Source organism: Bos javanicus, chromosome 7 (assembly GCF_032452875.1).
Source record: "Bos javanicus breed banteng chromosome 7, ARS-OSU_banteng_1.0, whole genome shotgun sequence".
Taxonomy (NCBI): Eukaryota; Metazoa; Chordata; class Mammalia; order Artiodactyla; family Bovidae; genus Bos; species Bos javanicus.
The window spans coordinates 13,370,204-13,442,292 of NC_083874.1; the positions used below are offsets into that span (position 1 = coordinate 13,370,204).

At 40.0% G+C, this 72,089-nt stretch overlaps 4 protein-coding genes and 1 pseudogene across 4 annotated transcripts; 2 read left to right on the forward strand and 3 right to left on the reverse strand.

Annotated features, from left to right (window-relative positions):
- Positions 1 to 16,571: 16,571 nt before the first annotated feature.
- Positions 16,572 to 17,519, reverse strand: LOC133251970 (olfactory receptor 7E178-like). The gene has a single exon (XM_061424740.1). The coding sequence runs from the start codon at positions 17,499 to 17,501 to the stop codon at positions 16,572 to 16,574; it is 930 nt and encodes a 309-aa protein (XP_061280724.1). The 5' UTR covers positions 17,502 to 17,519.
- Positions 17,520 to 21,052: 3,533 nt separating this feature from the next.
- LOC133251971 (olfactory receptor 7E178-like) lies at positions 21,053 to 23,776 on the reverse strand. The gene is made up of 2 exons (XM_061424741.1): positions 22,770 to 23,776; positions 21,053 to 21,583 (listed from the first exon to the last, which is right to left on the reverse strand). The coding sequence occupies exons 1-2, from the start codon at positions 23,675 to 23,677 to the stop codon at positions 21,529 to 21,531; spliced, it is 963 nt and encodes a 320-aa protein (XP_061280725.1). The 5' UTR covers positions 23,678 to 23,776; the 3' UTR covers positions 21,053 to 21,528.
- A 22,855-nt stretch (positions 23,777 to 46,631) lies between these two features.
- On the forward strand, positions 46,632 to 47,701 carry LOC133251888 (olfactory receptor 7G2-like). Its single transcript, XM_061424635.1, has one exon. It carries the CDS (start codon positions 46,709 to 46,711, stop codon positions 47,699 to 47,701), a length of 993 nt encoding a protein of 330 aa, XP_061280619.1. The 5' UTR covers positions 46,632 to 46,708.
- Positions 47,702 to 48,938: 1,237 nt separating this feature from the next.
- Positions 48,939 to 58,358, forward strand: LOC133251889 (olfactory receptor 7G2-like; annotated as a pseudogene).
- A 5,488-nt stretch (positions 58,359 to 63,846) lies between these two features.
- On the reverse strand, positions 63,847 to 64,798 carry LOC133251972 (olfactory receptor 7E178-like). Its single transcript, XM_061424742.1, has one exon. The coding sequence runs from the start codon at positions 64,781 to 64,783 to the stop codon at positions 63,854 to 63,856; it is 930 nt and encodes a 309-aa protein (XP_061280726.1). The 5' UTR covers positions 64,784 to 64,798; the 3' UTR covers positions 63,847 to 63,853.
- Positions 64,799 to 72,089: the final 7,291 nt, after the last annotated feature.

The window sequence follows — 72,089 nt, forward strand, 5'->3', positions numbered from 1 at the left end:
CATTTTTTAAAAATTTTATTGAAGTATAGATGTTTTACTTAGTTGTGTTTAATTTCTGCTGTATAGCAAAGTGACTCAGTTGTATATATGTATATATTCTTTTCATATTCTTTTCCATTGTGGTTTATCACAGGATATTGAATGTATTTCCCTGTGCTATACAGCAGGACCTGTTGTGTATCCATCTCTATATAATAGTTTGCATCTGTTAATCACAAACTCCTAATCTTTCCCCTCACCTCTTCTCCCCCTTGGCAAACACAAGTCTATTCTCTATGTTGGTGAGTCTGCTTCTGTCTCCTAGATATGTTCATGTGTGTTGTAGTTCAGATTCCACATATAAGTAGTATCATATTTGTCTTTCTCTTTGAGACTTACTTGGCTTAGAATGATAATCTCTAGATCCATCCATGTTGCTGCAAGTGGAATTTCTGTCTTTCTTTTTAATGGCTCTGATATTCTATCATGTATGTCTACCACATCTTCATTGATTCATCTGTCAGTAGACCGTCTTAACCATTTTTAGGTGTGCAGTTCAGTGGCATTAAGTGCCTTCATATTGTTTTGCAACCATCACCATCAACCATCTCCAGGAATTTTTCATCTTCCCCCAACTGAAACTGTTTGTATTAAACACTAACTACCCATTCCTACTCTCAGATCTTCTCTATGCATGATTCTGCCCTCCAGTAGTATGAATTAGACTTCATTTGGTATATAATAAACATGGAATCATTTAATATTTGTCCCTTTCTGTCTGACTATTTAATATGATTGGGGAGAAGGTTGATGGACTAGGAAGAGGAATTATCAGAAACATTGGGGATCAACTTTGCTCTGGTAGGTACTCTCCATTCTATTCCTGAAGGAGCATTTGTCACACTTTTCCTAGAAAAGTTCCATTTGAAAAACCAATATTAATAGTGTACCACTTGAATTTCAAAATTTGAGCAGGATCTTATTCATCCTACATGTTAAAAAATCTGGCCACAATCATTAAGAAACAAAAATATACTAAATGTCTGGTTCTTTAGGTAGTGTTTAGATACTCTTATTAAATAATGGGGGAAATTATAGGCAAAGTGTAGAAATAATCAATAACAGGAAAGAGAGAGCTATGATTATTTTGCAGTGATAGAAACAAGACTGTCTGTGATCAATACATTGTCTTTATGTATCCTGGATAATACATAGGAACGTGAGCATGGTATACTCATATGCTATGCAAAATCCAAGAATTATGACTCAAGTGGAAAGTCCAAAATATTTCCCAATTCTGTTAAAGCTATTCCAAGAGGATGAAATGTTGTTGCTGAACCATGAAAGACTGGGATTCTTGCCATTTGAGGGAGAAGAATTCAATCCGGGGCCAGAGACGAGGCTTGATCGCTCAGAGCTTTTGTGTAATAGAGTTTTATTAAAGTATAAAATCAGGCTACATTGTTGTTTTATAATCCCTAGTACAGAGTTTAAACTGAGTTGTAATTGACTAAGACTAAGGAATGTAGAGGGGAAAAAAAGTTTGTCCTTTCCTCCTCCTTGAGAATTCCAGAACCCTCTCTCCTTGGGGACCCCCAGACTTCTTATCAACCTGCCTAGAAATTGACTCTCTCAAGGACAAATTGTGTAAAGAGAAAGTCAAGAGCTAGATAGATACATATACATGACATTATCACCGCATCTGGTTTCCTGTATCACATATTTGATTTTTCTGCCTTTTCCAGTCTTATGAACCAAAAAAGACCAAAAAAAAAAAAAAAAGACACTAGCACTGAGATTAGACTATTCTGCTGATAATCCTCCAGAGGGCACACTTAATGCCCTTGTTTCTCAGGCTATAGATAAAAGGGTTCAGCATAGGGGTGACCACAGTGTACGTCACTGAGGCGTAACGGTCATAGGAAATCACCATCTGGAGGAGACTCTGCAAACATGCAAAAAGAGAGAAAAAGTTCCCCTGAGCTAGACACCCTGCCTAGGGGATGGATTTGCTGTGTGTCTGGAGATTCGCTAACATCCTGGGGACAGTGGTGGTATTGAAACTGGTGTCAGCCAAGGGCAAATTGGAAAGGAAGGAATACATGAGGATGTGAACGTAGGGGTCAGAGATGACAGCCAGAATGATGAGCAGGTTCCCAAACATGGTGACCAGGATATACCTGGATATACCAGGATATACTCTTTGGACAGGAAGGGCTGCAGGTCTGGACCATCTGAAAGGCCCAGAAGGAGGAATTCTGAGAGACCTGTTAGGTTCTGAGGTTCCATGTTGATGGGGTATCTTTAGAAAAAAGTAGAGGGCGTTGAATAAACAATTGTGGAGGCACCCAGATAAGTGTCCAAACTTTGTATTTAATAATTCACAAGTAGTTTTCACTCTTGAATACCACACACTCCAGCACCTTCAGCAATATTTCTCAATTTTGAGGACATCTTTTTTGATGCCCAGAGTATTCACCAGTTTCTTTTTCTTCTTCTTCTTTTTTTCAATCCAGAGCTTCTGTTTATCAAAAGACTCTGTAGGAAATGAAAGGAAAATCACAGAGGGACAGAACCCCTTGGTAACACATTGATTACTAGTTTTCTACTGCTGCCTCAACTCATTACCAACAACCTAGGGACTTCAAACACAAGGGAAATGTGTTATCACATAGTTCTACAGGCTAGAAGTCTGGCATAGGTATGACTGGGCTAGAAGCAGGTTGTCAGCAGTGCTGATTCCTTCTCAAGTTTCCAAGGAGGAATTTGTTTCCAGCTTCTGGATGCTCCTTCTTCAAAGCAGCAAGGGCACACCCCTCCAACCCTACTTCCATGGTCCATCTCCCTCTGGTTGTGGCCAGGAAAGCCTCTCTGCTCTGAAGGACTCATGTGATTCAATGGACCCACCTGGATACCACAGGGTCATTTCTCCATCTCAAGATTTTTAGTTTAAGCACATCTGCCAAGTTCCTGTCCCCACGTACTGTGACATACACATCAGTCCTGGGGATTAGTGCAGGAAATCTTTAGCAAGGGAAACATTCTGCCTACCACAACCTAACTAAAAAAAACCATGGTCTCATACCCAGGATTTTTTTCCCCAAACTTTAAACCTTTTATTTTGTATTGGGGTATACCCGATTAACAATGCTGTGGTAGTTTTCAGGTGAACAGCAAAGGTACTCAGCCATACATATACATGTATCCATTCTCCCCTCCCATCCAGGCTGCCACATAACATTGAGTATAGTTCCATGAGCTATATAATAGGTCCTTGTTGATTATCCATTTTGAATATGGCTGTGTGTACATGACCTTCAGAAATTCCCTAACTATCCCTTCCCTACACCTCCCACCCCGACCCCAGGCAACCATAGTTTGTTTTCTAAGTCTGTCTCTTTGTATTTTGTAAGTAAGTTCATTTGTATCATTTCTCTTTAGATCCCACATATAAGGGATGTCATATGATGTTTCTCCTTCTCTGACTTATTTCACTCAGTATGACACTCTCTAGGTCCATCCCTGTTGCTGCAAACATACCAGAATATTTAAAGAACTTCTGAAAGTGAAAGTGAAGTTGCTCAGTCGTGTCCAACTCTGTAACCCCATGGACTGTAGCCTACAAGGCTCCTCTGTCCATGGGATTTTCCAGGCAATAGTACTGGAGTGGATTGCCATTTCCTTCTCCAGCGGATCTTCCGGACCCAGGGATGGAACCCAGGTCTCCCGCGTTGTAGACAGACGCTTTACCGTCTGAGCCACCAGGGAAGTCCACAGTTGTTATTTAGTTGCTAAGTTCTGTTCAACTCTTCTGCAATTCCATGGACTGTAGCCTGCCAGGCTCCTCTGTCCATGGGATTTCCCAGGCAAGAATACTGGAGTGGTTTGCCAATTTCTTCTTCTAGGGGTCTTACTGATCCAGGGATCAAACCCACATCTCCTGCATTGGCAGGCAGATTCTTTTACCACTGGGCCGCCAGGGAAGTCATCGTTAGTTCCTTTAGCACTGTTTTTAAAGGCATGGGGCCAAACAATGTTAGTGAGGTAAGGAAATTTTCAGATAACAAATCTATGAACCCAATAATATATCTGCTTCCTAGTTTTAATGGGAAAATAAAAATGAAAAAAATATTCTGATTAAAAAAAATTATACTTAGAGGACACTAAAAAGCACTCAAATATATTGTATCTTATCTAAACGCAGTACAAGAAAGTTCATTGACTTGCAATGTAGTCCTAAAGAGATAAAACTTTACTCACTGGATTCTAAATTAAAATCAAATGTTCACAGTCAGATAGTATTCGTGTTTGCTAGTTAACTTTAAGGGGTTTTCATCACTTTTTTGTTTTATAAAATACATCTTTCATAGAGATAGAAACTCACTCAAATGTGTGGGTGGTTTGGTCAGTCTCTTCAGATGTAACTGATGAACACTTGGTCTTGGTGAACTTCACATTTTTTTTAAAAAATATAAATTTATTTATTTTAATTGGAGGCTAATTACTTTACAATATTGTATTGGTTTTGCCATACATTGACATGAATCCACCATGGGTGTACATGTGTTCCCCATCCTGAACCCGCCTCCCACCTCCCTCTCCATCCCATCCCCTCTGGGTCATCCCAGTGCACCAGCCTCAAGCATCGATTCATTTTGCATATGATAATACATATGTTTAAATGCCACTCTCTCAAATCATCCCACCCTCTCCCTCTCCCACAGAGTCCAAAAGACTGTTCTATACGTCTGTGTCTCTTTTGCTGTCTCGCATACAGGGTTATCGTTACCATTTTTCTAAATTCCATATATATGCATTAATATACTCTATACTCTTGCCTGGAAAATCCTATGGATGGAGGGGCCTGGTGGGCTGCAGTCCATGGGGTCGCTAGGAGTCAGACACAACTGAGCGACTTCACTTTCACTTTTCACTTTCATGCATTGGAGAAGGAAATGGCAACCCACTCCAGTGTTCTTGCCTGGAGAATCCCAGGGACAGGGGAGCCTGGTGGGCTGCCGTCTATGGGGTCGCACAGAGTTGGACACGACTGAAATGACTTAGCAGCAGCGGCATACTGTATTGGTGTTTTTCTTTCTGGCTTACTTCACTCTGTATAATAGGCTCCAGTTTCATCCACCTCATTAGAACTGATTCAAATGTATTCTTTTTAATGGCTGAGTAATACTACATTGTGTGTATGTACCACAGCTTTCTTATCCATTCACCTGCTGATGTACATCTAGGTTGCTTCCATGTCCTGGTTATTATAAACAGTGCTGCGATGAACATTGGGGTTCACTTGTCTCTTTCATTTCTGGTTTCCTTGGTGTGTATGCCCAGTAGTGGGATTGCTGGGTTGTATGGCAGTTCTATTTCCAGTTTTATAAGGAATCTCCACTCTGTTCTCCATAGTGGTTGTACTAGTTTGCATTCCCACCAACAGTGTAAGAGGGTTCCCTCTTCTCCACACCCTCTCCAGCATTTATTGCTTGTAGACTTTTGGATCGCAGCCATTCTGACTGGTGTGAAATGGTACCTCATTGTGGTTTTGATTTGCATTTCTCTGATAATGAGTGATGTTGAGCATCTTTTCATGTGTTTGTTAGCCATCTGTATATCTTCCTTGGAGAAATGTCTGTTTAGTTCTCTGGCCCATTTTTTTTTTTTTTTCTTTTGAAATAACTTTTTTTTTTTTTGCACCTTTATTACTGATTCTCTGGTTTATTTCATTTTTTAAGCCACTTATCATTTATTTATTATTATTATTATTTACTTTACAATATTGTATTGTGCCGGGAGCCGGTGAGGCATTCCACTCGTGACAAAGGTCATGAGGAAGGAGGCTCGGCATACGCAAAGGCGGGATCGAGCCTCAGGAGTCCCCCTGGATATTCTCAAGCATCTTCCCCCCAAAAACCAGAGTCTGCCTACTTTATTGCTTTGTGCTCTCACCTCTGACTTTACTGGGGACTGTCCCCCACCACCATCTCGCTCTCTCTGTCAAAGAGTTAACTTACAGCTCCAATTAATAAAGTTCCTGGGCAATTAGGAGTGTTTAAATCCAAACCCCTCAGATGGCTCTCTAACTCGCCTGACAAGTTTACCCAGACTCCTACAGCTATGCATACGATTGTTTACAGTCTCTCAGCCTCGAGAGGCACGGGAAGCTTAAGATATTCAAATAGCTTAGAGCCTCTCAGAGAGTTAGAAACTGTCAGAATAAACTAGTAAAGGATTTCATTGATGAGCCAATGCTTGTTGCCAAGTTTTCACATCCCCTGAATTGTATCCTTGAATGTGTATTAATTAATATAGTTGGTATGTAGAAAAAATAAGTAGTGGCCTTGGTGTTAGTAACTTTAGACCCTTAAGGTAATAAATTATTTCCTTTGTTGTAAACCCATTACACATCCACCCTATAGGAATGCAATTTTATCTTCGGAAGATGGTGCCAAACCTTAAAATAATTACTCTTAGAGAAAATAAGTCTTTGTTGATAAGTCCTTGTCAAGAGTCATAAAATGTTAATAGGCCTTCTGGCCAGAAGATGATGTAAATCACCTAAACCATTTGTATACGATAAATTTGCAGGAAAGAAACCCTGGTTTTTGATAAGGATCAAAGACTGCTGGCTTTGCATCCCCTATTATCCTCTATGTGTAACTTAGGGTATATAAACCCCTGTTAAAAATAAAGCTATGGGCCTTGCTCACCAGCGCTTGGTCTCCCCATGTCATTCTTCCCTTTAACTTTCGGCTGAAGTCTCCATCTGGAGCACGAATATCCTCTGCGACCATTTATTTGCCTGGGCTTCTAAGACCCACTTGAGAAGGTGTCTAAGGTGGGGCACCTTCCGCTATTCGAGAGGGCGCCTGCGGCCTCCGTGGTCAGAACTAACCTGGTGTCGTGGGTTATATTGATTTTCCACATAAACCAAGCTACTCAGCCTCTTTTCTCCACTGAATTTTCCTACTGAGCTATCCTCATTCTATTACTCTTTATATCTCTAATTACCATTTGAATAGGTCGCCGACGCCGTCTCCCCTTCGAATACCCTGGATCAGCGGGGGCTGGACCTCGGCAGTATTGGTTTTGCCATACATCAACATGAATCCGCCACGGGTGTACATGTGCTCCCCATCCTGAACTCCCCTCCCACCTCCCTCCGCATACTATCCCTCTGGGTCATCTCAGTGCACCAGCCCCAAGCATCCTGTATCCTGCATCGAACCTGGACTGGCGATTTGTTTCTTATGTCATATTATACATGTTTCAATGCCATTCTCCCAAATCATCCTACCCTCTCCCTCTCCCACAGAGTCCAAAAGACTGTTCTATACATCTGTGTCTCTTTTGCTTTCTTGCATACAGGGTTATCATTACTGTCTTTCTAAATTCCATATATATGCGTTACTATACACTATTGGTGTTTTTCTTTCTGGCTTACTTCACTCTGTATAATAGGCTCCAGTTTCATCCACCTCATTAGAACTGATTCAAATGTATTCTTTTTAATGGCTGAGTAATACTCCATTGTGTATATGTACCACAGCTTTCTTATCCATTCATCTGCTGATGGGCATCTAGGTTGCTTCCATGTCCTGGCTATTATAAACAGTACTGCGATGAACATTGGGGTACACGTGTCTCTTTCAATTCTGGTTTCCTCAGTGTGTATGCCCAGTAGTGGGATTGCTGGGTTGTATGGCAGTTCTGGGTCATAATTGGGTCGTTTATTTTTCTGGAATTGAATTGCAGGAGTTGCTTGTATATTTTTGAGATTAATTCTTTGTCAGTTGCTTCATTTGCTATTATTTTCTCCCATTCTGAAGGCTGTCTTTTCACCTTGCTTATAGTTTCCTTTGTTGTGCAGAAGCTTTTTAATTTTAATTAGGTCCCATTTGTTTATTTTTGCTTTTATTTCCAATATTCTGGGAGATGGGTCATGCATATGTTCTCCTCTAGGAGTTCTATAGTTTCTGGTCTTACATTTAGAACTTCACATTTTGATGAATATGTTTTTGCTGAAAGAACAAAGCCATTTGGCATTACTGATCTTGAAGACAGTATTAATATACAATACACCAATGATTAACAATTAAATTTTAATATATATTTGAACTTGTTTTTCGTATTTGCAAATTTTTAAAAATCGGAGTATAGTTGCTTTACAATGTTGTGTTAGTTTCTGCGGTACAACAAAGTGAATCATGTATGTGTATACACATACCCCCTCCCTTGTAGACCTCACTCCCGCTTCCCCCTCCCACCCACCTAGGTCACCACAGAGCACCCAGCTGAGCTATCTGTACTATACAGTAGCTTCCCATTAGCTATCTGTTTCATACAGTACACAAATGTCAATTTTAGTCTCCCAATTTATCCCACCCTTCTCCTGCTCCATGACCACCAGTCCATTCTCCATGTCTTGTGTTTCTATTCCTGCCCTGAAAATAGGTTCATCTGTACTATTTTTATAGATTATTTTTCTAGACATTTGTTTTTATCTTTCTGACTCACTTCACTCTGTATGACTGTCTCTAGGTCCATCCATGTCTCTACAAACAACCCAATGTCATTCCTTTTATGGCTGAGTAATATTCCATTGCATATATGTACCACATGTTTATCCATTCATCTGTTTGTGGATGTTTAGGTTACTTGTATGTCCTGGTTATTGCGAATAGTGCTGCAATGAACCTTGGATGCATGTGTCTTTTTGATTTATGGTTTTCTCAGTGTATGCCCAGGACTGTGATTGCTAGATCATATGGTAGCTCTATTTTTAATTTGTTAAGGAACTCCCATACTGTTCTCCATAGTGACTGTATCAATCTACATTCCTACCACTCTCTAACACCATACACAAAAATAAACTCAAAATAGATTAAAGACCTAAATATAAGACTGGGCAATTTAAAATTCTTAGAGGAAAACATCGGAAGAACACTCCTTGACAAGGAGCACAGCAAGATCTTTTTTGACCTACCTCCTCCTGCTGCTGCTGCTAAGTCGTTTCAATTGTGTCTGACTCTTTGCGACCCCATAGACGGCAGCCCACCAGGCTCCCCCATCCCTGGGATTCTCCAGGCAAGAACACTGGAGAGGGTTGCCATTTCCTTCTCCAATGCATGAAAGTGAAAAGTGAAAGTGAAGTCGCTCAGTCGTGTCCAACTTTTGGTGACCCCGTGGACTGCAGCCCACCAGGCTCCTTCGTCCATGGGATTTTCCAGGCAAGAGTACTGGAGTCGGGTGCCATTGGCTTCTCCGGACCTACCTCCTAGGATAATGAAAATAAAAGCAAACATACAAATGGGACCTAATTAAAATTAAAAGATTTTGCCAGCAAGTCAGTCAGTCAGTCAGTTCAGTCGCTCAGTCATGTCTGACTCTTTGTGACCCCATGAATCACAGCACGCTAGGCCTCCCTATCCATCACCAACTCCCGGAGTTCACTCAGACTCATGTCCATCGAGTCGGTGATGCCATCCAGCCATCTCATCTTCTGTCGTCCCCTTCTCCTCCTGCCCCCAATCCCTCCCAGCATCAGAGTCTTTTCCAATGAGTCAACTTTTCGCATGAAGTGGCCAAAGTACTGGAGTTTCAGCTTTAGCATCAGTCCTTCCAAAAAATCCCAGGGCTGATCTCCTTCAGAATGGACTGGTTGGATCTCCTTGCAGTCCAAGGGACTCTCAAGAGTCTTCTCCAGCACCACTGTTCAAAAGCATCAATTCTTCGGCACTCAACTTTCTTCACAGTCCAACTCTCACATCCATACATGACAACAGGAAACACCATAGCCTTGACTAGACAGACCTTTGTTGGCAAAGTATTATCTCTGCTTTTCAATATGCTATCTAGGTTGGTCATAACTTTTCTTCCAAGGAGTAAGCGTCTTTTAATTTCATGGCTGCAGTCACCATCTGTGTGATTTTGGAGCCCCCCAAAATGAAGTCTGACACTGTTTCCACTGTTTCCCCGTCTATTTCCCATGAAGTGATGGGACTGGATGCCATGATCTTCGTTTTCTGAATGTTGAGCTTTAAGCCAACTTTTTCACTCTCCTCTTTCACTTTCATCAAGAGGCTTTTTAGTTCCTCTTCACTTTCTGCCATAAGGGTGGTGTCATCTGCATATCTGAGGTTATTGATATTTCTCCCAGCAATCTTGATTCCACCTTGTGCTTCCTCCAGCCCAGCATTTCTCATGATGTACTCTGCATAGAAGTTAAATCAGCAGGGTGACAATATACATACAGCCTTGATGTACTCCTTTTCCTATTTGGATCCAGTCTGTTGTTCCATGTTCAGTTCTAACTGTTGCTTCCTGACCCGAGTACAAATTTCTCAAGAGGCAGATCAGGTGGTCTGGTATTCCCATCTCTTTAGACAACCATAAGTGAGATGAAAAGACAAACCTCAGGATGGGAGAAAATATTTGCAAATGAAGCAATGGACAAGGTATTAATCTCCAAAATATACAGCTTATGAAACTCAATATCAGAAAAAATAAACAACTCAATCAAAAAATGGGTGGAAGACCTATGCAGAAATTTCTCTAAAGTGTGTTAGTTGTTCAGTCGTGTCCAACTCTTTGTGACCCCATGGACTGTAGCCTGCCAGGCTCCTCTGTCCTTGAAAATCTCCAGGCAAGAATACTGGAGTGGGTTGCCATTCCCTTCTCCAGGGGATCTTCCTGACCCTGGGATCAAACCTGTGTCTACTGCATTGCAGGCAGATTCTTTACCATGAGCCATCAGGGAAGGCCTCCTTCAAAGACATAGAGAATGTTTTCTTTATCAATGTCATACACTGTCAGAGAAAGGTTGGAGGGTGAGTTTATGTTTTGCTGTGTTTGTTTGTAGTGGCTAGGTAAAACTTCTTAAATATGCCTCTAATCCTAAGTATTTGTGAAGGGTTGATTTCTCATCAGATCCTACCTTTTATGAACAGTCAAAAAAATCAAGACCTAATCAGGTCCTAAACACTATTTTAGCCTCCTTATGCCAGCTTAAGAGCTTTTCATGCCAATTCTTCCTTATAGTGAGTTTCTGTTTCTCCTAAATTCAGCTCCCTGAATGTCAGTTGGATTGGCAGGACAGAATACTGTCAAGGTGCCTTGAAATGGAGTTTCACTGTCTGCATTCGAATCTGACTTTATCCCCTTCTATACCACAGGGCCTGACCAAAATTACATTAAAACTAAAATTTCCACCCTCAGGTGTAAAGTGATAATAATTAATTCAGGCGTAAAGTGATAATAATGAATGTTGCTCTCTTTTTGTGGGGGATAGTATTCAGATAAAGGGCTTCCCTTTGGTTCAAAGAGTAAAGAATCTGCCTGCAATGTGGGACACTAGGGTTTGATTCCTGGGTTGGGAAGATTCCCTGGAGACGGGAATGGCTTCTCCAGTATTCTTGCCTGGGGAATTCCACTGACAGAGGAGCCTTGGTGGACTACAGTCCATAGGGTTGAAAAGAGTCGGACATGACATAGAGACTAAAACTTTCACATTCACACTTTCAATGCAAATAAAATAACAAACTACATTAAAAAATCACTTCAGCCTCTGGTGTGTGAATTCCTACATAAATCTTCATAATACTGTGGTTACTGTCATCATTTCATCACCGTCACCTTCAAGAACATCTGGATAACTTAGGGGGACACTTTAGAGGGACCTGTTTCCTAATCAGGTAGAAATGATGCTCAAGAAAGATAGAACCAGTGTGGAAGGAAAGCAAAAACTTAAGTGTTCTGGGATCCCCACCACTAACAATAACATAAACCTAGGCTTTGAGCTGAATCTGTACTTTTTAGTGGCCTCCTGCCAACTATTCCAACTGTCCCACTGTTTTGATGGTGAGCAAACAAGGCTCCTCCAATTCCTCCTGCCCTCAGTGTCTCCCACTGCACTTGGCACTCTCTGGGCTGGGCTGTGTCTCTGCTGGACCAGGACTGAGGGATGTAGATTGGCTGCTCCTCCCCTACCTGTCGGAGAAGGCAATGGCACCCCACTCCAGTACTCTTGCCTGGAAAATCCCATGGACGGAGGAGCCTGGTGGGCTGCAGTCCATGGGGTCACGAAGAGTTGGACATGACTGAGCGACTTCACTTTCACTTTTCACTTTCATGCATTGGAGAAGGAAATGGCAACCCACTCCAGTGTTCTTGCCTGGAGAATCCCAGGGATGGGGGAGCCTAGTGGGCTGCCGTGTCTGGGGTCGCACAGAGTCGGACACGACTGAAACGACTTAGCAGCAGCAGCAGCAGCCCCTACCTGCTGTTGGATGAGGGCTGAGGCTTTGTCCTCAGGACAGGCAGCAAGACAGACTCAGGTGTGGGCCTCTGGTGCAGACAACAACTCTGGGGGGATGAGACACACGGGTATTGATCCCATTGGACTGGAGCTGGCTAACTGAAGTCTGGGAAGCACAGACTGCTCATTTATAGTGATGTAGCCTGGAGACCTTCATGCATGTAGCAAATTAGCCAAACTGGTCCACAGTCTCTCAGTCCCTGAGGGTTTGCTAATTTAATGGAGGAGGGAAAGGAGAAAAGTGAATGTATTAGGAAGGATCCAGTAGAGCCTGGAGGAGGCTGACTTCTGCTCCTCACTTCTGCCTTCCAGTTTATTTTCTCATCATAAAATTCAGAAATATTTTTTTTCAATTAGGGGAAGCAATACATGATTTTATTTCTGTAAATCCACTGAATTAGTCATGAAATTTAGAGAGATTTAGGTCTTCCCTCCCAAGATTCTGATAGTATTTCTATTTTCATGGTTAAGATTTCTGTCTCTGGCATTGTCATATTTTTTTTCTATAGTCCTTGTCTGGAGTTTTGGATTTTCTTCCTTGGAGAGTTATGGTTTTTATTTTATTTTTTAACTTTACAATATTGTATTGGTTTTGCCATGTATCAAAGTGAATCTGCCACATGTATACATGTGTTCCACATCCTGAACCCTCCTCCCTCCTCCCTCCCCATACCAAAATTTTGAATGACAATCCAATTTCTAGTTCTAATATGCTTGGAATTTTAAATCCTAAATTCTATTAATTTAAGGGCTTCCCTGGTAGCTCAGACAGTAAAGAATCTGCCTGCAATGCAACAGGCCTGGGTTTGATCCCCAGTTCGGGAAGATCCCCTGGAGAAGGAAATGGAAACCCACTCCAGTATTCTTGCCTGGAAAATTCCAAGGACAGAATTAATTTAAAATTCTAACTCTTATGTTTTCTCTTCATTTGATGTATGTTGTTACATTACACAACTGTTTATTTTAACATATTTGTCTAGTAATTTGCTAGCTTGCTTAAACACTTCAAGGGGCATCAGAGAATCTACATACAAAATGGGGGCCAGTGTTGTAGTCTTATCAAGGTTTGACTAGAAGAATATTTGATTCCAAGCTCATTTCCATGTCTGTTCATAGTACTGAGTGCTTTGGAGACTAGAGGATTCTCTTAGTTTCTTACCTCTTATGACTCGGCAACTGACTTCCATCAGAGCAAGGTGGTCAGTAGACTGGAGAGGACTGGCAAGATGAAAGTTGAGCTATTTTACACATTAATGGTGGAAGTGACAGGCCAATAGTTTTCCAAATTCAGTTGACTGGAAACAAGTCACTGTGCTCAGTCCAAGAAGACACGTATGTACAAGGGCATGAACAGAGGTGGTGGGGATCTTTGAAAGCATCTTTGAAGCTACCCACTTAACCAGCCTCATTCTCCCTCTGTACAGTTGACTCTAAAAAGAATAAAACTATGGAGATATTTCTCTGTGTTCCAGCCTTGGCTCCAAAACATCACCTTTTCAAGAAAAATTCCCCAGAGAAGAACTAAAACATGAAAAACTTGCCCTGTTGTGGGTACTTCTGCAGATCCCACCTTGCTGTTCCTAGCCATTCATCCAGAAATATCTCTTGTTTCTCTTAGACCCATAGAGTCCTTCCATCACTGTTAGAATAAGCCACATCCTTTCCAGTGCTGGAGTTCTACAAACATCTCAGTGTTCATCCCTTAGTCGTGTCTGACTCTTTATGACCTTTGGACTATAGCCCACCAGGCTCCTCTGTCCATGGGATTCTCCAGGCAAGAATACTGGAGTGGATTGTCGTGTTCTCCTCCCGGGGATGTTCCCAACCCAGGACTCGAACCCGGGTCTCTGGCATCTCCTGCATTGCTTATTTCTACATAATAAAGAGGTCACATCTCTCTCTAAATATATTTTTCTTTAAAACCTTTGTGTTTGAACACTTAGTGTTCATCAAGACAGTGTCCTTTTAGTTTTAAAGCAGGATATGTGAGATGCGGTCTGTTGTGACCTTCTACATCTTATCCTTGCAGTATTCCTGGCTCATAGTCTATGTATGAGAAACTCAGAGATTAAGTCTTCATTAAATAATAGACAGAAAACTAGATATGCAGTTTTCTCAATTAAGCTGCACATATTTATCTAGTTTTCTGCCTATCAGATAATAAGAATATTCAGTTACATTGGACAAGGGACTTCCCAAGGGGTGCAGTGGTAAAGAACCTGCCTGCCCTGCAGGAGATACAAGAGATGTGGGTTCTATCCCTGGGTTGTGAAGGTCCTCTGGGATAGGAAATGGCAACCAGCTCTAATATTCTTGCCTGGAAAACTCCATGGACAGAGGAGCCTTGTAGGCTACAGTCCATGGGGTTGCTAAGTGTTGGATACAATTGAGTACTGAGCACATTCAGCACAAATTGGGCATGGAACCCTGGGAACCACTGCACTTGTGGTGGTATCTGATATGAGGGCAGTCTCGTGAGGATGGTTCTCTCGATTTTGTGGTGTGGCCAGTTCTCTTCAGTATGAAAGGGCAGTGGAAAAAATAAAGCCAAGTTGAAGCCCCTCAGAGGTCTATAAAAACCACCAGGGTGCTCTAAAGATGATCCCTTAGAGTTGGCTGCAGTTGAGGGGAAAGGAATCAAATGCTTACATACTCACATCAAACAGTCTTCGGATGTGGGCTGCCTTGGGCTCTCTGTAGCTGAGGGAGATCCCTCTAGAAGTTGATTCTTTTTTAAAAAGTTTCTTTATTTTAATTGGACCATAATTACTTTATAATATTGTGAAGGTTTTGCCATATATCTACATGAATCTTGAAGGCTGAGTAACATCCAACATTTGGGGAAAGCGTCTCTCATTTCTGACTGATTGTGTGTGTGTGTGTGTGTGTGGTAAAACAACATAAGATAAATTTTACCCTGTTAACTATTTTTAAGTGTACAGTTAAGTGGCATTAAGTATATTCATACTGTTTTGAAACCATCACCACCATTCATCTCCAGAACTATTTTGTCTTCCCCAACTGAAACTCTGTGCCCATTAAACACTAACTCTTCTTTCCTCCTCCCAAAGCCTCTGGCAACCATCATTCTCTCCTCTGTCTATAGGAATTTGACTACTTTAGGTACTTCATATCAGTGGAATCACTCAACTTCTGTTCTTTATGTCTGATTATGTAACATGATTGGGCTTCCTTGGTGGCTCAGAGGGTAAAGCATCTGCCTGAAATGAGGGAGACCTAAGTTCAATCCCTGGGTTGGGCAGATCCACTGGAGAAGGAAATGGCAACCCACTCCAGTACTCTTGCCTAGAAAATTCGACAGATGGAGGAGCCTGGTAGGCTACAGTCCATGGGATTGTGAAGATCAGTCACACACAACTGAGCAACTTTACTTATGTAATATAATTGGGGAGAAGTTAGATGGAATGGGAAGGAGAATTATCAGCAAAATTGGGAATTGACTTTACTTTGGTGAGTACTCTATATCTACCCCTCAGGAAGCACACATCCCTGTTTTCCTAGTAAAGTCCCAGTTAACAACTTCTTATTCAAACTTAGTATTCATAGCATCCTATTTTAATATCAAAATACTTTGGTTTGGAAATGAAATGAAATACCCATCCTATTTGTCAAAATTCATTAAGGAGCAAAAATATATTAGATGTCTTGGTCATTAAAGTAGGGTTTAAATACACATAACAGATTGGGAATAATAATAGGAAAACATAGAATCAGTTGTTGTTTAGTCATTAAGATGTTTTGGGACCTCAGGGACTGTAGCCTGCCAGGCTTCTCTGTCCATGACATTTCTGAGGCAAGAATACTGGGGTGCATTGTCATTTCCTTCTCCATGGGATCGTCCCAACCCAGGGACTGAACTTTCATCTCCTGTACTGCAGGAGGATTCTTTACTGTTAGGCCAGCAGGAAAGCCCAAAGGTTCAGTATATGACAAGAAATAGATCTGTGTTTATTTGGAGGTGATAGAAATAAGACTGCCTGTGACCAAAGGCTTTGGGTAATACATAAGGAAATTGAGAAGTGTACAGTTAGGTGGTGTGCAAAATCTTGGAAGGGTTATGACCCCCAAATAATGTCCCAATTTCAGTAGAGCTAATTTAAGAGGAAAAAAAGAAATGTAACCAGAAACCCAGATTGCTACGTATATGGTATGGAAGTGCAGATTCACAGTTACTTGTTGTACATATTTGATTTTACTGTCTTTTACAGTCTTAACAAACAACAACAGAAAAATTACACAAGTATTGAAATTAGGCTTTTTTGATGATAATTCTCCAGAGGGTACTCTTGATGTCCTTGTTCCTTAGGCTGTAGATGAAGGGGTTCAGCATAGGGGTGACCACAGTGTACATCACCGAGACCACTGCACTCTTCCTGTGGGAAGATGAGACAGTGGAGCTGAGATACACCCCAAGGCCAGTTCCATAAAATAAGCAAACAACTGACAGATGAGAACCACAGGTGGAGAAGGCTTTGTACTTCCCATCTGAAGATGAGACTCTTAGAATGGAGGATGTAATTTGAGTATAAGAGTAAATGATCCCTGAGAGTGGAACTCCACCCAAGATGGCTCCAATGAAATAGATTAATATGTTATTGATGAAGGTATCAGAACAGGAAAGGTTGAGGAGTTGAGAAAGTTCACAAAAGAAATGAGGAACTTCCACATCTTCACAGAAAGTAAGCTGTGACACCATCAAGCAGTGCAGCAGGGAGGTCAAAAGGCTGATGGAAAATGACACCAGGACCAACAAGCCATAGAAGCGGGGGTTCATGATGACCAGGTAGTGGAGAGGGTGACAAATGGCCACTAACCGGTCATAGGCCATCACTGTCAGAAGGAGACTCTCCAAAAAAGCAAAAAGAGAAAAAAAGGTCAGTTGAGTTAGGCAGCCTGCATAGGTGATGGATTTGCTGTGTGTCTGGAGGTTCACTAGCATCTTGGGAATGATGGTGGTGCTGAAACTGACATCAGTCAAGGACAAATTGGAGAGGAAGAAGTACATGGGGGTGTGGAGGTGGGAATTGGAGCTGACAGCCAGGATGATGAGCAGGTTCCCAAGCACAGTGACCAGGTACATGGACAGGAAGAGTCCGAAGAGGAGGGGCTGCATATCTGGATCATCTGAGAGGCCCAGGAGGAGGAATTCTGAGACATCTGTTAGATTCTGTGGTTTCATGTTGATGGGGCACCTTTAAAAAAAAGAGACTGTTGAATACACAAAACAAGGGTAGAGGCACCTAGATAAGTGTCCAAACTGAATTTAATCAATTCACAAATAAAGTATTAGAAGAAAAATATAGGAAGAACATTCCTTGATCTAAATCACAATAAGATCTTTTTTGACCCACCACCTAGGGTAATGAAAATAAAATGTAACATGACAACAACAAAAATGGGACCCAATTAAAATTAAAAGCTTTTGCACAGGAAAGATAACCATAAATGAGATGAAAAGACAAAGCTCAAAATAGGAAAAAATATTTGCAAATGAAGCTATGGACAAATAATTAATCCCCAAAATATAGAAACAGCCTGTGAAACTCAATATCAGAAAAAATAAATCAATAAAAGTGGGTGGAAGGCCTACATAACATGTTTCCAGAGACACACAGAATTTTTTTTTCAATCGGTATCAAATACTTTCAGAAAAAGATTGGCGGTTGAGTTTACATTTTGCTGTATTTGTTTGTCGTGGCCAGGTAAAACTTCTTTAATATACTTCTGTTCCTGAATATATATGAAGGCTTGATTTTTCATCAAATCCCACCTCTTACGAACAGTCAAAAAATGTAAGACCTAATCAGGTCTCAACACCAAGTTGGCCCCCTTATGCCAGCTTAAGAGAGCTTTTCACGCCAATTCTTCCTTATAGAGAGTTTGTGTTTCTCCTAAATTCAGCCCCCTAAATGTTGGCTGGATTGGCAGGAGAGAATACTGTCAAGGTGACTTGTAAACGGAGTGTCACTTTTGCCCTATAAAAGGAGTGTCACAAGTGACAATACTGTCAAGGTGCCTTGAAAAATGGAGTGTCACTGTCTGCATTCGAATCTGACTTTATTCTCCTCTCTACCAGAGCCTGAACAAAATTACATTAACGTTAAAATTCTTATCCTCAGGTTGAAAATGATAATAATGCATGTTGCTTTCTTTTGGGGGATGGGAATGCAGATAAAGGGCTTCCCTGTTGCCTCAAAGAATAAAGAATCTGTCTGCGATAGAGGACACCTGGGTTCAGTCCCTGGGTTTGGAAGATCCTCTGGAAAACAGAATGGCTACCCACTTCAGTATTCTTGCAGTTTCCCTGGTGGCTCAGATGGTAAAGAATCTGCCGGTAATGCAGGCGACCCAGGTTTGATCCCTGGATTGGGAAGATTCCCTGGAGAAGGGAATGGCAACCCACTCCAGTATTCTTGCTTGGAGAATTTCATTGACAGAGGAGCCTGGCAGACTACAGTCCATGGGGTTGTAAAGAGTTGGACATGAATTAGTGACTAAAACATTCACACTTTCAATGCAAATAAAGTAACAAACTATACTTAAAAATTACTCCAGCCTCTGGCGTATGAATTCCTACATAAGTCTTTGTAATACTGTGGTTGTCATCATTTCATCACCATCACCTTCAAGATCATCTGGAGAACTTAGGCGACATTTAGAAGGACCGGTTTCCTGGTAGTAGAAAAGATGCCCAAGGAAGATAGAACCAGTGTGGAAGGAAAACAAAAACTTGAATAAGCGTTCTACAATTCCCACCACTAACAATAACATAAACTTCGTAGGCTTTGAGCTGATCTTTGCGTTTTGGTGGCCTCCCACTGACTATCATAACTCCCACTGCCTTGATGATGAGCATACAAGTCTCCCATATCCCTCCTGCATTCAGTGTCTCCCACTGCACTTGGCACTCTCTGGGTTGGGCTGTCCCTCCGCTCGACCAGGACTGAGCACTGCAGATTAGCTGCCTGTCCCCTACCTGCTTTTGGATGAAGGCTGAAGCTTTGTCCTAAGAACAGGCAGTAAGACAAACTCAGGTGTGGGCCTCCTGGTGCAGACAACAACTCTGGGAGGATGAGACATATGGGTATTGATCCCATTGGACTGGAGCTGGCTAACTGAAGGGCTGGGAAGCACAGGCTGATTATTTACAGTGATGCAGCCTGGAGAACTTCATGCACGGGGCAGATAATTAGCCAAACTGGTCATGGTCTCTCAATCCCTGAGGGTTTGCTAATTTAATGGAGGAGGAGAAGGAAAAAAGTGAATGTATTAGGAAGGATCCAGTAGAGCCTGGAAGAGGCTGACTTGTACTCCTCACCTCTGCCTTCCAGTTTATTTTCTCATCATCAAATTCAGATACATTTTGTTTCAATTAGGGGAAGAAATACATGATTTTATGTCTATAAATTCACTGAATTAATCATGAAACCTAGAGAGATTTTGGTCTCTTCCAAGAATGTGATAGTATTTCTTTGTTCATGGTTAAGGTTTATGTCTCTGGCATTGTCATATTTTTCTTTCTATAGTCCTGGTCTCGAGTTCTGGGCTTTCTGTCTTGGAGATTTATGTTTTTTGTTATTATATTTTTTGAATTTGGAGCCAAGATGCCCAGAGTGAGAGTCACTCTGGGAACCACTGCACTTGTGTTGGTGTCTGAAATGAGACAATCTTGTGAGAACTGTTCCCTAGACTCTGTGGTTTGGCAAACTCTCTGTAGCATGAAAGGGCAGTGGAAAAGTCAAGCCAAGCTGAAGACCCTCAAAGTACTATGAAAACTACCAGGGTGTTATAAAGATGATCCCTTAGAGTTGGCTGCAGTTGAGGGAAAGGAGCCCAATGCTTATAACCTCACATTATGCAGTCATCAGATGTGGGCTCCCTGAAGCTGAGGCAGCTACCTCTAGGAGTTGATTCCTGAGGGTTAACACCCAAATTTGGAGCAATTCATCTCTTATTCCTGACAGGAGATTTTTTTGTTGTTGTGGTAAGAAAAAAAACATAACATTTAGCTCCCCATTTTTAATTGTACAATTCAGCAGCATTAAGTACATTCACATTGTTAGCAACCATCACCACTATCCGTCTCCAGAATTATTTCATCTTCCCCTAATGGACACTTTGTGCCCATTAAACACTAACTCCCCTTTTCCTGATCCCAAAACCATCATTCTCTTTAAATTTGACTACTTTAGCTGTGGAATCATTCAGTGTTTTGTCCCTTTATGTCTCATTAAGTAATATGATTGGGGAGAAGTTAGATGGAATGGGAAGGAGATTTATCAGAAAATTTTGGAATCAATTTTTCTCTGGTAGGTAGTCTCTTCTCTACTCCTTGGGAAGCATATACCCCAGTTTTCCTAGGAAAGTCCCAATTGATAACTGCTTATGTAAACTCAGTATTCATAGTGCCCTATTTTAATTTCAAATTTCTCTGATTTGGAAATTAAATACCCATTCTATTTTCACAAAAAGATTATTTTTTTTTCTAATTTTATTTTCACAAAAAGATTATTAACGAGCAATAATATATTGGATGCGTTGATCATTATGGTAGAATATAGATACATATGACAAATAGGGAATAATAAAAGGAAAAGTATAGAATCAATATATAACAAGAAATAGAGCAGTGTTTCCTTCCTTGGAAGGAAAGCTATGACAAACACAGATAGCCTATTAAAAAGAAGAGACATCACTTTGCTGACAAAGGTCAATATCATCAAAACTATGGTTTTTCTTTTTTTTTTAATTTTATTTTATTTTTAAACTTTACAATATTGTATTAGTTTTGCCAAATATCAAAATGAATCCGCCACAGGTATACCCGCATTCCCCATCCTGAACCCTCCACCCTCCTCCCTCCCCTACCCTCCCTCTGGGTCGTCGCAGTGCACCAGCCCCAAGCATCCAGTACCGTGCATCGAACCTGGACTGGCGACTCGTTTCATACATGATATTATACATGTTTCAATGCTATTCTCCCAAATCTCCCCACCCTCTCCCTCTCCCACAGAGTCCACAAGACTGATCTATACATCAGTGTCTCTTTTGCTGTCTCATACACAGGGTTATTGTTACCATCTTTCTAAATTCCATATATATATGTTAGTATACTGTATTGGTGTTTTTCTTTCTGGCTTACTTCACTCTGTATAATAGGTTCCAGTTTCATCCACCTCATTAGAACTGATTCAAATGTATTCTTTTTAATGGCTGAGTAATACTCCATTGTGTATATGTACCATAGCTTTCTTATCCATTCATCTGCTGATGGGCATCTAGGTTGCTTCCATGTCCTGGCTATTATAAACAGTGCTGCGATGAACATTGGGGTACACGTGTCTCTTTCCCTGGGCCAAAGAACTAAATAGACATTTCTCCAAAGAAGACATACAGATGGCTAACAAACACATGAAAAGATGTTCAACATCACTCATTATCAGAGAAATGCAAATCAAAACCACTATGAGGTACCATTTCACACCAGTCAGAATGGCTGCTAGCAAAAAGTCTACAAGCAATAAATGCTGGAGAGGGTGTGGAGAAAAGGGAACTCTCTTACACTCTTGGTGGGAATGCAAACTAGTACAGCCACTATGGAGAACAGTGTGGAGATTCCTTAAAAAACTGGAAATAGAACTGCCTTAAAACTATGGTTTTTCTAGTAGTCATGTACAGATTTGAGAGTTGGACCATGAAGGTTGAGCACCAGAGAATTGATGCTTTTGAATTGTGGCGCTGGAGAAGACTCTTGAGAATCCCTTGGACTGTAAGGAGATTAAACCAGTCAATTCTAAAGGAAATCAACCCTGAATATTCATTGGAAAAACTGATGCTGAAGCTGCAGCTTCAATACTTTGGCTACCTGATCCAAAGGGCTGACTCATTGGAAAATACCCTGATGATGGGAAAGATTGAGGGCAGGAAAAGTGGGTGGCAGAGGATGACATGGTTAGATAGCATCACCAAATCAATGAACATGAATTTGAGCAAACTCCAGGAGATAGTGGAGTACAGAGGAGCCTGATATGCTATAGTCCATGGAGTCGCAAGAGTCGGACACGTCGGAGATACTGAACAACAACAACAAAGAGCTGCATTTATTTTGTAACTATAGAAACAAGACTGCCAGGGACCAAGGGCTCTGTGTATACATAAGGAAATTGAAAAGGTGTAGTGATGTGGTATGCAAAATCTTGGAATGGTTATGACTCACACTGGGTGACTAAATAATATTCCAATTTCATTAGAGCTATTTTAATAGGAAAAATATATAAACAGAGAGGTACATATATGGTGTGAGACTGAATATTCAGAATCACTTGGTGCACAGATTTGTTGTTACTGCCTTTACCAGTCTTAGGAACATATATATATATATACACACACACACACATATAGGTACATATGACACAGGTATTGAAATTAGGTTCTTCTGATAATAATCTTCCAGAGGGCACTCTTTATGTCCTTGTTCCTTAGGCTGTAGATGAAGGGGTTCAGGATAGGGGTGACCTCAGTGTACATTACTGAGGCCACTGCACCCTTCCTATGGGAAGATGAGACAGCTGAGCTGAGGTACACCCCAAGGCCAGTTCCATAAAACAAACAAACAACTGCCAGGTGAGAACCACAGGTGGAGAAGGCTTTGTACTTCCCACCTGAAGATGAGACTCTTAGAATGGAGGAAATAATTCGAGTATAGGAGTAAAGGATCCCCGAGAGTGGAACTCCACCCAAGATGGCACCAATGAAATAGATTAATATGTTATTGATGAAGGTGTCAGAACAGGAAAGGTTGAATAGTTGAGGAGGATCACAGAAGAAATGAAGAACTTTCACTTCTTCACAGAAAGTAAGCTGTGACACCATCCAGTAGTGCAGCAGGGAGGTCAAAAGGCTGATGGAAAATGACACCAGGACCAACAAGCCACAGAAGCGGGGGTTCATGATGACCAGGTAGTGGAGAGGGTGACAAATGGCCACCAACCGGTCATAGGCCATCACTGTCAGAAGGAGACTCTCCAAAAAAGCAAAAAGAGAAAAAAAGGTCAGTTGAGTTAGGCAGCCTGCATAGGTGATGGATTTGCTGTGTGTCTGGAGGTTCACTAGCATCTTGGGGATGGTGGTGGTGCTGAAACTGACATCAGTCAAGGACAAATTGGAGAGGAAGAAGTACATGGGGGTGTGGAGGTGGGAATCAGAGCTGACAGCCAGGATGATGAGCAGGTTCCCAAGCACAGTGACCAGGTACATGGACAGGAAGAGTCCGAAGAGGAGGGGCTGCATATCTGGATCATCTGAGAGGCCCAAGAGAAGGAATTCAGAGACACCTGTTAAATTATTTTTTTCCATGTAGATGGGGCACCTTATGAAAAGAAGAGTGTTGAATAAACAAAACAAATGTAGAGGCACCCAGAGAAGTGTCCATACTTTGGATTTAAGCAATTAACAAATAAAATATTCACACTTGATGACCACATGGCCTAGCAACTTTAGCAAGATTTCTCAGTTGTGAGCCCATCTTTAATGAGGCCCCAAATATCATTTGCTTCTTTTTTAATCAGAGGTTAATTACTCATTTGCTTCTTTACTTACCTATTTTAGAGGCATGCGGCCAAAGAATGCAAGAGAAGTAAGGACTTTTTGACATAATAAATCCATGAACGTGATGTAATATGTGTCCCCTTAATTTTGAAGGAAAAATCTATAGTAAAAGTTTTTTCTCTCTTAGAAAAGTCATTCTAATTAAAGGACACTAAAAAACACTCAAATATACTGTATCTTATATGAATGCTGTACAAGAAACTCTCTTAATTTTTCTTTTTTTTGAAACTCTCTTAATTTGTAATGTAGTCCTAAACAGCTAAAACCACTCTCTGGGGTATAAATTTTAAAAAATTCTTAATCAGATAGCATTTCTGTTTTTTAAATTAACTTCTAGAGATTTTTCATATTTATTTGGTTTTATGACATCTATCTTCCGTGGAAATATGTGTTCACTCAAATGTGTGTTGTGGTCACACATATAACTCAAATATAAATATTTGCTCTTAGTGGACTTCATATTTCTATAAATGCATTTTTAATATCCTTTTTTCCTTAATTTATTTATTTTTAATTGAAGGATAATTATAATATTGTGTTGGTTTCTGCCATACATCAACATGGATGAGCCATAGGTATACATATGTCCCTTCCCTCTTGAGCCTCCCTTCCACCTCCCACCCCTCTAGGTTGTCACAGAGCCCCAGTTTGAGTTCCCTGAGTCATACAGAAAATTCCTCACACAGCAAATTCTTACTGGCTATACATTTTTTTTCTTTTTTAAAAATTTATTTATTTTTTAAAATTTAAAAATGTATTTATTTTTAATTGAATGATAATTGCTTTATAAAATTTTAAAGCATAAAATCATACACTATCACTGATCTTGAGGATAGCATTCATATATTATGGACCAATGATTAATTAATAAACTCTAATTAAGACCCTGAATTTGCTTTTCTTATTACAGAATATTTTTCTATCGGTACTATAATAGTCTCAGAGAAAGTTCTGAAATTGAGATTACTGTTTGCTGTTTTTTTGTTTGTTTGTTTGTAGTGGCTAGGTAACACTTCTTAACTATGATATATCTTTAATCCTAAAGGTTTGTGAAGGGTTGATTTCTCAGCAGATCCAACCTCTTATGAACCATCAAAAAATTTAAGACCAAACAAATTCTCAACATTAAGTGGGCTTCTCATGCCAGTTTAAGAGATTTTCAAGCCAATTCTTCTTTTTTTTCTCATTTAATTAATTTATTTTTTTATTGAAGGATAATTGCTTTACAGAATTTTGCTGTTTTCGGTCAAACCTCAACATGATCAGCCATAGGTATAAATTCTTTCTTACAGAGAGTTTGTGTTTCTTTTAAATTCAGCTCCCTGAATGCAGTTTGGGTTGGCAGGAGAGAAATCTGTTTAGGTGTCTTGTAAATGGGAGTTTTGGGCTTCATTGGTGGCTCAGCAGTTAAGGAATCCGCCTGCAATGGGATTCAATCCCTGGGTTGGGAAGATCCCCTGGAGGAGAAAATGGCAACCCACTTCAGTATTCTTAGCAGGAAAAACCCCATGGACAGAGGAGCCTGATGGGCTACAGTTCTTGGGGTCTCAAAGAGTTCAACATGACTTAGCGACTGAATAATAACAAACAAAATGGTATTTCGCTGTATGTATTCAAATCGGACTTTACCTCCTCTCTACCACAGGGCAAGATTGAAATTACATTAAAATATCTATCCTAAGATGTGCTCCTATCCTCAAGTGTAAGATGATAATAAAGCGTGTTGCTCTCTTTTGGGGGGTAATAATCGCTAAGAGTCGAACAGAACTGAGCGACTTCCCTTTCACTTTTCACTTTCATGCATTGGAGAAGGAAATGACAACCCACTCCGGTGTTCTTGCCTGGAGAATCCCAGGGACGGGGGAGCCTGGTGGGTTTCCATCTATGGGGTGGCACAGAGTCGGACACGACGGAAGCGACTTAGCAGCAGCAGCAGCAGCAGCAGCAGCAATGCAGGTAAAACAAAACAAGTCACAGAAAAACATTAGTTCAGAGCCTGGCACATGAATTCCTACATAAGGCTTTGTGATATTTTGTGGTTATTGTCACGATTTTCATCACTATCACCTTCACGATCATTTGAAGCACTTGAAGGACACTTTGCTGGGCTGTGCTAAGTTGCTTCAGTCGTGTCCAGCTCTTTGTGACCTCGCAAACTGCAGCCCGCCAGGCTCCTCTGTCCATGGAATTCTGCTTGTAAGAATACTGGAGTGGATTGTCATGCCCTCCTCCGGGGATCTTCCTGACCCAGGGATCAAACTTGCGTCTCCTGAGGCTCCTGATTTGCAGGCAGATTCTTTACCACTGAGCCACAGGGGAAGCCCAGAGGGTACTTCAGAGAAAACAATTACCTGCTCGAGTTAAAAAAGATGCCTACGGAAGACAGAATAATTATGGGAGGAAAATAGACATTTAAATAAAAGTTCTAGCTTCCCCACCAGAAACAACATCAACTTCCTAGTCTTCTGAGCTTATCTATCCATTTTAGTGTCCTTCTACTGGCTATCCTATCTGTCCTCTGCTTTGATGATGAGAAAACAAGGCTCCCCCAATCCCTCCTGCATTCAGTGTCTCCCACTGCACTTGGCACTCATTAGGCTGTGCTGTGTCTCTGCTGGGGCAGGACTAAGGGATGCAGATGTCTTACATCTCCCCTACCTGGTGTTGGATAAGGGCTGAGAGTTTGTCCTCAGAACATGCAGGAAGACAGTCTCAGGTATGTGCTTCCTGGTGCAGACAACATCTCCAGGAGAATGAGACACACAGATATAGAACCCACTGGACTGGAGCTGGCTAACTGAAGGGCTAGGAAGCACAGGTTGATTATTTACAGTGATGCAGCCTGGAGACCTCCATGCAGCTAGAAGATAATTAGCCAAATTGGCCCATGGCCTCTCAGTCTCTGAGGATTTGCTAACTTCATGGAAGAAAAAAAGGAGAAAAGTGAATGTATAAGGAAGGACCTAGACCCTTCTGACTCCCAAGAAGAGGTTGACCTCTACTTTTTACCTTTGAGTTCCAAGTTGTTTGTTTCACTATAAAATTCACACACTTATTTCTTCAATGAGAGAAAGCAATATGTGATTTTATATCTGTAAATCTTTGATTAGTCATATAATTTAGAGAGATTTATGCCTTCCATGGGCTTCCCAAGCAGTGCTAGTGGTAAAGAACCAGCCTGCCAATGCAAGAGACGCAAGAGATGCGGGTTCAATCCTGGGTCGGGAAGATCCCCTGGAGGAGGGCAGAGCAACACACTCCAGTATTTTTGCCTGGAGAATGCCATGGACAGAGGAGCCTGGCAGGCTACAGTCCATGGGGTCGCAAACAGTCAGACACTATTCAAGCAACTTCACCCACACATATGCATGCCTTCCATACCAAAATTCTGATAGTATTTCTGTTTCCCTAGTTAAAATTTATATCTCTGAGAGCTTACTACTGTTTTTTTTTTTTTTTTTTAACAGTCCTGTTATGGGGTTTTGGAATTTATGCCTTGGAAATTTATGGTTCTTGCTATTTTGAGTGACAGTTCCAATTCTAGTTCTAATTCTGTTGAAATTTAAAATATTTCAATTCAATTAGTTTAAAATTTAGCTCTACTTTTTCTGCTCAGTTGGTGTATGTTGTTATATTGCACACTGTTTATTGTGATGCATTCTGTTATTTTGCTTAAATACTTCTAGGCGTCTCAGAGAGTCTACATTCAAAATGTTGGCCTGGGCTATATAGTCTTGTCAGATCTTGACTGGAAGCGTATCTGAACGCCAGCTCACTTACATGGCTATTGGTAAGATTGAATCCTTTGTGGGCCAGAGGACTCCCTTAGGTTCTTATCAAATGGGCTTCTGACAACAGGACAACTGACTTCTATCAGTGCAAGGTGGTGAGATGTCAAGAGAGGGCTGAAAAGATGAAATCTGAATCCTGGTGATGGAGGGTGAGGAGGGATGGACTGGGAATTTGAATCAGCAGATGCAAACTAGTGTATATATTAAATAGAATGAATAAACAAGGCCTTACTGTGTAGCACAGGGAACTATATTCAATATCCCTTAAAAAACAATAATGGAAAAGAAAAAAAACAAAGCTCAGCCTTTCTGGATGTTTGTGTTGGCAGATTGAGTTTTTCTCATTTTAAGAAATTAGAAACTAACAAATTATTGCTTTTTTTCCTTCAGTTTCCCCCCCGAAACCCTATGCATGTTGCTCCTTCTCCAATTGCTGTGTTTTGAAAAGAAAAAAAAAAAGTGCTACTTTTTCACATCATGAGAAAAATATTCTTATCTTCAAGTAATTGGGGGGAAAGATAGTCTCATTAACAAAGTCATGTGGTTTATCTCACATATATTATGACCATAGTCATAAGAGCTTGGAGTTGCAGGTAACATATTCTAATCTTGACCTCAGGTCCTGAGTGTGAATCCTCTTAGATGCTTTCAGCCCAATAACTCAACATCTTTGTGGCCAGAAATGAGATCTTGAAAATCAGAAAAACTATTTGGGACTTTATTCAATTGGAAGTTTTCAAAAGGTAAGTGATGGAATCTGATCGACTCTTCAAGTCACATAATCCTTTTCTACTCTGAGGTCATATTACATGGTGGCATGAGGTCAACTCTAAAATCTGGAAGCCTGAGTTCAAATCCCTTCACCACTTCAAAAGCACCATGAATCCATGTATGTATAATATAAACTTATCTTATACTTAAGTGAAATTATGGTAAAGTGGGGCATGAGAAAAGCACCCAACTTATAGGTGTATGGAAAGAATGAAATTAGCTAACATAAGTAGATGCTGAGATAGCTGCCTAACAATAGCCATAACTCTGTTATTAGTGGTGGTGGTAGACTATAATAATGATTATTTCAGTATTTTGAAAGTGAAAGTGAATTGCAAGTCACTCAGTCATGTCTGATTCTTTGTGGCCCCATGGATAGTCCATGGAATTCTCCAGGCCAGAATACTGGAGTGGGTAGCCTTTCTGTCTCCAGGGGATCTTCCCAACCCAGGGATCGAACCCGGGTCTCCTGCACTGCAGGCGAATTCTTTACCAGCTGAGCCACAAGGGAAACCCAAGAATGCTGAGTGGGTAGCCTATCCCTTCACCAGTGTATCTTCCCGACCCAGGAATTGAACCAGAGTCTCCTGCATTGCAGATGGATTCTTTACCAGCTGAGCTACCAGGGAAGCCCATTTCAGTATTATGATTTTTAGTAATTTTACTGTTAATCAGAAAATTTAGAACACAGATTTTGTGATAAGAACTCAAATGGTAGGGCATAGAAATGAAAATAAAGTTAGAACAGGTTTTTAAGGATCCATTGACAATGAAGAGGCTTAATTCACTCATGGATTTGAACTGCCAGCAGAGCTATGATGATCTGGGTCACCATCTGCCCAGGAAGTATACTGGGTTATGTACAAACCAATGGATGAGTTAATTATCCATGCTCCATAGTGGTCAATGCTTTCAAAGAGTGGTCCTTGTGTGTGACCATCAAAGTAGCAACATCAACATTTAGGAACATTTTTATTTTATTATTATTATTTTTTAAAATTTTATTTAACTGTACAATATTGTATTGGTTTTGCCATATATCAAAATGAATCTGCCACAGGTATACATGTGTTCCCCATCCTGAACCCTCCTCCCTCCCTCATACATGTTTCAATGCCATTCTCCCAAATCATCCCACCCTCTCCCTCTCCCACAGAGTCCAAAAGACTGTAGGAACATTTTGAGACAGGCGCATTTTTATTTTTATTTTTTTTTCATTTTTTAAAATTTGTTTTTCTTTTTTTTTTTTAATTTAATTTTATTTATTTATTTATTTATTTATTTTTTGGTGCTATGTAACCTATACTCTTTTTTTTTTTGCTTTTTCCTAATTTTATTTTATTTTTAAACTTTACATAATTGTATTAGTTTTGCCAAATATCAAAATGAATCCGCCACAGGTATACATGTGTTCCCCATCCCGAACCCTCCTCCCTCCTCCCTCCCCATACCATCTCTCTGGGCCGTCCCAGTGCACCAGCCCCAAGCATCCAGCATCGTGCATCGAACCTGGACTGGCAACTCGTTTCCTACATGATATTTTACATGTTTCATTGCCATTCTCCCAAATCTTCCCACCCTCTCCCTCTCCCACAGAGTCCATAAGACTGTTCTATACATCAGTGTCTCTTTTGCTGTCTCGTACACTGGGTTATTGTTACCATCTCTCTAAATACCATATACACAATGGAGTATTACTCAGCCATTAAAAAGAATACATTTGAATCAGTTCGAATGAGGTGGATGAAACTGGAGCCTATTATACAGAGTGAAGTAAGCCAGAAGGAAAAACATAAATTTTATTTTATTTTTAAACTTTACATAATTGTATTAGTTTTGCCAAACATCAAAATGAATCCATCACAGGTATACATGTGCTCCCCCTCCTGAACCTTCCTCCCTCCTCCCTCCCCATACCATCCCTCCAGGTCGTCCCAGTGCACCAGACCCAAGCATCCAGTATCGTGCATTGAACCTGGACTGGCATCTCGTTTCATACATGATATTTTACATGTTTCAATGCCATTCTCCCAAATCTTCCCATCCTCTCCCTCTCCCACAGAGTCCATAAGACTGTTCCATACATCAGCATCATTTTTGCTGTCTCGTACACGGGGTTATTGTTATCATCTTTCTAAATTCCATATATATGCGTTAGTATACTGTATTGGTGTTTTTCCTTCTGGCTTACTTCACTCTGTATAATAGGCTCCAGTTTCATCCACCTCATTAGAACTGATTCAAATGTATTCTTTTTAATGGCTGAGTAATACTCCATTGTGTATATGTACCAGGCTTTCTTATCCATTCATCTGCTGATGGACATCTAGGTTGCTTCCATGTCCTGGCTATTATAAACAGTGCTGCGATGAACATTGGGGTACACATGTCTCTTTCCCTTCTGGTTTCCTCAGTGTGTATGCCCAGCAGTGGTATTGCTGGATCATAAGGCAGTTCTATTTCCAGTTTTTTAAGGAATCTCCACACTGTTCTCCATAGTGGCTGTACTAGTTTGCATTCCCACCAACAGTGTAAGAGGGTTCCCTTTCCTCCACACCCTCTCCAACATTTATTATTTGTAGACTTTTGGATCGCAGCCATTCTGACTGGTGTGAAATGGTACCTCATAGTGGTCTTGATTTGCATTTCTCTGATAATGAGTGATGTTGAGCATCTTTTCATGTGTTTGTTAGCCATTTGTATGTCTTCTTTGGAGAAATGTCTATTTAGTTCTTTGGCCCATTTTTTGATTGGGTCATTTATTTTTCTGGAGTTGAGCTGGAGGAGTTGCTTGTATTTTTGAGATTAGTTGTTTGTCAGTTGCTTCATTTGCTATTATTTTCTCCCATTCTGAAGGCTGTCTTTTCACCTTGCTTATAGTTTCCTTTGATGTGCAGAAGCTTTTAAGTTTAATTAGGTCCCATTTGTTTATTTTTGCTTTTATTTCCGATATTCTGGGAGGTGGGTCATAGAAGATCCTGCTGTTATGTATGTCAGAGAGTGTTTTGCCTATGTTCTCCTCTAGGAGTTTTATAGTTTCTGGTCTTACGTTGAGATCTTTAATCCATTTTGAGTTTATTTTTGTGTATGGTGTTAGAAAGTGGTCTAGTTTCATTCTTTTACAAGTGGTTGACCAGTTTTCCCAGCACCACTTGTTAAAGAGATTGTCTTTAATCCATTGTATATTCTTGCCTCCTTTGTCAAAGATAAGGTGTCCATATGTGCGTGGATTTATCTCTGGGCTTTCTATTTTGTTCCATTGATCTATATTTCTGTCTTTGTGCCAGTACCATACTGTCCTGATGACTGTGGCTTTGTAGTAGAGCCTGAAGTCAGGTAGGTTGATTCCTCCAGTTCCATTCTTTTTTCTCAAGATCGCTTTGGCTATTCGAGGTTTTTTGTATTTCCATACAAATTGTGAAATTATTTGCTCTAGCTCTGTGAAGAATACTGTTGGTAGCTTGATAGGGATTGCATTGAATCTATAGATTGCTTTGTGTAGTATACTCATTTTCACTATATTGATTCTTCCAATCCATGAACATGGTATATTTCTCCATCTATTAGTGTTCTCTTTGATTTCTTTCACCAGTGTTTTATAGTTTTCTATATATAGGTCTTTAGTTTCTTTAGGTAGATATATTCCTAAGTATTTTATTCTTTCCGTGGCAATGGTGAATGGAATTGTTTCCTTAATTTCTCTTTCTGTTTTCTCATTATTAGTGTATAGGAATGCAAGGGATTTCTGTGTGTTGATTTTATATCCTGCAACTTTACTATAGTCATTGATTAGTTCTAGTAATTTTCTGGTGGAGTCTTTAGGGTTTTCTATGTAGAGGATCATGTCATCTGCAAATAGTGAGAGTTTTACTTCTTCTTTCCGATTTGGATTACTTTTATTTCTTTTTCTGCTCTGATTGCTGTGGCCAAAACTTCCAAAACTATGTTGAATAGTAATGGTGAAAGTGGGCACCCTTGTCTTGTTCCTGACTTTAGAGGAAATGCTTTCAATTTTTCACCATTGAGGATAATGTTTGCTGTGGGTTTGTCATATATAGCTTTTATTATGTTGAGGTATGTTCCTTCTATTCCTGCTTTCTGGAGAGTTTTTATCATAAATGGATGTTGAATTTTGTCAAAGGCTTTCTCTGCATCTATTGAGATAATCATATGGTTTTTATTTTTCAATTTGTTAATGTGGTGTATTACATTGATTGATTTGCGGATATTGAAGAATCCTTGCATCCCTGGGATAAAGCCCACTTGGTCATGGTGTATGATCTTTTTAATGTGTTGTTGGATTCTGGTTGCTAGAATTTTGTTAAGGATTTTTGCATCTATGTTCATCAGTGATATTGGCCTGTAGTTTTCTTTTTTTGTGGGATCTTTTTCAGGTTTTGGTATTAGGGTGATGGTGGCCTCATAGAATGAGTTTGGAAGTTTACCTTCCTCTGCAATTTTCTGGAAGAGTTTGAGCAGGATAGGTGTTAGCTCTTCTCTAAATTTTTGGTAGAATTCAGCTGTGAAGCCGTCTGGACCTGGGCTTTTGTTTGCTGGAAGATTTTTGATTACAGTTTCAATTTCCGTGCTTGTGATGGGTCTGTTAAGATTTTCTATTTCTTCCTGGTCGAGTTTTGGAAAGTTGTATTTTTCTAAGAATTTAGAAAAATTCTTCCACGTTGTCCATTTTATTGGCATATAATTTTTGGTAGTAGTCTCTTATGATCCTTTGTATTTCTGTGTTGTCTGTTGTGATCTCTCCATTTTCATTTCTAATTTTATTGATTTGATTTTTCTCCCTTTGTTTCTTGATGAGTCTGGCTAATGGTTTGTCAATTTTATTTATCCTTTCAAAGAACCAGCTTTTGGTTTTGTTGATTTTTGCTATGGTCTCTTTTGTTTCTTTTGCATTTATTTCTGCTCTAATTTTTAAGATTTCTTTCCTTCTACTAACCCTGGGGTTCTTCATTTCTTCCTTTTCTAGTTGCTTTAGGTGTAGAGTTAGGTTATTTATTTGACTTTTTTCTTGTTTCGTGAGGTGTGCCTGTATTGCTATGAACTTTCCCCTTAGGACTGCTTTTACCGTGTCCCACAGGTTTTGGGTTGTTGTGTTTTCATTTTCATTCGTTTCTATGCAAATTTTGATTTCTTTTTTGATTTCTTCTGTGATTTGTTGGTTATTCAGCAGCGTGTTGTTCAGCCTCCATATGTTGGAATTTTTAATCGTTTTTCTCCTGTAATTGAGATCTAATCTTACTGCATTGTGGTCAGAAAAGATGCTTGGAATGATTTCTATTTTTTTGAATTTACCAAGGCTAGCTTTATGGCCCAGGATGTGATCTATCCTGGAGAAGGTTCCATGTGCGCTTGAGAAAAAGGTGAAATTCATTGTTTTGGGATGGAATGTCCTATAGATATCAGTTAGGTCTAACTGGTCTATTGTATCATTTAAAGTTTGTGTTTCCTTGTTAATTTTCTGTTTAGTTGATCTATCCATAGGTGTGAGTTGGGTATTAAAGTCTCCCAATAATTAACAAATTATTGTTAATTTCTCCTTTCATACTTATTAGCATTTGTCTTACATACTGCGGTGCTCCCGTGTTGGGTGCCTATATATTTATAATTGTTATATCTTCTTCTTGGATTGATCCTTTGATCATTATGTAGTGACCTTCTTTGTCTCTCTTCACAGCCTTTGTTTTAAAGTCTATTTTATCTGATATGAGTATTGCTACTCCTGCTTTCTTTTGGTCCCTATTTGCATGGAAAATCTTTTTCCAGCCCTTCACTTTCAGTCTGTATGTGTCCCCTGTTTTGAGGTGGGTCTCCTGTAGACAACATATGTAGGGGTCTTGTTTTTGTATCCATTCAGCCAGTCTTTGTCTTTTGGTTGGGGCATTCAACCCATTTACGTTTAAGGTAATTACTGATAAGTATGATCCCATTGCCATTTACTTTATTGTTTTGGGTTCGAACTTATACACCATTTTTGTGTTTCCTGTCTAGAGAATATCCTTTAGTATTTGTTGGAGAGCTGGTTTGGTGGTGCAGAATTCTCTCAGCTTTTGCTTGTCTGAAAAGCTTTTGATTTCTCCTTCATATTTGAATGAAATCCTTGCTGGGTACAATAATCTGGGCTGTAGGTTATTTTCTTTCATCATTTTAAGTATGTCTTGCCATTCCCTCCTGGCTTGAAGAGTTTCTATTGAAAGATCAGCTGTTATCCTGATGGGAATTCCCTTGTGTGTTATTTGTTGTTTTTCCCTTGCTGCTTTTAATATTTGTTCTTTGTGTTTGATCTTTGTTAATTTGATTAATATGTGTCTTCGGGTGTTTCGCCTTGGGTTTATCCTGTTTGGGACTCCCTGGGTTTCTTGGACTTGGGTGATTATTTCCTTCCCCATTTTAGGGAAGTTTTCAACCATTATCTCCTCAAGTATTTTCTCATGGTCTTTCTTTTTGTCTTCTTCTTCTGGGACCCCTATGATTCGAATGTTGTAGCGTTTAATATTGTCCTGGAGGTCTCTGAGATTGTCCTCATTTCTTTTAATTCTTTTTTCTTTTATCCTCTCTGATTCATTTATTTCTACCATTCTATCTTCTAACTCACTAATCCTATCTTCTGCCTCTGTTATTCTACTATTTGTTGCCTCCAGAGTGTTTTTAATTTCATTTATTGCATTATTCATTTTATATTGACTCTCTTTTATTTCTTCTAGGTCCTCGTTAAACCTTTATTGCATCTTCTCAATCTTAGCCTCCAAGCTATTTATCTGTGATTCCATTTTGATTTCAAGATTTTGGATCAATTTCACTATCATTATTTGGAATTCTTTATCAGGTAGATTCCCTATCTCTTCCTCTTTTGCTTGGTTTGGTGGGCTTTTATCCTGTTCCTTTACCTGCTGGGTATTCCTCTGTCTCTTCATCTTGTTTAAATTGCTGAGTTTGGGGTGTCCTTTCTATATTCTGGCAATTTGTGGAGTTCTCTTTATTGTGGCTTTTCCTCGCTGTGTGTGGGTTTGTACAGGTGGCTTGTCAAGGTTTCCTGGTTAGGGAAGCTTGTGTTGGTGTTCTGGTGGGTGTCCAGTAATGAGTTATGAGATGTCTATGGTTTTGGGGTGACTTTGGGCAGCTTGTATCTTGAAGCTCAGGGCTGTGCTCCTTTGTTGCTGGAGAATTTGCTTGGTATGTCTTGCCCTGGAACTTGTTAGCCCTTGTGTGGTGCTTGGTTTCAGTGTCAGTTTGGAGGCATTTGATGAGCTCCTGTCAATTAATGTTCCTTGGAGTCAGGAGTTCCCTGGAGTCAGGGTTTGGACTTAAGCCTCCTGCTTCCAGTTATCGGTCTTATTTATACAGTAGTTTCAAAACTTCTCCTTCTATACAGCACCATTGATAAAACATCTACGTTAAAGATGAAAAGTTTCTCTATTGTGAGGGTCACTCAGAGAGGTTCACAGCGTTACATGGAGAAGAGAAGAGGTAGGAGGGAGTTAGAGGTGACCCAATTGAGATGAGGTGAATCAATAGTGGAGAGAGTGGGGTAGCCAGTAGTCACTTCCTTATGTTCACTCCACAACTGGACCACTCAGAGATGTTCACGGAGTTATACAGAGAAGAGAAGAAGGAGGAAGGAGACAGAGGTGGCCAGAGGGATAAAAGGGGGGAATGAGAAGGAAGGAGACAGATCCAGCCAGTAATCAGTTCCCTACGTGTTCTCCACCATCTGGAACACTCATAAACTCACAGAGTTGGGTAGAGTAGAGAGGGGTTAGGGAGGAGACACAGGCGACCTGGTGGAGAAAAAGGAGAGTCCAAAGGGAGAGAGAGCAGTCAAGCCAGTAATCTCACTCCCTAGTGAAAAATGGGTCCTGAACATTGGGTTCTTAAAGGTAGAAAATTGGTAACAAATACATAAAAGCAAAAATTAAAAATCTAGAGTAGAGTTTGGAATTTCAAAAATACGATGTTAAAGAAAAGAAGAAGCAAAAGAAAGAGAGAAAAAACGAACAAAGAAAAACAAACAAGGTCGCAAAAATTATAAAGAAAATACAGGTACAAAATTGATAACTAATACCAAAAAGCAAAAATTAAAAATCTAGAGTAGAGTTTGGAATTTCAAAAATACAATGTTAAAAAAAAGGAAGAAGAAACATAAAGAGAGAAAACAAACAAACAAAAACAATGTCGCAAAAATTATAAAGAAGATACAGGTACAAATTTGATATCAAATACCAAAAAGCAAAAATTAAAAATCTAGAGTAGAGTTTGGAATTTCAGATATACAATGTTATATAAAAGAAGAAGAGAATGAAACAGAAAAAAAAAAGTCACAGAAATTATAAAAAAAAACTGTAGGTACAAAATTGATAACATATACCAAAAAGCTAAAATTAAAAAACTAGAGTAGAGTTTGGAATTTCAAAAATACAATGTTAAAGAAAAGAAGAAGAAGAAGAAAAAAAAAACAAGATCAAAAAATTATAAAATATATATATATATGAAGTTTGCTGAAGAAGAAAAAAATAGGGTCTTTTTTTTTTTTTTTGCAAAGTAATAGGTTATAAAAGTGAAAATTAAAGGAACAATAGAGGACTTAAAATTTTTTTTAATTAAAAAAAAAAGAAAGAATGATCGTAAAAATAGTAAAAATATATCTAGGACTTTCTCTGGTTTTGTTGTATGGTGGGTTCAGTTCATTTTTGGCTAGTTCCTTGGTCCGACTTATATTTCTGAAGATCTATAGGCCCCTTCCTATGTAGTCCGTAGTAACCACGGGGTTTTAATCTATTGCCTGTAGCTTCCAAGGCGTTTCCCTCTGTTATAACTTCTTCTGTTTGCTGGTCTCTTCAGTGTCTGGCTTCCGCCCTGACACAAAGGGGACGGTGGGGGAAACTTTTTTTTTTTTTTTTTTTTAGGCTCACTTGTTCAGTCGCGCTGTGGGGAGGGAGGGAGGGATGCTGCAAACAAATAACACTGGCGTGCGCTCGCAGTGCCTCAGCCACACTGGGTCTGCCCCCGCTCACAGCGCGTGTAGCCTCCCTGCCCACACTGCTCGGGCTCTAGGTTGTTCCGCCGAGAACAATCCGAGGCCGGCCCTGGGCTGCATGCACCTCCCAGGTCCAAGCCGCTCAGGTTCAGGCACTCGGGTAGTCCTCAGAGGCGCAGACTCTGTTGGGCCTGCATTTTGTGCTCTTCCCAGGTCCGTGCAGCTCAGGTGATGAGGTGCTTGGCGAACGCCAATGCTGTGACTTATCGCCTCCCCGCCACTCAGTTATCTGGGTGTAAAACCGGCGCACCGTCTCAGGCAGGTGTTGACCGTCCAGACCCCCAAGAAGTTTTAGTTAGCAAAGAAGCCTGCTTACAGTTTTATAGATAATGTCTCTCTGGGGCTGCGATTGTCCCCTTCCGGCTCTGGCTGCCTGTTACCGGAGGGGGAAGGTCTGCAGCCGGCTATCTCTGTTCAGTCCTTTGTTCCTTGCGCGGGCCTAGCGGTGTCTTAGGTTGGGGCTGGCTTTTCGCGTGGTAGATATCCCACAGTCTGGTTTGCTAGCCCAAATTACTTCGCTCAGATAGTGCTCAGGGTATTCAGGCCAGATTCTTACTCTGAGCGATGCAGCCCGCGCCGCGCCTCCCTGCCCAGCCCCCGCTTGCTAATGACGTGTGCAGGCGTCTGCGCTGCTTCTCCGCTGGGGGAGTTACCGTAGGGCTCGCAATCTGCGAGTTTATTGTTTATTTTTTCTCCCCGTTATGTTGCCCTCTGTGCTTCCAAAGCTCGGCACAGATTCGGCAGTGAGAAGGTTTCCTGGTGTTTGGAAACTTCTCTCTTTTAAGACTCCCTTCCCAGGATGGAACTCTGTCCCTCCCTCTTTTGTCTCTTTTTTGTTTTGTCTTTTATATTTTTTCCTACCTCCTTTCGAAGAGTTGGGTTGCTTTTCTGGGTGCCTGATGTCCTCTGCCGGCATTCAGAAGTTGTTTTGTGGAATTTACTCGACGTTTAAATGCTCTTTTGATGAACTTGTGGGGGAGAAAGTGTTCCCCCCGTCCTACTCCTCCGCCACCTTGGCTCCTCCCCCCGACAGGCGCATTTTTAAAAAATTGTTTGTTTATCTTTGGCTGCGCTGGGTCTTTGCTGATGAGTGTCGGCTTTTCTCTGATTGCAGTGAACAGGGGCTACCCTCTAGTTGTGGTGCTCAGGCTTCTCACTGCAGTGGCTTCTGTTGCTGCAGAGCACAGGCTCTATGGCACACAGGCTTCAGTAGCTGCAGCACTTGGGTTCACTGTTGTGGCTTCCAAGCTGTATACCACAGGCTCAGTAGTTGTAGTGCATGGGCTTAGTTGTTCCACAGCATGTGGAATCTTCCTGGATCAGGGATCAAACCTGTGTCTCCTGCACTGGCAGGCGTATTCTTTACCACTGGACCACCAGGGAAGCCCTGCTGCTGCTGCTAAGTCACTTCAGTCGTGTCTGACTCTGTGTGACCCCATAGACGGCAGCCTACCAGGCTCCCCGGTCCCTGGGATTCTCCAGGCAAGAACACTGGAGTGGGTTGCCATTTCCTTCGATGCATGAAAGTGAAAAGTGAAAGTGAAGTTGCTCAGTCGTGTCTGACTCTTAGTGACCCCATGGACTGCAGCCTACCAGGCTCCTCCGCCCATGGGATTTTTCAGGCAAGAGTACTGGAGTGGGGTGCCATTGCCTTCTCCAAGGGAAGCCCTAGAAGGGCACATTTTTGAGTGCCATACCCAACCTTCTGAATTCAATGCTCTGATATAATTGAATCACTTTGCTGTACAGAGCAGCCTGGTGGGCTGCCATCTATGGGGTCACACAGAGTCGGACACAACTGAAGCAACTTAGCAGCAGCAGCTGTACACCTAAAACTGACACAACTTTGTAAATCGACTATATTCCAATAAAACTTTTAAAATATAAAATTAAAATTAAAAAAGTAAATTCATATAGAAAGAGTTAGAATGAAGATAAATTAACGAACAAAGGAAAATACTGAAGTTTCTAAAGAAAAATGTTTTTAAGTGAATATTGAATGGAGCACCATTCACAACTCAAGTAATGGATGAAATCTCATGTGAACTAATAGACAAAACTGCACACTAGTGCCTTTCAGTGATTTGTTTTTTATCACAATACAACTGAAAATGAAGAACTACAATTCAATTAAAGGAAAATACATTGACTCTATTGTGTAAAAATTGGAAAGATTGGTTATTAAAGTCTAAAAAGAGATTATGAAATCTGTATATACTGATCACAGTCACAATGAATCACTGAGAATAGATTAGATTTTGCTGGGTAAAATACAGACAACAAAAATTAAGAAAACATCAATGTATCTAAAGATGAAATATCTCTAATTGTTTGAATGTTACAACATCTTGTTGTTGTTGTTGTTGTTAAGTCACCCAGTCATGTCTGACTCTTTTTGACCCCATGGACTGCAGCACACCAGGCCTCCCTGTCCCTCACCGTCTCCCAAAGTTTGCCCAAGTTCATGTCCATTTCATTGGTGATGCCACCCATCCATCTCATCTTCTGATGCCCTCTTCTCCTTCTGCCCTCAATCTTTCCCAGCATTAGGGACTTTTCCAATGAGTCGGCTGTTCACATCAGATGACCAAAATATGGGAGCTTCATCTCCAGCATCAGTTCTTCTAATGAGTATTCAGAATTGATTTTTCTTAAGACTGACTAGTTTGATCTTCTTGCTGTCCAAGAGACTTTCAGGAATCTTCTCCAGCACCGCAGTTTGAAGGCGTCAATTCTTTGGCGCTCTGCCTTCTTTACCATCCAGCTCTCACAACCATATGTGGCCACTGGAAAGATCATAGCCTTGATTATACGGACCTTTGTCAACAGAGTAATGTCTTTGCTTTTCAACACCCTGTCTAGATTTGTCATAGCTTTTCCGCCAAAAAACAATTGTCTTCTGGTTTCATGGCTGCAGCCATCATCCGCAGTGATTTTAGAGCCCAGGAAGGGGAAATCTGTCACTACTTCTACCTTTTCCTCTTCTATTTGCCATGAAGTAATGCAGCTGGATGCCATGATCTTAGATTTTTAATATTTAGCTTTAAACCAGCTTTTTCACCCTCCTTCTTCACCTTCATCAAGAGGCTGTTTAGTTCCTCTTCACTTTCTGCCATTAGAGTGGTATCATCTGCATATCTTGATTCCAGCTTGTAACTCATCCAACCTGGCATTTCTCATGATGTGCTCAGTGTATAGGTTAAACAAACGGGGTGACAACAGACAGCCCTGTCTTATTCCTTTCTCAATCTTGAACCAATCAGTTGTTCCATACAGGGTTATAACTGTTGCTTCTTGACCTGCATACAGGTTTCTTAGGAGACAGATAAGATGGTCTGGTATTCCCATCTCTTTAAGAGCTTTTCACAGTTTGTTATGATACACACAGTCAAAGGCTATAGTGAAACAGAATAGATGTTTTTCTGAAATTCCCTTGCTTTCTCTATGATCCTCCAAATGTTGGCAATTTGATCTCTGATATCTTAATTGTTTATAAATATATTATTTGGCCAATATGTAAAATAGGTTTCTACACTTAAAATTGGAATCAGGCTTTCTGATTTTATAAATTAAATAGAGATGCCTTTGTATGTAACATTAATAAGGAATAGATTGGGAGTTTGGGATTAACAGGTTCACATTGCTATATTTAAAATATAATGCCTTCCCACGAAAAAATAAATAAATAAAACAAAATTCCGTGTCCACCCCCCCTCCCCCAGCAAACAATAGGAAGGAAGCCTGGAATTAATTAGGAAATGAATGTTTATATGTGAAATGCAGGTGTATATGAATGGGTGGATAGAATACATGGCGTACACTTGGCCTAAGAAGGTCAAGGATTATCCATCATGAAATTCTCTCTTGTACTGCTGTGGTCTTTAAGGATTTGTACAGCCCAGGGATCAGAATGGCACCAAAAATATTTGTCTAATGAGGAATTTGGTTATTGATCCCCAGGGGTATAGCTATGGTTAGCCGTCAGCCTGTGATATGAAACAGCCCTTGCCTTCCTAGGAAAGGCACACCTGAACCAGCTTTCAGAGGTGATCCTTCTTGACTAGGAGTTCAAGGTCTCACATGCTCTGTCTGCCCTTCCTGAGGACAGTTCGTCTGTCTCCAATATCCGAGCATCATGTCATGTCAAGCACTGTTACACACTGATGCCAGTCAGGTAAAGTCCCTTAGTTAATGATTTGGGGATTTTTTTTTTGGTAACAGGAAAAGGTGTTTTACTAAAAATTTATCTAAGGGACACAATGAGCAGAGTCCAAGCATGTAATGGTCAGAATGAAGTGTCCTATGAGATTCCAGACAACCTGTCTTTTTGTTGACAAGTTTGTACCAATGCTCACCCAGTTCTCAATCTGCTGGTCTTCTATTTCCTCTAAAAATGGAAGAAGTCTTTATATACTCTTTATTCTCCTAAGCAGAAATATGTCTTTCTCAAACCTGAAGCCTCACAAAACTTTCTGACATTTGCTTGAATGCTGTGGTGGTTGTGGGGAAGAGATTTGGTCAGTTTTTCCTTTATTTCCCTTTCTGGTTCTTCAAATACCACTGCACAGAAGTTCGTTTGCTTTATTGCTGTACTTGGGCTGCAAAGACACAAGGGATAAGTAGAGACACATGGAGCCTTAGCTGGCTGTCCTCCTAGAAAACCTGTATCTATAAAATTTGCAAGAATGTAATACATGGACAGCAAAGATAGTATAACACCTTTAAAAAAATATAACAATCCTTAAACTCCTTTGAAACTTTAAAATGGTGACATTCTGTTCCCAACTTCAGGTCTTAAATATAATGTAAGAAAATAATACACATACAAAAGGCATCCATTTTGTATCCTCTTCAGATCTTATTCCCTCCTCCTGAGAGTCAAAATCATCTTGAATGTGATAGTGTTCCCCCTTGCATTGTTTTATATTGTGCATGTGTTCACAAACATACGTAAGACAAATGTATTAACCATAACACCTATGAGTTAGGAAACAGAGAAATAAAGTATGATGTAATAATATAGTCTTAAAATCTGCCTGCAATGTGGGAGACTTGGTTTTGATCACTGGTTGGGAAGATCCCCTGGAGGAGGAAATGGCAACCCACTCCAATATTCTTGCTTTGAGAATCCCCATGGACACAGGAGCCTGAGGGGCTACAGTCCATGGGGTTTCAAAGAGTTGGCCACGACTGCATGACTGAGCACACACACAACAACATAGTGAAATACTCTCTGGTAATTAAAATTAATGAAAAGCAATTAAAAATATCAACAACAAAGAGAAGGTAAATTACACAAGAACACCAATTGTAAATGACATATACTAGGAGAAGGCAATGGCAGCCCACTCCAGTACTCTTGCCTGGAAAACCCCATGGATGGAGGAGCCTGGTAGGCTGCAGTCCATGGGGTCGCTAAGAGTCGGACATGACTGAGCGACTTCACTTTCACTTTTCACTTTCATGCATTGGAGAAGGAAATGGCAACCCACTCCAGTGTTCTTGCCTGGAGAATCCCAGGGATGGGGGAGCCTGGTGGGCTGCTGTCTATGGGGTCGCACAGAGTCGGACACGACTGAAATGACTTAGCAGCAGCAGCATGTGGTCCTAACTATATAAAACTTCAAAATGCAGTACAATGCAATTGTTCACAAAACAATAAACCTGCTTACAGTAAAAATTGTTGAAGAATAATGTATAATGTAATTCATTTAGTGGTTCTCTTAAGAAAGGAAAAGCATCAAGATTTTCTAACACATGATATGGGGACTCCATATACGTCTGTGTTATTTATTGCAATAAAACACCTAGAATGAGGACTGTGATGTGTGGGAATTTGGTACTTTTCACAAGATGGGAATGCTGCTTGTACTTATTTCTGTATTTCTTTGCTTGAATAATCCTCCAGGTTTATATTTGTTGTGGATTATTACTTGTAAGTGTTCAATATATATTTTAAACTTTCTAAAATTGTAGGCTTTGTCATTAAAAAATTTATCTTACCATTTTCATAATTGGTACTGATTTGAGTATCTGATTTATTTTATCATTTATTTCATTTTAATTTCTATCTATTTCATCATGTGTCCATGGCCAATGAACATGGATATCATCAATATTTCCTTCATATCTTTTCTATGTGATAATGATTTCTAACTAGATTTTAAGCTCATAACACATCTCTGAAATTTTCAGTTGCCATGGAACAATATTCATTCCCCCTTTCTATTGTATTCTTTTAATCTGATCACTGCTTCCTTCCTAGGAGTGTAATGAGACAGGTGCCTTTGTTCATGAAGAAAATTTTAAAATAGGATAGGTGAGTACAAAGGTCTCATATGCTGAGTATTATGCTGATGGCTCTTTATTCATTTCTCATCATTTCAATATTCCATAATATTTTATAATAGCTCCCACTAAACAAATGAGTACATTGAAGTTTCTTACACAGTTGAACAATTTTTGAATTCTCAAAGAAAGTACTGGTCCTGGATTAAGTTCATAGTATTTGAGCCTAAATAATATACCAGCTAATAAGGACTGACATAGCCACATCTGTCTCCCCCAACTGCGGAAGACTATTGTTTTATAATCCTGTAGGGTGCCTGAATATATATGTTGTTGTTCAGTCACTCAGTCGTATCCAACTCTTTGTGATCCCATGGACTGCAGCACTCCAAGCTTCCCTGTCCTTCACCATCTCCTGGAATTTGCTCATGTCCATTGAGTCAGTGATGCTATCTGACCATCTCATCCTCTGCCACCCTCCTCTCCTTTTGCCCTCAATCTTTCCCAGCATCAGGATCTTTTCCAACCAATTGACTCCATCAGATGACCAAAGTATTGGAGCTTCAGCTTCAGCATCAGAGCTTCCAATGAATATTTAGTGTTGATTTTCGTTAGGACTCACTGGTTTGATCTCCCTGCTGTCCAGGGGACTCTTAAGAGTCTTCTCCAGCACCACAGTTTGAAGGCATCAATTCTTTGGTGCTCAGCTATACAATTTTTATTTTGCCTTCACTGGGTCTTTGCTGCAGTGCTGGACTCTTTGTTGCTAGTTGTGGCATGTGGGCTTTTCCCTGTGGTGCACAAACTTTGCTTGTTGCAACAGGAGCCTCTAGAGGCGGTGGGCTCAGGAGTTATGGTGCACAGGCTTAGTTGCCGCATGGCATGATGTATCTTAGTTCCAAGACCAGGGATGGAACCCACCTTGCCTACATTAGGAGGTAGATCACTAGGGAAGTTTCAATGCCTGAATATTTTTGAAGTGTCATATATCTGTCTTATCTTGTAGTTTCCTGTCTTCTAAGGACCAAAAATTGTTGCTCTGCAGGCATGCTCAGTCTCTTCAGTTGTGTCTGACTCTTTGTGACCCTATGCACTGTAGCCCACCAGGCTCCTCTGTCCATGGGATTTCCCAGGCAAGAATATTGGAGTGGCTTGCCATTTCCTCTTCCAAGGGATCTTCCCAATCCAGAGATCAAACCCGCGTCTCCTACAGCTCCTGCTTTGGCAGGCAGATTCTTAACCACTGAGCCAACTGGGAAGCCCAAATCTTTGCTATTTTAATCTATTTTTTGAAGCTTATGCATTTAATTCTCTCTCATCTAGCTGTTTTTTTTTTTTTTTAATGATATCTCACCTATCATCTTAGGGGAAGAAATCCCCCTAGGATGAAACACAGAATGTGATATTTGTCCAGCTTCTGTTAGAATTAATTGCTAATGCAGATGAGTTGCATATCATGAAGGAATCTACATGACATTTTCTTTTTTAAAGTGAAAATTGACACAATAAAACATCAAACTCAAACATAATCAACATCTTTTCTAAAAGTATTCTATTTTGTTACTATTGTAAATGAATCTTACTTTTGACATTTATAAACTACCAAAAATAAAGATCTGGTTTTATGAAAAGGTCAAGTAAAAAATTGTTATGGGTGAGGATATATGTCATTTCTAGTCTTTGCTCAGGTGCAGAGCATATATCTGTATAGATGCCGTGACCTGTTACACAATACTTCATGGGTAGAGACAAACATATATTATAGGCAGGAGAAAAGATCTGGCATGTTTTCAAGATGAAAATATTAAACTGTTAAAGGGAAATTATAAAATCTGAGTGTTGGTTTGGGAATGCTAATTCTATACTATCCAGAATCAACTCAGTGGTGAGAAGATCTGAGCTCAGACTTAATATTTTCTATCCACTGTGTATTTCATAACCTTGATATAACCTCATCTTACCTAAGTGTTCGCATGGATGAATAGAGATATATTATAACTCAGATATGATAAATTTAACTTAGATCTGATAACCCATCTATAATCTGATAAGCCCCTCAAGTCATTTTGAGGTATGTTAAGTTCGGGGCACCACACTCCACAAGACAGATTAGATATATGCATTCTCATCTTTCTGCGTGTTTGAGGCAAGAAATGATTCTGAAGGAAATGTCACATTTTATTCTTTATTTCAGTCTCAGCATTTGGCACAAGGTGTGAAAAAGTGTTCAGTTCAGTTCAGTTCAGTTCAGTCACTCAGTAGTGTCCGACTCTTTGCGAACCCATGAATCACAGCACACCAGGCCTCCCTGTCCATCACCAACTCCTGGAGTTCACTCAGACTTACGTCCATCGAGTCGGTGATGCCATCCAGCCATCTCATCCTCTGTCGTCCCCTTCTCCTCCTTCCCCCAATCCCTCCCAGCATCAGAGTCTTTTCCAATGAGTCAACTCTTCGCATGAAGTGGCCAAAGTACTGGAGTTTCAGCCTTAGCATCATTCCTTCCAAAGAAATCCCAGGGCTGTTGGTGATCAATAAAAATAAAAATCAACAAAGTGTGAAATGTGATGATGGAGGGGAAAATTAGCAAAGGGAAATATTTAAATGATCTCTTGGATTTACAATATACATAGAATTTTATTTCTTTATGTTCAAATTTAAGCACTGTTTTTTCAAACTTTATCATATATCAAATTCATCTGGTGGGTTTGTTGAAACTTGAATTTCTGGCCCTTGCCCCTAGAGTTTATCAGCAGTAAACCTACAGTGATACCAAGAATTTGCAGTTCTAATCAGTTCCCAAGGGCTGCTGCTGCTCACCTGGGGACCCTTCATTTTATTTTATTTTCACTCCATTTTTCCTTCAGATTCATCAACAATATGGAAACCAGAAATCAAACAGATGTTTCCAATTTTTATCTCCTGGGATTGACAGATGATCCAGAACTACAGCTCCACATCTTCTTCCTGTTTCTGTCCATGTACCTGATCACTCTCCTGGGAAACCTGCTCATCATCCTGGCTGTCAGCTGTGACCCCCACATCCACACGCCCATGTACTTCTTCCTCTCCAACCTGTCCTTTACTGACATCTGCATGAGCACAGCCACGATCCCCAAAATGCTGGTCAACATCCAAGCACAAAATCAGAGCATCACATATTCAGGCTGCCTCACCCAGATGTACTTCGTTATGGTTTTTGCCTTTCTGGAAAATTTTCTCCTTACTGTCATGGCTTATGACCGTTATGTGGCCATTTGTCACCCTTTAAGATACTCAATTATCATGAACCCACAAACCTGTGGCCTGCTGATTGTATTCTCACTGTTGCTAAGCATTCTGAATGCTCTGCTCCTCAGTCTGACAGCATTGCGGCTGTCCTTTTGTAAGAACCTGGAAATCCCTCACTTTTTCTGTGAACTTGCTCAGGTTGTCAAGCTAACATGTTCTGATACCCACATCAATGACCTTTTGTTATATTTGGTGGGTAGCATATTTGGTGTCGTTCCCCTCTCTGGCATCATTTTCTCTTATACTCAAATTGTCTCCTCTGTTTTGAGAATGCCATCAGCGGGTGCAAAGCTGAAAGCTTTTTCCACCTGTGGGTCTCACTTGTCAGTTGTTTCCTTATTCTATGGGACAGGTTTTGGAGTTTATATAAGTTCTATCCTGACTGGCTCATCCAGGAAGACTGCAGTGGCTTCAGTTATGTACATTGTGGTTTCTCAGATGATGAACCCTTTTATCTACAGCCTGAGAAACAGGGACATGAAGGGAGCCTTGAGAAAACTCATCAATGGGACATCTTCTTTTCTGTGGTTGTGCCATCTACCTTGGCCTTGTGTTTATAGAACGAGGCAAAATAATAGTTAATAGATATATGTAGAATATTCCATTTGTAAGTGGCAGAATATACATTTTTTTCAAGTGTGCATGGACATTCTGTAGCATAGATCATATGTGGATCATTGATATCCAACAAAAGAGGCAAGAATATGTAATGGGTAATTGACTATATGTATATAAATGAGTTATATATAAATAATACATATAAGAAAACTCCTGCAATAAAGGAGACCCGGGTTCAATCCCTGGGTCAGGAAGATCCCCTGGAGAAGGAAATGGCAACCCACTCCAGTATTCTTGCCTGGGAAATCCCATGAACAGAGGCACATGGTGAGCTACAGTGCATGGGGTCACAAAGAGTCAGACACAACTGAGAGACTAACAATTTCACACTTTCATGTATATATATTGCATGTGTATATATATATATATATATATATATATATATATGCAATATTACTCAGCCATAGACAGGAATGAAATATTGCCCTTTGCTACAGCATGAATGGACTTGGGGGTTACTATGATAGTGAAATTAGTCACAGAGAGAAAGACAAATAAAGTATGCTATCACTTACATGTGAAATCTAAAAAATAAAATGCATGAGTGGATGTAACAAAATTAAACAGACTCACAGATATTGAGAACCACCCAGTTGTTACTAGTGGGAAGAAGAAGGTAGGAGAGGCAAGAAATTGGCAAGGGCTTAAAAGGTACAAACTACTATGTATAAAATAAATTAGCTACAGGGATGTATTGTATTGTAAATGTAGCCAATATTTGATAATTCACTTCATTGTACAGCAGAAACCAACACAACACATACCCCCATAAAATATATAATAACTTTAAATGCAGATTAATTTATAAAAATTTTGAATGACTACATTGTACATCTGAAACTAATCTAATAATGTAAATCATTTACACCTCAGAAAAGATAAATAAACACTAGGGGTGCAATGTACAACATGATGACGTACGATATATAGGAAAGTAGTTAATCTTGAAAGTAAGAAAATGTATTTTCCTTCTTTTTTCTGTCTTTTTATTGTATCTCTTGATTATGACTGTTAGCTGAACTTGTTGTGATAATCACTTCATAATATATGTAAATCAAATTATCTGCTGTATACCTCAAACTTATGCAATGATGTGTGTTAATTATTTCTCAATAAACTAAGAAAAAGGAAATATACAATGAAATTATTGTGGCAAAATTGGAAAAGGTGGATATGAACTCTGAAAAGGAATTAACTACCTATGTTGATTGAAACAAAGCTGTCCAAACAGAAGTGGAAAGAAGTAGATGGTGTGCAGCTACCTTGCCTCAGAGGGTCAGACATTGGCCATCATGAACTCATCCATTCTAGAGTCTTGATCTGGAAGGTCCAGGGATCAGCATGACACTAAAATAGCTTGTCTAATGAGGAGCTTTAGTTATTGATCCCCAGGGATGCAGAGATTGCAAGAGTCTCCCTGTGACCACCTCACTCAACGGTCCTTGCTCAGTAAGGAAGCAGGACACGTGAACCTCCTTCCAGAGATGATCTTTCTTGACCTGGAGCCCGTTGCCTCAATCAGTTTGTCTGGTCCTTCTAAGGACAGATCTGCCTTCAAGATCCACGGGAGATATATCAAGCACCATACTTCAGTGATGTCAGCCAGGTAACACAAAGTCTCTTTGATATTGTTACACTATAATTTCTTACAGTTGAAGCAGTGAGGAGAGACATAAGATTAAAACCAAGACCCTCGTGACCCCCAACAAACTCTGACTCTGTTTTTGACATGTTCACATATATGTTTGTATGAATTCTCACCAAGGACTTTTTCCACTGGGATCATACACTCTCTCTATAATGGCAGGACCCATTTTTCTCCTGAGTAGAAATCCTCCCCCTCACAAACATGGGTGCTATAAAATGTTCAGATGTTTACTTTAAATCTTGTGCTGGTGGTGAAGGGGTCTGTACAATGTATTAGTTTGCTGTGCTGTGTGCTTAGTCACTTAGTCATGTCTGACTCTTTGTGACCCCATGGACTGCAGCCCACCAGGCTCCTCTGTCTATGGGAATTCTCCAGGCAAGAATACTGGAGTGGGTTGCCACGCCCTTCTCCAGGGGGTCTTCCCACTCCAGGGACTGAACCCAGGTCTCCCAGGCATTCTTTACCATCTGAGCCCCCAGGAAGCTAGTGCTGCCATAGCAGAGTAGCACAGACTGGGTGGCTTAATAACAAAGTTATTGTCACAGTTCTGGAGATTGGAAGCCTAGATGAAGGTGTCAGCAAGACTGGTTTCTTTTGAGGCCATTTTTCTTGGCTTGTAGCTGGCCATATTCTCTTCATGTGGTCTTTCCTCTGTATGCATGTATGCAAATCTCTCTTTGGATTAAGGTTCACCTTAATGATTCCATTTTAACCAAATTACCTCTTCAAAGATCTTATCTCAAATACAGTCATATTCTAAATATTAGGGTATCAGTATATGAATGAAATTAAATTAAAATACACTTGCTTCTTGGAGGGAAAGCTATGACAAACCTAGACAGCATAATAAAAAGCAAAGACATCACTTTGCTGACAAAATTCCACATAGTCAAACCTATGGTCTTTCCAGTAGTCTTGTACAGATGTGAAACTTGGATTATAAAGAAGGCTGAGTATGGAAAGATTGAAGCTTTTGATTTGTGGTGCTGGAGAAGACTCTTGAGAGACCTTTGGACTGCAAGGAGATCAAACCAGTGTATCCTAAAGGAAATCAACCCTGAGTACTCCTTGGAAGGATGGATGCTGAAGCTCCAACACTTTGGCCACCTGATACAAACAGTCAACTCATTGGAAAAGACCCTGATGCTAGAAAAGCTCAGTTCAGTCATTCATGTCAGACTCTTTGCGACCCTGTATACTGCAGCACATCAGGCTTCCCTGTCCATCACCAACTCCTGGAGCTTGCTCAAACTCATGTCCATTGAGTCGGTGATGTCATCCAACCATCTCATCCTCTATCATCTCCTTCTTGTCCTGCCTTCAACCTTTCCCAGCATCAGGGTCTTTTCTAATGAGTCATTGATTCTTTGCATCAGGTGGCCAAAGTACTGGAGCTTCAATTTTCAGCATCAGTCCTTCCAATGAATATTAAGGGTTGATTTCCTTTAGAACTGACTGGCTTGATCTCCCTGCAGTCCAAGGGACTCTCAAGAGTCTTCTCCAACACCACAGTTCAAAAGCGTCAATTCTTCAGTGCTCAGCTTTCTTTATGGTACAACTCTCACATCTATACATGACTAGTGGAAAAAGCATAGTTTAGACTATACAGACCTCTGTCAGCAGAGTAATGTCTCTGCTTTTTAATATGCTGTCTAGGTTGGTCATAGCTTTTCTTCCAAGGAGTAAACATCTTTAAATTTCATGGCTGAAGTCACCATTTGCAGTGATTTTGGAGCCCAAGAAAATAAAGTCTGTCACTGTTTCTGAGGAGGTCTTACAAATAGCTGAGAAAAGAAGAGAAGCTAAAGGCAAAGGAGAAAAGGAAAGGTATACCCATTTTAATGCAGATTTCCAAAGAATAGCAAGGAGAGATAAGAAAGCCTTCCTCAATGATCAGTGCAAAGAAATAGAGGAAAACAATAGGATGGGAGATCTCTTCAAGAAAATTAGAGATACAAAGGGAACATTTCATGCAAAGATGGACACAATAAAGGAAGAAACAGTGTGGGACTAACAGAAACAGAAGCTATTAAGAAGAGGTGGCAAGAATACACAGAAGAACTATACAAAAAAGATCTTCATGACCCAGAAACCACAATGGTGTGATCACTCATCTAGAGCCAGACATCCTGGAATGCAAAGTCATAGGAAGCATCACTACAAACAAAGCTACTGGAGGTGATGGAATTCCAGTTGAGCTATGTCAAATCCTGAAAGATGATGCTGTTAAAGTGCTGCAATCAATATGCCAGCAAATCTGGAAAACTCAGCAGTGGTCACAGGACTGGAAAAAGCTGGTTTTCATTCCAATCCCAAAGAAAGGCAATGCCAAGAATGTTCAAACTACCTCACAATTGCACTCATCTCACACACTAGCAAAGTAATGCTCAAAATTCTCCAAGTGAGTCTTGGAGAGTGACTAAGTGAGTCTTCAACAGTATGTGAACCATGAACTTCCAGATGTTTAAGCTGTATTTAGAAAAGGCAGTGGAACCAGAGATCAAATTGTCAACATCTGTTGTATCATCAAAAAATCAAGAAAGCTCCAGAAAAAAACAGATACTTCTGCTTTATTGACTATGCCAAAGCCTTTGACTGTGTGAATCACCACAAACTGTGGAAAATTCTGAAAGACATGGGAATACCAGACCTCCTTACCTGCCTTCTGAGAAATCTGTATGCAGGTCAAGAAGCAACAGTTAAAACTGGACATGGAACAACAGACTGGCTGCAAATAGGGCAAGAAGTATGTCAAGGCTGTATACTGTCACCCTGCTTATTTAACTTATATGCAGAGTACATCATGCAAAATGCCAGGCTGGTTGAAGCACAAGCTGGAATCAAGATTGCCTGGAGAAATAACAATAATCTCAGACACGCAGATGGCAGAAAGTGAAGAAGAACTAAAGAGTCTCTTGATGAAAGTGAAAGAGGAGAGTGAAAAAGCTGGCTTAAAACTCAATATTCAAAAAAGGAAGATCATGGCATCCTGTCCCATCACTTCATGGCAAATAGATGGGGAAACAATGGAAACAGTGAGAGACGTTATTTTGGGGGGCTCACAAATCACTGCAGATGGTGACTGCAGCCATGAAATTAAAAGATGCTTGCTCTTTGGAAGAAAAGCTATGACAAACATAGATAGCATGTTAAAAAACAGAGACATTTGGATCGCAGCGAGTTGCCAGTCCAGGTTCGATGCGCGATACTGGATGCTTGGGGCTAGTGCACTGGGACGACCCAGAGGGATGGTATGGGGAGGGAGGAGGGAGGAGGGTTCAGGATGGGGAACACATGTATACCTGTGGCGGATTCATTTTGATATTTGGCAAAACTAATACAATTATGTAAAGTTTAAAAATAAAATAAAATTAAAAAGAAAAAAAAAAAACAGAGACATTACTTTGCCAACAAAGGTCCATCTAGTCAAAGCTATGGTTTTTCCAGTAGTCATGTATGGATGTGAGAGTTGGATTATAAAGAAAGCTGAGCAACAAATAATTGACACTTTTGAACTGTAGTGTTGGAGAAGACTCTTGAGAGTCCCTTGGACTGCAAGGAGATCCAACTACTCAATCCTAAAGGAATTCAGTCCTGAATATTCATTGGAAAGACTGATGCTGAAGCTGAATCTCCAATGCTTTGGCCACTTGATGTGAAGAACTGACTCATTGGAAAAGACCCTGATGCTGGGAACGACTGAAGGCAGGACAACAACGGGATGACAGAGGATGGGATGGTTGGATGGCATCACTGACTCAATGGACTTGAGTTTGAGAAGTCTCCAGGAGTTGGTGATGGATAGGGAAGCCTGGTGTGCTGTAGTCCATGTGGTTGCAATGAGTTGGACATGATTTGAGTGACTGAACTGAAGTGAACTGAACTGTTTCCATTATTTCGCCATCTATTTGCCATGAAGTTATGGGACTGGATGCCATGATCTTCCTTTTTTGAATGCTGAGTTTTAAGCCAGGTTTTTCACTCTCCTCTTTCACTTTCATCAAAAGGCTCTTTAGTTCCGTTTCTCTTCCTGCCATAAGGGTGGTGTCATCTGCATAACTGAGGTTATTGATACTTCTCCCAGCAAACTTGATTTCAGCTTGTGTTTCATCCAGCCCAGCATTTCTCATGATATATTCTGCATGAAAATTACATAAGCAGGGTGACAATATACAGTCTTGATGTACTCCTTTTCCAATTTGGAACCAGTTTGTTGTTCCATGTCCGGTTCTAACTGTTGCTTCTTGACCTGCATACAGATTTCTCAAGAGGAAACATTCCCATTACTCAATGAGGATACTAGGTTACTCATTTAGTTGGACAAGTTTCTGTTTTCATAAAACAAGTAGTAGAGTCTGAGTCCATTAATTAACTCCATTAATTAATTAACTCCATTAATTAATTAACTCCACTAATTTCAGAGTTCTGAGTCTAAGTACTCTTCCAAGCAATAAGGGCTGTCAAGACCACATTTGTCTGCCTCCCCAACCCCCGTGGCCCCCCACCCCCAGAGACTGAGAGGCCTTCCCTGGTGACTCAGATTCTGCCTGCAGTGTAGGAGAACCTGGGCTCTCAAGATCCCTGAAGAAAGTATATGGCTATCCACTCAGTATTCTTGCCTGGAGAACTCCATGGACTGAGAAGCCTGGAGGGCTACAGTCCATGGGGTCACAAAGAGTCAGACATGACTAAGCAACTAACAATAACTAACTAACTAGGAGAGGGAGAACCTCTGCTTACAGGGACACTCCTTCTAGGATGTTTGACATTTAGCGTTATCTTGTAGTATTCTTGTTATCTTCTAAATACTAGCAAATTATTGCTATTTTCATCTGGTTGTTTTAGGAGCCTATGTATTCAGTTTTTTCCTTTCACTCATACTCAGCTTTAAAAAAAAAAAAATCATATGCCAGTTACCAGCTTAAGGGATGAACTTCCTTCATAATTTTATTCATAATTATGAATAAATAAACAGAATTTGTAATTTTATTCTTATATTTCTTTTTGTTTGAAGTTGTATAATAATTAAGAAGAAATGCAGCAATGTCTTCTTCATTTTAGGGGCTTTGTAGGTGGTGCAGTGATAAAGAATCTGCCTTTCAACACAGGAGATGCTGGAAATGTGGATTTGATCCCTGGGTTGGGAAGATCCCCTGGAGAAGGGAATGTCTACCCACTCAGTAGTCTTGCCTGGAGAATTCCATGGAGAGAAGAGCCTGGCGGGCTACAGTTCATGAGGTCTCGAGGGATCAGACATGACTGAGCACACACATTTCTTTTTGGTTTAATATAAATTTATTTATTTTAATTGGAGGTTAATTACTTTATAATATTGTATTGGTTTTGCCATACATCAACATGAATCTGCCACAGGTATACACGTGTTCCCCATCCCGAACCCCCCCTCCCGCCTCCCTCCGTGTATCCTCCCTCTGGGTCATCTCAGTGCACCAGCCCCAAGCATCCAGTATCATGCATCAAACCTGGACTGGCAACTCGTTTCATATATGATATTATACATGTTTCAATGTTATTCTCCCAAATCATCCCACCCTCTCCCTCTCCCACAGAGTCCAAAAGACTGTTCTATACATCTGTGTCTCTTTTGCTGTCTCACATACAGGGTTATCGTTACCATCTTTCTAAATTCCATATATATGTGTTAGTATACTGTATTGGTGTTTTTCTTTCTGGCTTACTTCACTCTGTATAATAGGCTCCAGTTTCATCCACCTCATTAGAACTGATTCAAATGTATTCTTTTTTAATATCTGAGTAATACTCCATTGTGTATATGTACCACAGCTTTCTTATCCATTCATCTGCTGATGGACATCTAGGTTGCTTCCATGTCCTGGCTATTATAAACAGTGCTGTGGTGAATATTGGGGTACATGTGTCTCTTTCAATTCTGGTTTCCTTGGTGTGTATGCCAAGCAGTGGGATTTCTAGGTCATAAGGCAGTTCTATTCCAGTTTTTTAAGGAATCTCCACACTGTTCTCCATAGTGGCTGTACTAGTTTGCATTCCCACCAACAGTGTAAGAGGGTTCCCTTTTTTCCACACCCTCTCCAGCATTTATTGCTGTAGACTTTTGGATCCAGCCATTCTGACTGGCATGAAATGATACCTCATTGTGATTTTGATTTGCATTTCTCTGATAATGAGTGATGTTGAGCATCTTTTCATGTGTTTGTTAGCCATCTGTATGTCATCTTTGGAGAAATGTCTATTTAGTTCTTTGGCCCAGAAGAAGTAAAACTCTCACTGTTTGCAGATGACATGATCCTCTACATAGAGAACCCTAAAGACTCCACCAGAAAATTACTAGAGCTAATCAATGAATATAGTAAAGTTGTACAATATAAATAAACACACAGAAATCCCTTGCATTCCTATACACTAATAATGAGAAAATAGGAAGAGAAATTAAGGAAACAATTCCATTCACCATTGCAACAAAAAGAATAAAATACTTAGGAATATATCTACCTAAAGAAACTAAAGATCTATATATAGAAAACTATAAAACACTGGTGAAAGAAATCAAAGAGGACAATAATAGATGGAGAAATATACCATGTTCTTGGATTGGAAGAATCAATATAGTGAAAATGAGTATACTACCCAAAGCAATTTATAGATTCAAAGCAATCCCTATCAAGCTACCAACGGTATTCTTCACAGAGCTAGAACAAATAATTTCACAATTTGTATGGAAACACAAAAAACCTCAAATAGCCAAAGCAATCTTGAGAAAGAAGAATGGAACTGGAGGAATCAACATGCCTGACTTCAGGCTCTACTACAAAGCCAGAGTCATCAAGACAGACAGTATGGTACTGGCACAAAGACAGAAATATAGATCAATGGAACAAAATAGAAAGTCCAGAGATAAATCCACGCACCTATGGACACCTTATCTTTGACAAAGGAGGCAAGAATATACAATGGATTAAAGACAATCTCTTTAACAAGTGGTGCTGGGAAAGCTGGGCAACTTGTAGAAGAATGAAACTAGAACACTTTCGAACACCATACACAAAAATAAACTCAAAATGGATTAAAGATCTAAATGGAAGACCAGAAAATATAAAACTCCTAGAGGAGAACATAGGCAAAACACTCTCCGACATACATCACAGCAAGATCCTCTATGAACCACCTCCCAGAATATTGGAAATAAAAGCAAAAATAAACAAATGGGACCTAATTAAACTTAAAAGCTGCTGCACATCAAAGGAAACTATAAGCAAGGTGAAAAGACAGCCTTCAGAATGGGAGAAAATAATAGCAAATGAAGCAACTGACAAACAACTACTCTCAAAAATATACAAGCAACTCCTACAGCTCAATTCCAGAAAAATAAATGACCCAATCAAAAATTGGGCCAAAGAACTAAATAGACATTTCTCCAAAGAAGACATACAGATGGCTAACAAACACATTTCTTTATTTTACTCTCAGCACTTGCCACAGTGTGTGAGGTTATCAGTGCTTAACAAAATATTTTGGCTAATAAAGTAAGTGGAGGGAGAAATAGGCAGAAGAGAAGATTCAATTATTTTCTTGGGTTCATTATATAGATGAGTGTTTTTCTAGAGAAGTGGGTTTCAAAATTCATTGTTTGGCAGAATCATCTAGAGACCTTATTAAAAATGTTAATTGTTAGTCCTTATTTCTAGTGTTTGTCATCAGGGAATCAGGAACAGGGCCCAAGAATGGTTATTTTGAAAAAGTTCCAAAGTAATTTTAATGCTGCAGCTAGCCCATAGATTATAAATTTTATTGTTTCTCCACCTGATATTTTCCATCCGATTTCTTCATAACAAGGAATCAGGAAATCAAACAGAAGTTTCAGATTTCCTTCTCCTGGAAATGGCAGAAGATCCTGAACTCCAGCTTATCCTCTTCACTGTTCCTGTCCATATACATGGTCACTGTTCTTGGAAACCTGCTTGGCATCCTGGCTGTCATCTCTGATTCCCACCTCTGCACACCCATGTATTACTTTCTTTCAAATCTTTCCTTTGCTGACATCTGTTTAAACATAACCACCATCCCAAAGATGCTTGTCAATAAGTAAGCACAGAATGAGAGCACCACTTCTGCAAGCTGCCTCACCCAAATGGCTTTTTTCCTGTTTTTGACCTGTTGGGAGAATTTTCTTCTTGCTATTATGGCCTATGATTGCTATGTGATCATTTATCAACCCCTAAGGCACATGTCTGGGCTTCCCACATGGCTCCGTAGTAAAGCATCTGCCTGCCAATACAGGGGACATAAGAGACTCAAGTTCAACCCTTGAGTCAGGAAGACCCCCTGGAGGAGGGCATGACAACCCACTCCAGTATTCTTGCCTGGAGAATTTCATGGACAGATAAGCCTGGCAGGATATAGTCCATGGGGTTGCATGTAGTCAAACATGACTGAAGTGACTTAGCACACATGCATGCAGAAGGGACATAGTTATCACGAGCCCTCCTTTCTGTGTTCTGCTGATTCTATTCCTTCTGTTCTTTAGCATTATGAATGCCCTGCTCCACAGTCCAATGGCACTGAGGCTGTCCTTCGGCAGAGACCTGGAAATTCTTCACTCATTCTGTGAGTTTCCTCAGGTCATCAAGCTGGCCTGTTCTGATACCCTCATCAACAACATTCTAATACATTTCATGGGTAGCTTATTTGGGGTGTTTCTGTCTCTGGGACCATTTTCTCGTATACTCTAATTGTCTCCTCTGTTTTGAGAATGTCATCAATGAATAGAAAGTATAAAGCCTTTTCCACTTGTGGGTCTCATCTGTTGGTTGTTTCCTTGTTCTGTTGAACAGCTCATGGGGTTTACATTAGTTCTGCAGTTACTGGCTCGCCAAGAAAAATTGCAGTAGTCTCACTGAGCTACATTGTGGTCCTTAAATGATGAACCCATTTATTTACATCATTTATTTACAGCCTGAGAAACAGGGACACGAAGGAATCCTTGAGGAAACTCATTGATATGTTGCCTTTTTTTGTTCTGTGATTACATTGTCTTTGGGTGGGGGTGCGGGCTTGGTTTTCTCAAGTCAAAATGATAGACACCCTAGATGAACCAGAATACTTGATTCTTCCATTGTACAATTCCTCCAAAATGACTAGATAGAGTCATATTTAAACTATTGCAACTCGGACTCAGAGCCCAACTTTGCTTTTAGTCTAGCTCTGGGATGTTTGTCACAACATTTCAATTCTCCATACTCTATTTCTTTGCTCATGTTCTATAGAAGCAGTATGACCCAGGAGTTCTAGTTTGAGTGACTTTTGTTTGTGATGACTCTCAGAAAAGGAAAGTTGTAGGAGGTGGATGAGGCAGGGGGCTGGGGTGGGGGTTGAGGGAGGAATGAAGGAAGCTGTGGTCCTGAATTGAGACTAGCTTCTGTCTGACTATGGAAAGGGCCATGACAATCATACCTTAGAATTATCCCTCCCATGAGGCAAGGGAAATGAGCTCACATCACACATCACATCACAGTCACTGGTGAATAGCATCCTTCTGAGGCACCATTAGCATCCACTATAATCAGTTTCAATATCTATAAAATTGTCATCATCCTTGGTGGTTGAGGTGATTGTGAGATATCTGAAATTTATCAGTGAGGAGACTTTAGTTGTAATAAGAAAAAGGAAACTTTTGTCTAATATGATTAAACAATAAAGAAAGTTATCTTTCATGACAAAGACTTCAGAGATCATCAGGAACAAGAGCTAAGTATTCATCCACTCCTGCATGAGATGCCCTTATCCTCAGATTGTTCTCCACAAAGATGGTGACAGTAAATTAAAATGTTAGACTTGGACATGAAGCCCAAAGATAGAAAACTGACTTTCCTTCCCTGAGCCAGTTTTTAATAGATCTTTCTATGAGTCTGCCAGAACATCTCTGTAGTGAGTTTGAATAGTAGCTCCCAAAACAATATGTCCACTTCCTATTCTTCCTATCTTGTGAATCTTACTTTATATGACAACAGGGTGAATGTTACTTATTTGGAAAAAGAGTCTTTTCAGTGAAAGAGTTTATCCAAGATTATCTGGATAGCCTTTAAATGTAGTCACAGATATCCTTATTAGAGAGACAGAAGTAGAAAAGACACAGGAAAAAAGGAAGGGGAAAATATCTCAATATCAATGAATCAGACTTAACTTGTGGGTGAGTTAATCTTGATTTAATTATATTTGATAAAAATGAAGGTAAGTTTAGAGAAGCAGAGATGTTTCAATGGATACCAAATTCTAATTCTTTACTGAAGTCAGTAGTCACTAAGACTCACTTCTCAGATAATTCCTTTCTGTTATGTTACATTGTGCAAACTTTAAGTAAATTATTAAAAGAATACTCTAAGTTTATTTCTGAAGCTTAAGCCAATAATGTATCCTTGGATGAAGATCAGATGCCCCATGGTCTACAACCAAGAGATTAACACCCAGGCTGTGGTCATTTAAATTTAAATACTCCCTTAGGCTGGGGACAGTTAAACCATGCTGGGGGTAATCAGTCTAATAACAGTAGGAAATTGGGCTAGATGCCTTATGGGCAATGCCAATATATAGCTTCCCTTAAAGGTAAGGATTGGTATAGAACAGGTAAATTCAGATGATCTCGAATATACTGGGCTGCTTCTAAAGACAATTCTTGACCAAAATTCTTACTTATGACCTCATTAATATTGCTAGCTATCTTATTTTTATATTGCCCATTTTTACAAAATTGTTTCTTTCATTACCAAATGTGTGACTGAGCCTCTGATAAAATGATGATATAAAACTTCATATGAGATTGATGATTGTCATAGTGTAATTCTAGATAGGGGAAGAAGTAACAAGAGGGAATATTTTCCTAGACCAAAAGAGACTAGGAAGAAGGTGGTCCAGAGACTTCCAGCTACTGTTAATAAGGCCTAGTCCAGTAATAGCACATTGAGTGGCCTATCAGAGAAATCTCTGCCAGATCTGAGAATGAACACTCCTAGAGTTGTGGGACAAAAGAGTCATGAAATGCCCCCCAAACCACGGTTGAATTCATTACCCTGAAGGGGCCCTGATAACTGAAAACTGGGCACTTCCCATCTGCCTCTCTTAGGATTAGGTCAGTGGCTACTACAGCCACTGACTTTCAACACATTTTGAAATGAGTCCAAGGTGGGGAACTTGAATGAGGTGCTTTATGTTCTGGAAGAACTGCAGAACAGGCCTTCAGATAGTTTCTTTCAGGAAAGATTTTATGAGCTCAAATTCTTGTATCTTCTCATAATGAAAAAAGTACTGAAGTCATTAATGGTGACATCTGTTTTGGCCATTAAGGAGATAAATGCAATTGAAAGTAAAAATAGAATAGCTGTAGTTCAGACATCCAAAGTAATAATACTAGTTGGCATTATGAACATGATTTCTGAAAAGTCCTTGTATAGCTAAGAGCTTCAGTTTTCTAAGCTGTGGCAGACTTGGGATGTCACCAGCCATTCTCAAAACAATGTCTGCTGGCAGCTGGTAGCTGCAACCTTATGGGTTCAAGGTGTCCTCTTGCAACTAGAATTTTTTGGAAAATGAAATTGCTTTAGATCAGATATTAGTAGAAAAAGGAGACAGGTAATGGCTAATAGTTTCTGATATGTGTATGTTAATACCACACTGGAAGTTAAAACCTCCTTAGATAAAAGTAAACAACTGGCTACCTGGCTGCAATTCTCCCCAAGGTGAGAGGTCCAGATTGGGTTTCAGGCTTATCTCAGGGAATGAACTTTATTTTGTCAGTTAAAATTCCAGTTTTCACTCCTCCAACTACTTCTAACTGAATATCTTACACCAAAATAGTGAACCAAGGAAGTGGGATTGAGATCATACAAGACTTAGATCCAGGATTTGGAACTCAGAAATATTTCCAATTAAGTGTATATTCTCCAAATTGAGGGAGAACTATGCCCCCATTTTACCCACTCTTGATTGGGAAATCCCATGGACAGAGGAGATTGCCAGGCTGCAGTTCACGGGGTCACAAAGAGTCAGACACGACTTAGCAAGTAAACAACAACAACAATAACTGCCCCATTTTAGCAGGAAGTGACCAGAACCATTGTTGCACAGTTTCCTGAATTGAAACTGAAGAGGACTCTGTGGGACTCCAGAGTACAAATCCTTTCTGCATCCCCTGTTTCTTATTTGTAGGCTCATTCAGCCTCTTTGATCTTCCCTGAGTTTCAAAGGGCAGATTCAGACAGTTGCTAATCAGGAAAGGGAGGGGATGCAGAAACATGGGAAAGTGAAAGTGTGAGTCACTCAGTCCCATGTCAGACTCATTGCAACCCCTTGGACTGTAATCCTCCAGGTTCCTCTGTCCTTGGAATTCTCCAGGCAGGAATATTGGAGTGGGTAGCCATTCCCTTCTCCAGGGGATCGTCCCAACCCAGGGATTGAATCCAGGTCTTCTGCATTGCAGGAAGATTCTTTACTATCTAAGCCACAAGGAAAGCCAACAGAAACATGGAAGGAGCAGTCAAATGGTGGTGCAGGCTTGGGGCAAGGTGCTGGTTCCTCCTCAAAGAGTATATATAACACTACCTTTGAGTTCTGAAGAACTGTATCCCTGATCCAGGAGGAGGATGGTAGCTTCAGGCTGAGTGCAAGATTCCTGGAGCACTGCCCTGTTACCTCAACACCAAATGATCAGAAGAAAGTCATACACTCTGTAGCCCTCACTCCCAATTTTTCCTTCCTTTTCTGGACACAGTGATGACATCCTGTTAGGCCTCTTGTTTGGCCCCTGTCTGTTACAAGTACTTATATCTCTGACAGTTTCAGGCTAAATTTTTGTTACTACAAGGGTGGATGTCAGTTTCAGGCATAAGATACCTCGATTTAGAACAGGTGGAGAGAAACTTCTACTCTACTAGGCAGGACAATGTTCATTCTCAACAGAAAGTAGTTACAGAAGAAAAATCTCTGCTCCAATTCTCAAGAAGTTATCTTCAGTATGAAGTCCTAGTGGAGGAGAAGGTTGGGGGGCAGATTTTTAGGGGAACCACTGACTGAAACCACCAACTCTGGCCAAGCATGAGAATAACCACTTGTTTGGGTTATCTTTCAATGGGAGTTCCTGTTAAGGGATGCAGAACTAAAAAGCTACGACCAACTGAAAGAATATGGGAAAGGTCAAAAGTAGGTAGGGATGCAGTCTATATGTCCTACTGACCTCCTCGGATCCTTCTCGCTGGAATCTATCTTGGTTGAGTAATGCATGCCACCAGGAAGGACCCTGAGTCAGAATGATTGGCCAGAGACAACCCAGAAACTAACCCCATTACCATAAAACCTGAAACTGTGAACTATGTGGCAGAGTAGTTCTGAATTCCCTTACTCTGCTTCATTCTGCCCAAGCACCCTTTTCCAATAAAGCTTTTCCACTCTTGCTTTGTCAGCATGTGTGTCTCCTTGGACAATGCATTTCCAAGTATTAGACAAGAGCCCTCTCTCAGACCCTCTCTCCTCTTTTGGTTTTGCAGCCATAAACCACTATTCATCTCCAACACTATTCCATCTTCCCCAACTGAAATTTGTCTCCACTAAACCCTAACTCCCCATTCTTCCTCCCAAAGATTCTGGCAACGACCATTCTAATCTCTATCTGTATGAGTTTGACTACTTTTGGTACCTTCTAGAAATGGAACCATTCTATTTTTCCATATTATGTCTGACTATGTAATATGACCAGGAAGAAGTTAGATGGAATGGCAAGGAGAATTATTAGAAAAATTGAGAATTGTCTTTGCTCTAGAAGGTAGTCTCTCATCATTCTTGGGAAATCATAATCCTATTTCCCAAAAGTACTAGTTGAAAACTCAGTGTTATAGTGTCCAAATTCAGTCCCAAAATATCCTGGTTAAACAGGAAATTAGTCAACCTACTTGCTCAAAAATCTGAACAACATTATTAAGAAACAAAAATATACTTAAGGTAGGGTTTAAATCCACCTAACAAATAGTGGGGGGGGGGGCAAATAATATGAAACCTATAAAAACAGAAAATAACAACAAAAAAGCTATTATTATTCTGTAATCATAGAAACAATACTGCTCATGACCAAGGGTCTGACATAATACATAAGAAAATTGAGAAGGGTATACTGATGTGCTATGCAAAATCCTGAATGGGCTATGACTCACATGGAGTGTCCAAATGATGTTACAATTCCATTACTATTCTAAGTAATTACTATTCTAAGTAATTCTACTATTTCCAGCTATTCTAAGAGGAAAAATTTTGTGGACCGAAAGATGAAAGCCAGATAGGTATATATACACTATGGAACTGCAGATTCAAATCATTTGTTGCATATATGTGATTTTACTGCCTTTTCCAGTCTTATGAACCCAAAACAATATGGAACATGTGTTGAGATTAGATTATTCTGCAGAAAATCCTCCACAGGAGGATTGAAATTAGGCTTTTCTGATGATAATTCTCCACAGGGCACTCTTGATGTCCTTGTTCCTTAGACTGTAGATGAAGGGGTTCAGCATAGGGGTGACTACAGTGTACATCACCGAGGCCACTGCACTCTTCCTGGGGGAAGATAAGACAGTTGAACTAACGTACATCCCAAGGCCTGTTCCAAAAAATAAGCAAACAACTGACAGGTGAGAGCCACAGGTGGAGAAGGCTTTGCACTTCCCATCTGGTGAGGAGACTCTTAGAATGGAGGATATAATTCGAGCATAAGAGTAAAGGATTCCTAAGAGTGGAACTCCACCGAAGATAGTACCAATGAAATAGATTAATAGGTTACTGATGGAGGTGTTGAAACAGGCAAGGTTGACAAGTTGAGGAGGATCACAAAAGAAATGAGGGATTTTTACATTTGCGCAGAAGGTAAGCTGTAACATCATCAAGTAGTGCAGCAGGGAGGTCAAAAAGCTGATGAAAAATGATGCCAGGACCAACACGCCACAGGTACGGGGATTCATGATGACCAGGTAGTGTAGAGGGTTACAAATGGCCACCAACCGATCATAGGCCATCACTGTCAGGAGGAGACTCTCCAAAAATGCAAAAAGAGAAAAAAAGGTTAACTGAGTCAGACACCCTCTATAGGTGATGGATTTGTTGTATGTCTGGAGGTTCACCAGCATCTTGGGGATGGTGGTGGTGCTGATACTGATGTCAGCCAAGGACAAACTGGAAAGGAAGAAATACATTGGGATGTGGAGGTGGGGATCAGAGCTGATGACTAGGATGATGAGCAGGTTCCCAAACAAGGTCATCAGGTACAGGGACAGGAAGAGCCCAAAAAGAAGGAGCTGCAGGTTTGGATCATCTGAGAGGCCCAGGAGGAGGAATTCTGAGACACCTGTTAGATTCTGTGATTCCATGTAGATGGACCACCTTTTGAAAAAGAAGAGAGTGTTTAATACAGGAAATAAATATACAGGAACCTGAATAAATGTCCATACTTTGGATTCAAACAATTCACACATAATGTATTCAGACTTGAGTATCAAACACGGAAGTACATGCAGCAGTATTTCTCAATTAAGAGCTCTTCTTTATTGATGCCAAGAATATTCACTTGTCTATACACCCATTTTAGAGTCATGGGGCCAAAGAATATGAGTGAAGTAAGGAGATTGTGAAATAACAAGTCCATACACACAGCAAATTATGTGCCCCCTAGTTTTGAAGGGAAAATATAGAATAAAATGTATTCTCCTTCTTAAAAATATAGTTCTAATTAAAGTACATTACAGTGGAAATGACTGATGGCATCACTGACTCAATGGACATGGGTTTGGGTGGATTCTGGGAGTTGATGATGGACAAGGAGGCCTGATGTGTTACAGTTCATGGGGTCGCAAAGAGTCGGACACAACTGAGCGACTAAACTGAACTGAACTGAACAGTGGAAATAGATGGGGAAACAATGAAAACAGTGAGAGACTATTTTTCTGGGCCCCCAAATCACTGCAGATGGTGACTGCAGCCATGAAATTAAAAGATGCTTGCTAATTGGAAGAAAAACTATGACCAAACTAGACAGCATATTAAAAAGCAGAGACATACTTTGCCAACAAAGGTCTATCTAGTCAAAGCTATGGCTTTTCCAGTAGTCATGTATGGATATGAGAGTTGGACTATTAAGAAAGCTGAGCGCTGAAAAATTGATGCTTTTGAACTGTGGTGTTGGTGAAGACTCTTGAAAGTCCCTTGGACTGCAAGGAGATCCAACCAGTCCATCCTAAAGGAAATCAGTCCTGAATATTCTTTGGAAGGACTGATGCTGAAGCTGAAACTCCAATACTTTGGCCACCTGATATGAAGAACTGACTCATTGGAAAAGACCCTGATGCTGGGAAAAATTGAAGGCTGGAGGAAAGGGGGATGACAGAGGATGAGATGGTTGAATGGTATTACCAACTTGATGGACGTGAGTTTTAATAAGCTCCAGGAGCTGGTGATAGACAAGGAAGCCTGGCGTGCTGCAGTCCTTGGGGTCGCAAAGAGTTGGACACAAGTGAGCAACTGAACTGAACTGACTGACAGTGGACTATTACTGAGCCACAAAAATAACAAAATAATTTCATTTGCAACATGTACCTAGAGATTGTCATACTGAGTGAAGTAAGTCAGACAGAGAAAGACAAATATCATATGATATTATATTTGTGGAATCTTAAAAAAAGGGTACAAATGTATTGATTTACAAAACAATAAAGTTACAGACGTAGAAAACAGACTCATGGTTACTGGGGGGGACAGGATAAATTGGAAGGTTGGGATTGACAGGTATACACTCCTATATATAAAACAGATGACTGATAAGGACCTACTGTACAAGGAACTCTACTCCATACTCTGTAATGGCCTATATGGGAAAAATAATCTTAAAAAGAGTAAAAGTACAGACATTTATAAAAGACTCACTTTGCTGTATACCTGAAACTAACACAACACCGTGAATCAACTATATCCTAATAAAAAAAATTTAAAGTACACTTATAAAGCATTCAAATGTACTTTATCCTATTCAAATACAGTACAAAAATTCCCTTATTTATAGGGTAATCCTAAATACTTAAAACCCATAATCACTGGACTATAAATTAAACTCAAATATTCATAGTCAGATACCATTTTTACATACCAATTATCTTTTAGAATGTTTCTTCATTTGGGTTTAAAAATATTTATTATTTATTTGTCTGTGGGAGGTCTTAATTGTAGCACATGGTATCTCTGTTGCAGCATATGGGATCAAGTTCCCTGACCAGGGATTGAACCCGGTCCCCCTGCATTGGGAACATGGAGTCTTAGCCCCTGGACCATGAGGGAAATCTTTTTATTTAATTTTGACATCTGTCTTTCTTGGAGTAAAATGCTCATTCCAATGTGCAGATTGTCTGATCAATGTCTCTTAACTTACACATCCAACACAAATATTTAGCCTTGATGGGCTTCACATTTTGATAATAACTAATTGTTAGAAGTGCAAAATCATATGGCATCACTGATCTTAAAGATAACATTAATATATGGTACACCAGTGATTCAGTAATAATTAATAAACACTGTGTACCTATTTTTTGCAGGTTTTTTTTCTATCAGTGTTACACGCTCTTGGAGAAAGATCTGAGGCTGAGTTTGCTTTTTCTTGTTTTTGTTTGCAGTGGCTAGGTAACACTTCTTAAATAAGTCTCTAATCCTAAACATATGTGAAGAGTTGATTTCTCATCAAATCTAACTCTCATATAAACAATCAAGAAATTCCAGACTAAAGCCAGGTCTCAAACTCTAAGCTGGTCTTCTTATGCCAGCTTTTAAACGCCTTTTCAAGTCATTCTTTCTTACCAAGTAATTGTGTTTCTCCTACATTGAGCTTCCTGAAGGCAATGCAGGTCTTCATTTCTCATGCCAGGTCAAAACAAGATATAATATGGGAAAAATCAAAAGGGAGAAAACCAAAGACTAATATCACAAACACTGGGGTAGTTTATTCATCTATAAAATGGGTATATTAGTTTCACAGACCTAACCAGGTTACACAGTGGTTGTCAGTGTTAGTTCATCTTTATAATTACCTTTTTAAAAAACTTTTTATTTTGTATTGGTGTATAGGTGATTTTTTTTCACTTTTTAAAAAAATTTTATTAAAATTTTTTTAAAATATAAATTTATTTATTTTAATTGGAGGCTGATTGCTTTACACTATTGTAGTGGTTTTGTGATACATTGACATGAATCTGCCATGGGTATATATGGTGATTAACAAAAAATGTTCTGGTAGTTTCAGGTAAATAGCAAAGGGACTCATCCATACACATACTATAATTACCTTTTGATCTTTTATAATTTAACTATGGACTGGGTACAGCCTAGAAGCAATTAAACCAGAATCTCTACCCATAGGTCCTTTTGGCATATTAACATATTGCCAGGGTAGAGAACCATCGTCAGGCAGTCAATTGATATTGCATTCATGTTACCTATTATTAACATCATTATTATACACTTCACATATTAAAATATAAATATTTAATAATGTTGCTCAGTCGTGTCCGATTCTTTGCGACCCCATGGACTGTAGCCTGGTGCTCCTCAGTCCATGGGATTTTACAGGCATGAATACTGGAGTGGGTTGCCATTTCCTTCTCCAGGGGATCTTCCTGACCCAGGGATCGAACCCGGGTCTCGGGCATTGTAGGCAGATGCTTTACCGTCCAAGCTACCAGGGGAGCCAATACTTGCATTAGAACTTATATTTATTACTGAAAAAAAAAAAAACAACACAGAGGGTTTGCTATCCCTATATGGTCCTATTCCCCTGCATTTCAGTGTTGTTCAGGATAAACATTGTCATGAATTCAATAGATGTATTTTCCTTTCAGTGTGTCCATAATATTTCTATTGACTTCTGTGTTTATAAGTAGTTTTCTTGCAAATTGGCCTAGATTCCAGCTGACATAAAGTTGTCATTTACCACAGTATTGCATTTTAAGTATATATATCTATATACTTAAGGACATGTATCTATGTACCTATATCTCTTAAGTACATATATGAAGTATATATATATATATAGATATATATATATATAAACACATAAAATGATGCACAGTATTACCTGAAGGTTAAATTTCATTTATTTTTCAGTTTCTTATTATGACACAGATAAGTGAATTATCATGCCACCCACTATCCTACACAAGTGAGGATTTCCAAAATATATATGCATACAAGAGTACTGTTTTAGTTTTGAAGATGGAAACTTGTGCAACTTTACTATTAATTACTTATTTTCCTGATGGAAATATCAGACAAAAGCAAATGTACACTCTGATTGTCAAGGTATAAAATCAGAAAGGTTCTTGAAATTTGACTTGCGAGGCTTTTCATGATAGAGTCATATGAACATTTCCATTTTTCAAAAAGAATGATATTTCCATGGCTCAGATTTACAAAATTGTCTGAAAAATGCATTATTATTCATAGAAAACCCTATCTCAATAATATTCATATAAAAGCCCCCTGCAAATCACTTGTTCCATTCTACTAATTCACGGATAGACTCACCAGATCCCAGAAGAAGCAATCCATGGTTCTAATTGCATTTGCTCATCTGGGACTAAAGAAGGTTTCAAAAGAAAATAATTCACTCAGGAACTACAGAGACTTGAGACTGGAATTAAGAAGCCTTTGTGTGAGACCCACATCTTTCAGCCTTCTAAAGGTGGAGTGTGTGTAAATCTCTCCACTTCTATGCTGGTATCCCTTACACTGAAGTAGGATCAGTAATATCCATTTGTAGGACATGTGGAGGCTTCCCAGGTAACTCACTGGTAAAGAAGTAATGGTGTACTAGAATTAACAGGAGTGCCAGGCAGGGAGCTGTTCCCCCAGGTTTGGTGCTGAAAATGAAACTACCCCTCAACTTCCAATGAGCGCTGAAGAATTGATGCCTTCAAATTGTGGTGCTGGACCTGAAGATCCCACATGCTATAATGGAAGAAAGAAGATCCTGTGTGCTACAACTAAGACCAGGTGCAACTAAGTAAATAAATATTAAAAAGAAATGTGGTGCTGGAGAAGATTCTTGAGAGTCCCTTGGACTGCAAGGAGATCAAACCAGTCAATTCTAAAGGAAATGAACCCTAAATATTCATTGAAAGGATTGATGCTGAAGCTGAAGCTGCAATACTTTGGCCACCTGATGCAAATAGCCAAAAGACCCTGATGCTGGGAATGATTGAAGGCAGAAGGAGAAGCAGATGACAGAGTATGAGATGGTTGGATGGCTTCATTGACTCAATGGACATGAGTTTGAACAAACTCCAGGAGATGGTGAAGGACAGGGAAGCCTGGAGTGCTACAGTTCATAGGGTCACAAAGAGTCAGGCACAACTTAGCAACTGAACAACAGCAACAACCAGCTCCAATAAAGAATCTGCCTGCCAGTGTTGGTTTGATACCTGGGTGGGAAAGATCCCTTGGAGTACAAAATGGCAACCCGCTCCAGTATTCTTGTCTGGAAAATTTCATGGACAGAAGAGCCTTGCTAGCTACAGTCCATGGGGTCGTAAAGAGTTGGGCATGACTGAGAGCACACACACACATGTACACACAAACACAAACACCCTAAGTTACCCTTCTAATGTCAGGTTTAGAGCCTTTCAAGTCATTTCTCCCTTATAGCGAGTTCGTATGCATGTGTGCTAAGTCGTTTCAGTCATGTCCAACTCTGTGCAATCTCATGGATTGTAGACTGCCAGGCTCCTCTGTCCATGGGATTCTCTAGGCAAGAATACTGGAGTGGGTTGCCATTCCCTCTCCAGGGGATCTTCCCGACCCAAGGATGGAACCACTGTCTCCTGCATTGGCAGATGGATTCTTTACCCCCGAGTCACCAGGAAAGCCCAACAGAGAGTTTGCGTTTGTCCTAAATTCAGCTCCCTGAATGCAGGTTGAGTTAGCAGAACAGAAATACTGTCTAGGCACCCTATGGGTGGAATTTCATTTTCTGCTTTCAAATCTGACTTTACACTTTATACCCCAGGGATTGATCAAAATTACATTAAAGAAAACTGTTTCTATCCTAACTGTAAAATAACGATAATGCATCTGACTTTCTTTGAGAGGTGAAAAATGCATATAATAGGAAACAGGCTGCATAATAAACTTAGATCAGAACTTGGCTTTTAGAATCATTGAGTAAGGTTTTGTGATGTTGTGGTTACTGTTATCATTTTTTAAAATATTTTTAAATGAAAGGATTTTTTAAAATAATTTTTTAAATTTATTTTTGGTTATGGTGGATCTTCATTACTATGCAGGCTTTTCCCTAGTTGCAGCCGGATGGGGGCGGGCGGTGGCCATGCTTCATTGCAGTGCACAGGTTTCTCATTCCAGAGGCTTCTCGTTGCAGAGATGGACTCCAGTATTTGCCATCCATGGGCTCAATAGTTAGCAGCTCCAGGACTCTAGAGCACATGCCCTTAATAGTTGTGGAGCACAGGATTAGTTGCTGCTCAGAGTGTGGGATCTTCCCAGACCAAGGATTGAACGCATGTCTCCTGCATTGGCCAAGTGAATTCCTTAACCCTGAGCCACCAAGGAAGCCCGTACTGTCATCATTTTCATCATCACCTTCACGATCATTTTGAGCACTTATTAGATGTTTTAGAAGGATCTATTTCCTGATCAGGTAGAAAAAATGACCAAAGAAGATAGAACCAGTGTGGGAGGAAAACGGAAATGTAAGTGAGTTATACGATCCCCACCACTAACAACAACATTCACTTCATAGGCCTCCGAGCCGAACTATGCATTTTGGTGCCCTCCCACTGGCTGTCCCAACTGTCCCACTACTCTGATGATAAGTAAATAAGTCTCCCCAATTCCTTCTGCATTCAGTATCTCCCATTGCACTTGGCACTCACTGGGCTGTGCCATGTCTCTGCTGGAGCAGGAATGCCCCTCCCATACCTGGTGTTACTTGAGGACAGAGGCTTTGTCCTCAGGAATTCCAGTAAGACAGATTCATGTATGTGCCTTCTGGTACAGACAATAACTTCAGGAGCATGAGACACACAGATATGGAACCCATTGGCTGGAGCTGGCTATATAAAGAACTGGGAAGCCCAGGCTGATTATTTATAGTGATACAGCCTTGAGACCTTCATGCACATAGCAGATAATTAGCCAACTTGGTCCATGGTCTCTGTGTCTCTGAGGATTTGCTAATTTCATGGTGGAGGAAAACAAGTAAAGTGAATATATTAGGAAGGATATAAACCTGTCCTCTTCTCAGGAGGGGGCTGACCTCTATGCCTCACCTCTGATTTCCAAGTTATTTACCTCATAAAGTTCAAACACATTTTTTAAATTAGAGAAAACAATATATGACTTTTATATCTGCAAATCTATTGAATCGGTCATGTAAGTGAGAGAGATTTAGGTCTTCCATACCAAGATTCTGATTGTATTTCTAATTTCTCAGTTTAGATTTATGTCTCTGAGAACTTTCTATTTTTTTATCCATAGTCCTTGTTTTGGGTTTAGGATTTTATGCCTTAGAGATTTATGTTTTTTGGTATTTTGAATGACAGCCCCAATTCTAGTTCTAATTTTACTGGAATATTAACTTTAAAGTAATTTAACATTCTAGCTCAATTTTTTTCTCTTCAG

Coding starts and splice junctions, on each gene's coding strand:
- LOC133251970 (XM_061424740.1), bottom strand. CDS start 17,501: ATGAAACCACAGAATCTAACAGATGTCTCAGAATTCCTCCTCCTGGGC.
- LOC133251971 (XM_061424741.1), bottom strand. CDS start 23,677: ATGGAAAAAAATAATTTAACAGGTGTCTCTGAATTCCTTCTCTTGGGC. Junction 21,584..22,769: donor ATAAAGAGTGCCCTCTGGAA/GATTATTATCAG, acceptor CATCAGCAGATG/AATGGATAAGAAAGCTATGG.
- LOC133251888 (XM_061424635.1), top strand. CDS start 46,709: ATGGAAACCAGAAATCAAACAGATGTTTCCAATTTTTATCTCCTGGGA.
- LOC133251972 (XM_061424742.1), bottom strand. CDS start 64,783: ATGGAATCACAGAATCTAACAGGTGTCTCAGAATTCCTCCTCCTGGGC.